The sequence below is a fragment of the Rosa chinensis genome, chromosome 3, assembly GCF_002994745.2.
Source record: "Rosa chinensis cultivar Old Blush chromosome 3, RchiOBHm-V2, whole genome shotgun sequence".
Lineage (NCBI taxonomy): Eukaryota > Viridiplantae > Streptophyta > Magnoliopsida > Rosales > Rosaceae > Rosa > Rosa chinensis.
In genome coordinates, this window is record NC_037090.1 from 34,958,096 (window position 1) to 35,020,000 (window position 61,905).

A 61,905-nucleotide genomic window follows, 5' to 3' on the forward strand; every position below is an offset into this window, starting at 1 on the left:
GGGTACTATTGGCCCAGCATTTTGAAGGATTGTATCGCATTCGCGAAAGGATGCCAAGATTTCCAGGCTCATGGACCAGTCCAGCATATTCCTAATATTCCCATGCAACCCATCATTAAACCTTGGCCTGCGCGAGGCAGGGCTTTGGACTTGATCGGCATGATTCACCCACATTCTTCACTCCAGCACAAGTTCATCATTGTCGTTACTAATTTCTGCACTAAGTGGGTGGAAGCCGAGCCTTTAAAGGAGGCTTCCGGTGCCACCATTCGTCGGTTCATTTTTCACAATATTATTTGCAGGTTTGGCATCCCAGAGGTTTTGGTATCTGATAGGGGGGCAGTGTTCATGGGTGGTGATGTAGAGAAGCTCGTCAATGATTATGGAATCCAGTTTATCCATAGCACGCCTTATTATGCTCAATCCAATGGTCAAGCGGAGGCCAGCAACATGATCATCATTACTCTATTGAAAAAGTTGCTTGTGGAGAACCCTAGCCAGTGGCACGAGACATTATATGAGACATTATGGGCTTATCGTACTTCTAAGCGGAACCCTACTGCCACCAGCCCTGATGCGTTAATGTTTGGCCACGATGCGGTTCTCCCGTTGGAAGTGAATGTTCAGTCCCTGTGCGTCCAAGACCAAAATCACTTGATCGGTGAAGATTATGTCCAGGCTATGTGGTAAGAGCATGAAGACCTTAGTGATAAGCGCTTAAAGGCTTTGGACAACTTAGTGATGGAAAAGCAACGCATCGCTCGTGCCTACGATAAACGGATGAGCGACCGCAGTTACAAAGAGGGTGAGCTAGTTTGGAAGGCGATTTTGCCATTAGGCGAGAAGTTGACTGGCCGCGGCAAGTGGACTCCGCGTTGGGAATGACCTTTTATTGTTCATCGAATTTTGGAGCGAGGGGCATTTCACCTGAAAGATTTGGACGGCGACCTCCACCGCAACCCCATCAATGGCAGGTTCTTGAAGAAGTATTATCCTAGTGTTTGGGAATTTGAAGATCCACCAACCCAGCCTGCGACTAGGGGGCAAGCGGGGCAACCATAGTCTTCCTTGGTTTGCGTCCTTCCTTCCTTTTCGGCCTTTTCTGTGGCCGCATTCTCCTGTCTTCGCTTCACCTACTAAGACTAGGGGGCACCACCCTACACATTAAGGGCTTGTTGTAGCGGCCTTATGTATCCCTTTTTCTGTTGTAGTTTTTACAAGGATTGATTTTTCTTTACATTTTTTTTTTTGACAATAAGTGTTAGAAGCATGTAACAGGGCCTATTCCAGAGGCTATGTTATATAGACAGATATTGAAAAAAGAGGAAGAAATATGCTTGATTTCATAAAGTGGCTTTGCGGTGAAAAGCAGTACAAACATATGCCAACATTGGCTGAAAATCGTAAGGGCTTCAGATCTTCTGAAAATTTCTGGATTTCTGAGTCTTTGTCTCCGGAGGAGTAAGTGAAATGATCGCTCTTCCTCTTTCTCTCTTCACCCTCCTCTGATCTGAGTCGCCATTGCTACCATTGGTACTGGAAGATGAGGGAAGGAAATAATCCATCGCAACCCTTCTAGTGAGTTGTCCTCCAGGATGGAGATGGTCATCAAAGCAGCGCGCGGCCTAGCTGCCTCAACTCCCTCAAAGGAAAAAACAGAAGCCTATCCTTCAAACCCTTGAGGTAGGGCGCCGAAGAAGAGGGTAGGGCCTCAAGTGGTCTTCCACCCTTCTTCGTTTTGCTCCACGCGAGGGAATCTAAAGAGAGAGACTCCCTAGAATGTGGTACCCCGCGTTAGGAGCGCCGTGTGTTCTTCAGCCAAACTAGAACCGGTGAATCCCGTCCAGACTTTCTGGGGCCAAAGACATGCAGCTGGACCTGAGATTAGGCCATAAGGCCTACCCAGGAAATGAGATTAAGCCATAAAGCCTATGGATATAGAGGCTAAAAGCTTGGAAAGGAGATGGTTTCAAGAATAGGAGGAAGAGAAGTTGGGATTGCAAGACATTTTCTGGATGAATCATGGTTGCATGTATTTGCACTCCTACTATATAGGTATTTATAGGGGCCAACCTTAGTGGCCTCAACCCTTTGGTCTTGGCAGTTGAAGTAGATTCAACGCCATCAATGGGGTCATTAAGGGAATTCAATGCTATGATCTCGGAAATGAACAAAACTGAAAACGCGTGGACAACGGAACAGTCTCCAAGGAGGTAACTGCTCCATTTCGAGTTTATCCCTTTGAAAACTGCTGTAAACAGTTAAGGAGAAATAGTTATCGCTTTGCTATCTAAGAAGATAAAATAAAAATTTGGGCCAACAAAGTGGGCTAAATAGATAATTGATAATAATATTAATATTGTTCATACAAAATAATGGGCCTACTAGAGGCCTAAAGTTTTCGGCCTGCATAAGTTAGGCGAAGGAAATGTTGGTCCAGGATGAAACTCGCGTCAGTAGCAGCTTGTGCGGCCTGTTGGGCTGCCACACGGGTTTGGGCCACTTCCTATGACAGCGCCTCGAAGGCGACTATGGGTTGTTCTAGTTGGGGTTCCTCAATGGCAAGTCTGGTCATCACAGTGATTCATTGGGCCTGAAGGTCCTGAATCTGGGACCGGAGATGGTTTCTCGCGAGCGTCAGCTCTCTGACGAGATTGGTCTGATCACCTAAAGAGTCGCGGGAGTTGTCCATCTGATGGGTCAGGGCTTGATAGTGGGCTTGGGTTTGCCTAGCCTGAGCGGTCGCGGCCGTCTTCTTGTTAAGCCATTGGGGGAGGTCCTGCAGCAGTTGGTCAATGTCAAGAAACTGAGCTTCAGTGGTGGCTCCCTCGCGAAGAAGTACCCTCAGGTATTCCAAGACTCTCATGGGCGCACCAGGGGTCAGGATATCGGGGCCCAGGAGGCGACGAAGGCCTTCTCTAGCTTCATCCACCACTCTAGGTGGGACGACTTCAAGCACGCGAGCCAACCTTTCTAGCCTTGAAGGAGGCATAGGTGGTAGGTTGGGATCCACAGCGACAAGAGCCTCAAGAGGCTCCGCGACAGGAACTGCCTCTGGCACTGGTTCATGAGGTGATTCTTCCTTATCTTCAAGTACTTGGGGGGCATGGGGGGCAGGTTTCTGATCAACCTGGTTTCCACCATCCGGCTCAGCAGGGTTCTTAATAGCGATTTCCTTGGCAGCTACTGTCACTTCCTCATTAGGAGTGTCATTTCGATCCTGGAAGGAAGTGTTAGAATTTGTAAAAGGAATAAGGCGAGAGCCAGAATGGAAATATTTACAAGGAAACATACTTCTTCAATAGGTGACTCGCGGGAATGTCAGTTATCGCGTGTTCTTGAACAATCTCGAGAGGATTGGCTGGATCAGGCATGACCTGCTCCAGGAAGGGGTTTGCTGTTGGTTCCTCGCAAGAGGTTTCTGTAGGTGGCTCTCTTTCTTCAGTCTTAAGTGAGCTGTCATCCAGAATTTGCACCAGCACCAGGGGTAGTTGCGGATCACTCGCGGTGCTAATTGGAGGTGGAAGATTGGTTGAATCAAGCCGCGCTTGGGTCTGACCAGTGGGCACTTGAGTAGAGGGTACTCCGTCACTAGCAGTGGATGATCATTCACCGATTGGCCTTAAAGGCCTATGACGGACCTGCAAGTAAGGAGCGTTATAGGCTCAGACATAACTATAGAATGAGTATTTCAGTGTTGCGTTTAGTGTGAAGTACCAGTCGAAATGCGAGTGGTTCATCTTCCTCCCACGGGTCTGTCCGGGGGTCAGCGCGACTGCGTTTGCTAGCCAAAGCAGCGGCAAGCTGTCAGGTTCAAAAGAGAGTTAAGTTAGACTGTGGAGAAAATGTCGCAGTCTCAGACTCTGGGAGGAAAGTCCTTACAGTTTGTGGGTCATCATCATCGGAAAAAGAGTCTTCAACTTCAGGATCTGTGGCTACAGCTTTCTGTTTGGCAGCCTGACCAGTGGCTGGAGAAGCATCTACTGTGCCGCTGCCGGAAGAAGAGTAAGGGGAAAAAGAGTGGAGTTAAAGTGGGAAAAGAAAATAAAAAAATTCAAAGGGCAAGTTACCTCTTGTGGTGGCTCGAGGATAACAATGCCGGTTTGAGCAGGACGCGGGGCTCACACCTCAGCTTCAGGGAAGCGAGCAAGTAGTTCGGTATCAGCATCATAGGGATACCGCAGATCTTGGAAGATGGTTGCGAAGAGTTCATCATCCCGCTGTCTCCAGCAGTTGACAGAGACTTCTTCCCACCATTGATCATAATCTTCGGAGGTCCCATCAACGGGAGCGAGGTTGTTGGCCCATTGAGGAAGATCAACCAATACAAGCATGCTTGGGGCTAGCGGAGGCCCAGTGGGGTGACCAATTCTGCGCCAGGAGGTGTTGTAGTTCCAAGCATAAATGAGGGGAATGGCACTAACTGAATCAGCCCGAGTTGGCGAGCAAAGTGATTGGGCGCGTAAAGCTCATGACTGAGTTCTTCCGCGGCGAGCCTAATGTCTGAGTAGGAGATCGTGAGGCAAAAGCGAAGAGGAAGAGGAAGGTTTTCATTTGTGAAGCCATGTACTTCTAAACAATTGTTTATTATAGGTCTAGCTGGATGACTTCCCATTCCACACTCCCTTGCCTTTGTCACTATTGTAGAAGTCTGAGGTGTTGTTATTGTTAGACTGAAAGTTGGTCCCTCTAGCTGCCATGGCTGTCATAGAGTTATTTGGAATAAACTGTGCTTCAATATCTCTTTCAGCAGCTAACAGTTGAGCCCTAAAATCCTTGAGAGAAATAGAACTATCTCTGGCTCGAATAACAGTTTTGATCATGGAGTATTCTTCAGGAAGACCATTGAGAGTAACCACAACTATATCTTCATCCACAATATAACACCAACAGACCTCAATTGATCTCTAGCATGCTTGATTCGCAGGAGATACTTATCAATGGAATCAGCACCTTTCTTGATAGTTTGTAGATCAGTTTTAAGTTGAATGATATTAGCCAAAGGATTCTTGATCCTCTGGGTACTTAATTCCCCAGAGGATTGTTGTGACCGAAAAGTTGGAGCCATAAATATTAGGGTCATGAAAATAACTCAAAATATATTGTTTTTTGTATATTATTGTGAGATTAATCTTTATTAATATAATGAAGATTTAGTATCATATTATTCTTTAATTCCTTCATTCTATAGTTGTATTATGATGAGATTAGTCTTTATTAATAAACATATATTTAATATTTAGAAAAAATACTTGTGTTAAAACAAGGATATAATGTTTTATATCACTATTTTGACAACATAAAAGAAATAGTATTGGTGGAATTGTCATGAGATTTTAAATAAAGAGGTCTAATATTCAAATCTTATCATTGTAGTTTTTTAATATTTTTAAAAACACACACACACAACTTACTCAATGGTTGTAGTGTAAACTTCTTGCTATGCTGGTTAATTATGGGGTTATCATCAACTATTCATATGATCTTAGATTACATTGATCGTCTATGAGCATCAAATGAGTGAATCAAATGATCACGAGGAATTGAGTTTTCATATATATGTAAAAACTACCTTGTGTTCCGTTTAATTATTTATGAATATAAGCTTGCACCACTCGTGGCCGACGCTTTGTGGATATGAAAAGTGACCCTAATATCCATAGGCTTTATCTCGGTCCTCGAGGCCTATTAAGCATCACCGAACTTAATGAGTGATGGGGTCACTTCTCATCATTTATTGAACTATTCACGGTCTCACTAATTAGCCTTCTTTACAAAGCCAGTTGAAAAGGTTACACTACTGAAAGGTGTACTCCAATTTATAAACATGCAAGCCAAAACGACACTTATATTGGAAACCACCAACAATATAGGCCTACATACTTTATTCCACTCGCCTTTCATCCCAGCGTATACCAGGGCCTCAAGATCAAGCAACATTTCAAATTCAAATGTAAATAAATCTCAAGGGTCAGGTTGACCACCCAAAGCAATAGCTTGTAGAAAATATGGATATAACTCTTAACTGTCATATAAATTTTAAAAACATCAAAAAAGACCATTTCACTTTTGAAAAATACAGGATAACATGATAAAGAATGGGAAACTCATTCGGGCTCAAGGTACCCTGTACTTTTCTCTGACAACCCGGAACGTTTCTTCCCATAGGTTCTCTATTCTTCATGACTTCCACAAAATGCAAAGATGAATCTTAAAATAGATATCTCATTCTCTCTTCCCACTTTGCTTCTTTCAGATATATTTCTCACCAGAAAGCTTGATTCCAATTATCCCCTCAAGATCCCCACACATACAGCAGATACAAGAAGAGGACGATGAGGGAAAGGATGTGGGAGAGCCTTGAAATGGCTGTTTGGGGAAGGTAAAAATCAAAAGAATTAACAGTCTAATGTGACACTCAATGAATAGGACTTGGCTTTTATTGGTTCATTTGTTTCACTAAAGCAATCAACTGTAAAGTGCAGCTCGTAGTGGTCGTAAAATGTTAGAAAGACACAAATTAAATAAATAAATAGAAATGATGGCAGCTATTTCTGTGTATGAAGCATTAGGGACTTTTCCTTTGTGAAGCCATGTGAAGCACAATATTGGGCCATTACTGGTGACAATATCGGGCCATTGCTCTTGAAGGAGTAAGGCTTTCGAATTTAGTAGATATTGTCATGAATTTTAGTTGTTTATATTTCAAATGGTTTGCTTGTTTGCTGGGCCACTTCTAAGCAGTGGACAAAAAACGTCAATTCACCAAGTACATATGCTTCCATTAGAACAAAAAGAAGTATATTCTTTCAAGTTGAGGATCAACAAATCCCAGTTATTTGGCCTCTGGAAGTCAAGCTTCTGTCGGAGCTCATCTAGTCATGGTAGTACTCACGGCGGCCAGCTTGTGTTGCAGCAAAGACTTTGGCTTTAGATCTAAGTGTTCTGGTATTTTGGGCTTTTGGGCCTCAACTTGTCAGTTAGTTCTAGTTTAGTTATGGGTTTGTCTATTGGGTCTTTGGGCCTAGGACTCCTACTCTCTCTGTATTACCTTTGTAATATGGGTTTCATCTAATGTGACCCCAAAAAAAAAAAGTGTGTATAATATGTATTTGATTTTCCACTGTTTTAATTAGAGGTGGCAAACGGGCCTGCTCGGCCCGACCCGGCCCATTTTAAGCTGGTCTAGTCCTGCTTCGTGCCGTGTTGTGCTTGGGCTGGCCAATTTATTATCGTGCCGGGCTCGTGCCGGCTCATTTACTTAAAAATTAAGCCCGGTCCGGCCCATGGCCCGAGCCCATATCGTGTTGGGCCGTGCTCGTGCCAGGTTAATAAACGGGCCGCGCTCGTGCCTACTCACTAAAAGCACAATTTTAAAATCTTAATTTGAACAAATAAAGATTAATTTTATTTAACTATTTAGAAAATTAAAATAAATTAAGTTCTACAACGTTTTTATTAATCGTAGCTTTTTAAGATTAGTTTTCTAATAATTTTTTATATTCCACTATAAGAAATAAAGAAAGAAAAAAAAAACTCAAAATATATTGTTTTTAGTATATTATTGTGAGATTAATCTTTATTAATATAATGAAGATTTAGTATCATATTATTCTTTAATTCCTTCATTCTATAGTTGTATTATGATGAGATTAGTCTTTATTAATAAACATATATTTAATATTTAGAAAAAATACTTATGTTAAAACAAGGATATAATGTTTTATATCACTATTTTGACAACATAAAAGAAATAGTATTGGTGGAATTGTCATGAGATTTTAAATAAAGAGATCAATATTCAAATCTCATCATTGTAGTTTTTTAATATTTTTAAAAACACACACACACAACTCACTCAATGGTTGTAGTGTGAACTTCTTGCTATGCTGGTCAATTATGGGGTTATCATGAACTATTCATATGATCTTAGATTACATTGATCGTCTATGAGCATCAAATGAGTGAATCAAATGATCACGAGGAATTGAGTTCGGTTTAATTATATGATCATCTCATTTCCATAGGCTTTATGGCTTAATCTCATTTCCTGGGTAGGCCTTATGGCCTAATCTCAGGTCCAGCTGCATGTCTTTGGCCCCAGAAAGTCTGGACGGGATTCACCGGTTCCAGTTAGGCTGAAGAACACGCGGCGCTCCTAACCCGGGGTACCACATTCTAGGGAGTCTCTCTCTTTAGATTCCCTCGCGTGGAGCAAAACGAAGAAGGGTGGAAGGCCACTTGAGGTCCTACGCTCTTCTTCGGCGCCCTACCTCAAGGGTTTGAAGGACAGGAATCTGTTTTTCCCCTTGAGGGAGTTGAGGCAGCTAGGCCGCGCGAGAACTGTTTTAAGGAGTTAGACCGAAAAGTGGCCTAAGCTTTGTCCTGATGCATCATCAAGACCATAAAGCCTATGGATATTAGGGTCACTTTTCGGTCTCATATCCACATCTCGACCATTCATTTTTCAGGTACTAATGTATAGATCATCTCTGCAAAATTTCAGTCAAATTGATGATCTTTAAGGTATCTGACTCACTTAAACCAATGGACAAACTGAATCTGTCCAACCTGAGCTATACTGCCAAGTATCAATATGTATTATAGTAAGCTATTAAACTATCCTGAAAGTTTAATGACCAAAGCTTCTAGGAAAAGAGCCGGCTAGAATTTACTTTGTCAATGTCCATATGATGGGTGATGGCAGCACCAGCAGTCTCTCCATATCCAGTGATGACATTGAGCACTCCATTAGGAACACTAGCCTTCATAAATAAATCACAATTAGCCAAAGTCACCACTAGCAATACGAATGTAAATATACATACAAGCTAATTCCCTTCTTAAATATGCGTATTATGCAGTACATTGAAATGGATATTTCACATACTCAATTATCAAAATTGTCAGAATGACAACGCAACATGTCCATAGTCTAGATAACACAACATATCAACTTTCTGGTCCAGATATATAACATTTTAAGCAACTGTGAAAAGGATTTTCCAAGCTTACCAACTTAGCTAGATGAGCATAATACAAAGCCGAAAGAGGTGATGTCATCAATGGATTTTCCAAGCTTAAATATGCGTATTATGCAGTACATTGAAATGGATATTTCACATACTCAATTATCAAAATTGTCAGAATGACAACGCAACATGTCCATAGGCTAGATAACACAACATATCAACTTTCTGGTCCAGATATATAACATTTTAAGCAACTGTGAAAAGGATTTTCCAAGCTTACCAACTTAGCTAGATGAGCATAATACAAAGCCGAAAGAGGTGATTGCTTAGCAGGTTTGACAACCATTGTGCAACCTGTAAACATGAATTTCCTGCAATGAATGAAACAAGGACACGTGTACAAATGTACATAAGAATACATGCACATCAAAATCAACCCACCATTTCAAAGATCTCGTAAGTACTTGTTCCTTCTTGATCAATTTTGATGATTCTGTATATGGATTCATCATTTCATGTGGATATGTGAATTCTTGCAATTTGTTTGGTTAGGATCAGAGCTTAATATTTGAGGATCAATCCAACTGTAAATGGAGGATCATCTGGTCGCCCAAAAATACTCGTGAAGAGATTTCAGTATTTAGCCAACCCTCAATTAGGAACTCAGTTGCATCATTATGGGGTTTGAGTCACACTACAAACTTTTCTGTGTTTTGAGTCTGAAGCTATGCTTCATTAAAGCTGATAAAACTCCTTAAAACAATTATATGCTCAAAAGCATTATCATGATCTAAAGGCTTAAACTGAAAATTCAAATTCAAGGACAGACAATTCAACACCCAGAAACATGAACTGATAATGGAAAGATTTGGTACACAACCCAACACCAATCAACATAAAAAGGAAACCCCATAATGAAAGAAGAAATAAATAACGCAGAAAAACAAAAACTCCTCCAATAGATTACACTCATAATAGAAAAGAAATTGGATTCAAATACTACATTGCAAAAACCCCATTACTCGTTTGTGACATCAAAATACAATGTAGAAAGTTACTTGTTGAACAACTCAACCCTGTACTCCATCTCCTTCTCTGCCATACGAAAAATCTGCACACAATTATTTAAAATGCATGAGTTCCAGGACAACAACTCAATAGCAAAACAGTACCACTCTGTTTTATTGTTTACTTGGATCCTTCTTGAACAGCTAGAGAGACAATTTCATAAAAGAGCAAGCAAGAGAGGGTTAGAATAATCAGTCCTGTAAGTAAACAACTATCCCACACTGTTCTCAATTTACCTAACCGCACATCTAGAGAACAAAGCATCATACCTCGGCACAACCAGCGACCTCCTCATTCTCAATTTACTCCTGAATCGATGAAAGCGATTTCTCATACCTCTTCATACTCTCAAATGTGCTCTGAAATTTAAACATCCCCCAGTAGAGAAATCCCCCCTTCAACAACAAGTCGAGCATTGTTTGCCTCTCCGTCACAAACTAGTTAAACATAGCTTCCTTCTCCATCAAATTTTTGCACAGAGATGCAAGGTTGCCCGATTCTCCACCCTCCCCCTGCTGGCGCTTGGCGGCACGGATACCGACACGGTATCCGGCTCGATAACTCCTCTGGTCACGCAAGAATCTGAACATTTTCTCGCATTTTTTCTTCCGATCTAAACCTGCCTTTTCGGTGAGCCTATATATATATATATATATATATATATATATATATAGTTAGGGCTACAGTGTCATTTATTTTGATGACCACAGACCTCTCCCATGTTTTTTTTTTTTTTCCGAGAAAAACGAAGAAACTTCAATTAATCAATCGAAAATCATATTTTAGAAGAGACAGAGACCAAAACCCCAAGTACAACCGTGATGATAGGTACTATTGAGCCAAACGGCCCAAACTCTAACAACATTACGCCCCTTTTCAAGGCTACAAATTTTCACATAATCCCAAGATTTCCGGTGATACCTTGTAGTCAATTGCAAAGAAGACTGCGCCATTTTCCATACCGTGTCCAAAAAATACCAGACCACGTGTCAAAAATTGGTACGCTAAAATTAAGCGCTCAATTTAACCCTGCAATGATGTAGTCGTTAGTAGTAAAGAATAAGCAAGGATCGTTCGATGCCAGAGATTGAGGGTAACTATATTAATCACACAAAAGAAAACAAAACAAAACAAAACTACACTAAAAGAAACGTCACACAACAAAAAGAAAAGAGAGAAAGATGGAGGGTTAGATAGGGGATAGAAGACTGCAATCCTAAAAACGAACTGAACTGGGGGTTTTTGGGTTTTTAACGAAAATAAACAGAAAAGAACACAATTTTGAATTTAGGGTTTTGAAAGATAATGACGAAGATGTTAAGAACTCGGAAATCCACCACCAAAATATGCTTGAGACAAATTTATCATCCTAGTTTCAATTACTAAGTCGTGAAAAAGGTTTCAATCAAGAACAAACCATGAAGCATGCGTGAGTTCTTATTACTTCCTTAGATTACTTAAGCAAGATGAACGCACCATTACTAAGCCTTTAGAATAAACAATCAAGGTATAGAACGCTATCCTATCAACAATTCATTCTAAGCATTAATCACGTGTGGAAGTTTGATCGAAACAAGTATGCAAAACTAGTGTGGAACGCCTACCTAGCATGCAATCCTTTTTATTTGGTTTCACCTATTGTCCTATAGGTTTCACTACCATTGAAACAAGCATTATTAACCGTTTAGGAGATTAAAATACCTATTTCTAGCCCCACTCACATGATCATAATATTTTATGTGCGCATTCATAAAACATAAACATGCAAGAGTTATCTGTAAACCAAAACCAAATAAACAATTTCACCACAAAGCAATCACGAAACTAGGAATCAAAATATTGTCAAAAACATATCTTAGGGGCTTCAAACCTCGCCCCTAACAAAAGTAGATTAGCCACACATATAAGTTTGTCTCAAAATTCACAACTAAAAACATATAAGTTTGAATTACAAGAAAATAAAAACCGTAAAGGGCAGAAGATGAGAGCCACGAATTCACTTTTAGGCAGCCTTGAACGCAAGAACTCCCTTCAAGATGGTACACGGCAAGGCTTGATGAAGATGGATGATGGTGTGCACGGTTTTTGCTCTTGAAGGACTTGGGAATTTCAAGACTTTGTGTGCTAGGGTTTAGGGCAGAAGATGGCGCTGTAGGGTGGTTGTTTTCAACGTGTTCTGCTTCTCTATATATATGTGGAGCACCCCCAAGTTTCCTTTCCCAATTCTGCTTTGAAAGCCTCTACTAGTTGCTTGAGGATTACTCTACTTGGTGCATAATTAAATGATTTTCAAGCCTTAATAATCTTCCCAAAATCTTGAGGAATCATTCTAGGACTCTCCTTCATATTTGCAGCAGCAACAACCTTCCAAAAATGCCCTGGAAATCCGTCCAAAGAAGAATTCTGCAAAACTGTTCTGTTTTGACTAGGATTCAATTTCTGACTCTGAAGCTTCCTTCTTGGACAAGGAACGACTTCGTCTTGAAAATTTTCTGGATGGTTCTTGACTCCCACGTGCTCTATGACACCATATATTCTAGATTGATCAAGTGCCCTAGTGATAACTTCAACAACCCCTTGCACATCAGATATGAACCGCAAAAGACCTCCTCCTACCAACTGTTCAAGATCAGTCTCCCCCCCCCCCCCAACCTTTTACCAAACCTCCACCCCTGCCAGCATGAAGACCGCCACCAACACAATGTTAGTACAATCCCTCCACTACCACACTCCCATGGAGACCACTCATACAACATTTCAGGTCCACAGTTCAAATCTAGACCACCGAGGCTAACCTGCCAAAGCGCAAGAGTTTGACGCCGCTAGCCACCCCGCCGGTGAAAATCGCTCATACCCGGGTCAAAACCTAAAGTGTCTTGGCTAGGAAGACCCAGCCAAGCACGAGCCCGCAACCACGACCAAGGTAGATGCATCACCATTGCTATCCCAGCAACAGAAACACATAAAGCGAACGTCCCGCCTGTGACAATACTACACCACTAGAATCCTCCAAGATCCCATCCGACTACAACCGCTATACTCCGACGAGGCAAAGAGCCTTCATCAACATTGCAGCGTCACTGGACGAGGGAAACCAACGAAAAAAATCCTACTTTTCACTCCAAGTTTTGTGGAACAAAAAGACTCTGTGTAGAGCTTAATCTCCCCGATTAAGGGCTAGGCGATCAAGAAAAACAATTTTGTAGTTGGACAGCCGCCCAAGCAGGCACCTAGAAAATTTGGCTTGTTGAGTGGCACTACGCAGACTAACGAAAATCAAACCAACATCTTTCTTCTACCAGATCAGTCGAGTGTTTCAGATTGGATTCAGGAAGGGAATATTATTTTCTGTAACTGTAAGTGGCGGTTACTATGGTTTACTATGGTTGATCTTGTGGTAGACCTTTGAACTCGTCTTTATCCCAATACTAAAGACTGGTGAAAGAAGGTTTAGGAGAATCAGTTAATGATGTAGGGTCCAAATTTGTAAGAGAATCACTGGGAATTTGGTGGGTTTGGGAGGGAGGTGGTGGTCAAAGGGAGTGAGTCTTAGTCTTTGTTGATATTATCAGTGTGTTTAAAGCCTTTGAAGTCTGAGTCGGCAAGGATGGGAGAGCAGCAAATAAGAGAGAATGAGAGGAAGAGAGTGAGAAGATGTGGGACAGCAAGGTGTCTCTCTTCTCTTTGATCTGTACAACTAACAGATGAGAGATGATAGATATAATTGGGTCTAATAATACCTGGGCTTTAAGAATGTAATTGTGTATGTGTAATACCCCGAATTTTCCTTATCAATTTTCATGTGATTTTCAAAAATTAATAAGTTGTTGGTTGGTACGATTGGTTGTGTTGTGGATGAAGTGAAAATGTTTCGGATGAATAATTACTCGAAACGTTTATTTTTCAAGGGGTCAAGAGTTGACTTTTTATTCCTTGAGTTTCTACAAAAAATTCCTTCACAAGTGTCGTAGATCACGTCAATAAGAGTTCGTAGACATGTAGAACGCATTTTTCTGAGATCGTATGAAAAAGTTATGATCTGTGGAAGTTTATACTATTTCATAAGATTTCCCTATTAATAGAAAAATCCCAGAAAAATATTAGAATTTTTCGTTTTTGGAAAGTGTCCAGAAACCCTCGACCCGACCCTAACCCCGCCGGATTTCCTCCATGCAGTGGCGAACAATAGCTGCACTAACCTAGATCAAGACGCCTTGATGTCGCCGTCCTCCCTATGGTGTTCTCTTCCACTGATTTTCACCGTACACAGCGAATCGAAACCAGCAAAACCGGTGGCAGCCGACCCGGATTGAACTTCCTCCTCCAGCCACTACTGAGCTCAAAACTTGTTGAGTTTTGAAGCCATCTTTCTCCTTGCTCGATCCATAGTAGTCTTGAAGATCGATTCAACTTGTGGAACTTAAAATTTAAATTTGAAATTCTAGGTCACCTCGAGCTTTCGAGCTTGATCTAGGCCGAATTGGCCTTAGTGCTAGGTGCTTGACAAAGTTGGTTTGAGCAGATTGTCACTATGCCAAAAACCTTATCAGACTACACTTTTTAGACAACGAAAAAAAAAATTCCGTTGTGTGTTGGTTAAAACTGCTTCACACAACGAGTTTAATGAGATTTAGTTGTATAAGGACATCAGAAATCATATTTTCTTTTGTTCAAGATTGTTGTACAACACTTACAAGGATTTGTGTGCTGTCTGAATGAAAAAAAAAATTCCCTCCCACCTTTGCTCAAATTTGGGTCGAAATTTTGACTCAACTTGTACAACAGTATAGTTGTATCTATTGTATGAGAGTAAATTGCAAAAATATCATACAACACATTTTTTATATGTGTTGTGCAAGTTTGGAAGAAAAATAGATGTCCCTTAAAATGAGAGTCATTACCCCCAAAACGGCCAATTTTTGGGTGAAATGCTTGTAAGCTCCTACAACAGAATGAGCTATATTTGTTGTGTGAATGTGAGATGGCAATCCTAAGCAGGTGAATTGAGTTTTTAATTCGCACTAGCTAGGCGGGAGACTTTCTTGTTGGGTCTCTAAATTTCAAGTGTAGACTATCAGACAACCAAAATTCATTTATGCATTGTCTGAATTGATTATACAATGTAAAAAATTACATTTAATGTGCCTCTGTCTATGCACATTGTCACCCATTTTCAAGAATTAGCTAGTCTTCCAAAAAAACTGCAAAACCCATCTTCTAGCTTCTGAAAGCAGAACCCATTTTCTTCTCTTAAAGAATCGAATCCATCTTCTTCTGGAAGCCCATCTTCTTCTGAAAACTCATCTTCTGAAAACATTCGACTAGGTTCGATCTACTCGGACAAAGAAAAAAAAAATTCACACTTCCCTTCTCTCATTTCACTTCTCTCTCTGCGATTCTCTGAGTCGCAAACCCTAACCTCTCTTTTCTTTGATCTTCGATTTTTGGTTTTCAAGATGCGGGAGATTCTGCTGTCTCTACTCTGTCGACTTGAGATTGGGGTTCCATTGGTAAAGGAGGATTTCAAGTTCGATCTATAAGAAGAGGGTTCTGTGTACTGAAAGAGGAGGTTATTTGCTCTACAGGTTCTCCGTAGTAGGAAGAAGAAGCTCATCAACAGAAATGAACGCTGGGTCTTCAAAACTCCAACAAATCTCGTGAGTTCATGGCTGAGACATCTAAGACGATGAGATCAAAACAACGGCGCTCAAGCAACAAGATTAGGGTTTGGGAAAAGGACAAGCGAAACGACTGCGTAAGGTCCTCCGCCCATTTCGTCCACCTACTCTATGCATTCAGATTCAATTTCGGTAACGAAATTTCCTTACATTAGCAATTTTGTAGAAATTGAAAGTTGGGTTTCTAGACCTGAAACAGATCTTGAATTGAAAGTTGGGTTTCTGTAGAAACTGGGATTAAAATATTGTGTTCTGGTTAGAGTTGGTTTTTGTATTGGGTATGTGTATTTGTTTCTTGATTGGTGTTGCTTGGTATTGGGTATGTGTTCTGGTTAGGATACTATTTTGAATGAAGATGAATGCCTGAAATTGAAAAGGAGAAGAATTATTCGATAAGTGAAAGTTGAATGGTTCAACGTATATTCCAGATACTGAATTATGCCTCTTTACCACTTGATGCACGGCAAGCCAAATCTAAATGGTGAGACTTTGTTGTTGTATTAGGAATCATGTCATTGTTTCAGGGTCCAAAGAAAGGCAGAAAGCTCCCATTCGCAGGTTCAAAGAAGAAGCCGGTAACTCTCTGCTCCTTATTCTTATGGTGTTTTAGTTTTACAGTTGTAAGATTTAGGATGTTTTGACTGATCGGGGTGGTGCCTTAATAGGAGAAGGTGGTGAACCCACTGTTCGAGAAGCACCAGAAGTAGTTCAGGATCGGAGGGGCATTGCCTCTGAAGAGGGATCTGACCCGATTCGTCAAATGGCCCAAGGCTGTTCAGATTCAAAGGAAGAAGAAAGTCCTCAAGCAGAGGCTCAAGGTCCCACCACCTCTCAACCAGTTCACAAAGACCCTTAATAAGAACCTCGGTATGTATTCCATCCTATTCTTTTTGTTTCACATGTTTCGCACATAATTAACATAATTATTATCTCAGTATAATGGATTAGATTGCATTTTGCTGTTAATTTGTGATTGAGTATTCAATTCATGTGTGTTGTTATGTTGGAAGAGCGAGTTTTCGGTACTGTTGCTTTGCCAAATATCAAATTGTCAGAAGTCTGATCAGTGTTTTGATGCTATAACCAACTATGCTTGAATTTGCTCTACTATACTTGCATTTTCTTCCCAACACTTGTGTAGGCATTTTTGTTTTGTTTTTTGTAGATTGAATTGTTCAGTGTTGTTGCTAGATAATTCCAGTATTTCGTAATAAGTTTTCTCCCGTGGTAGTTTCTTTTCCAAAGTTCATTGCAATTGTATTTCTATGCCCTTGTTAAAATTCAGGGTTATGGTAAACATGTTCATGTGAGTTGATGCTAGTGTTTATAATATTCTGTATATGTTCTATTTCATCTTGTTTTTGTGGGGAGCAAGATTGATGTTGGTTCCACTAGTCTAGACTACTCGATTTAATATATCCATTTTTTTTTTTTTGCTTCCCTGTAGCAACAAGCATGTTCAAGATGCTTCTGAAGTACAGGCCTAGAGACAAAGCAGAGAAGAAGGAGCGTCTTTTGAAAAGGGCTCAAGCAGAGACTGAAGGAAAAGACTGTTGAAGCCAAGAAGCCTATTGTTGTGAAGTACGGTCTCAACCATGTCACCTACCTCATTGAGCATGTATTATTCTCTACCTTCTACTAATGTTGTATTTCCTTATTATTGATTCTGTTTGAGTGACATTGTCTATAATGCATTTATTTGCAGAACAAGGCCCAGCTTGTCGTTATCGCTCATGATGTCAATCCAATTGAGTTGCTTTATGCAGAAAGATGGAGATCCCCTTTTGCATTGTGAAGAGCAAAGCACGTTTGGGAGTGGTAATTCTTCTTACATATACATTCTATTTTTTTGTTCTACCATGCCACGACTGCTTGAACAAACTTTCACTATCTTCTCATAGAATCCTTAACCTTTATATGTTATAATGTCACTTAATTTTTTGTCATGCCTGGCCCACTTGAGCTGGCATCAAGTTAGTATAATTGATTCTCTAAAACTACTGCCACTATTTTCCATGAGTTTCACCAGCGTCCATGGTAAGAGTCCGTCCATGGAATATGCAAAGTTGAGGAATGATTCACTAGAAAGTGAATTTGGACATGCTCTTGGAGCTAATTTCTCTATAAAAAAATCTGCTGCCTACCATTTTGGTCCATTTTTGGCTTTGTATAGAGTAGCAATTATTTTGTTTCATGTGTTGAAGCTAACAATCTAGCAATTCTTTGTTCAAGACATAAGGTAATGTGCCATCAAGGTAATTGACTAATATTTACTTCTCTTACATGATGCACCATTTCATATAATTTTCTAGTTGTGTCTGTTGATTTAGAAATACCCCAGAGAAATTTATTCTGGTTGCTGGTCACTACGAATTTAAGTTTTTGCATTTCTATCATTTCAGGTTAGACATGACCAACTTCTGACCCTTCTTTTTACTGACTGACTAGCATATGGGAAACTTTCAATGCTATATATAACTCATTTTATGTAACTTATTCTAGTAAAGAAGTTTCTAACTGAATTTTACATAAGCTTTTATTCCTCTTCTAGTTCACGTGAGACTCACTTCTCTATTTAAATTTCCTGAGTTTAGTTGCGTCCTGCTTCTTGATATGTCTGTTCAAAGTTTGAAGTCTTATATATTCTGCACTGGTTATTAGCTTGTAATTTCATTCATACTATTTTGCAAATATTGTAGTCATGTATTCTTAGCCTCTTTAAATTATTGTTTCAGGAATATTGTGCGGCAATGTGCATATTCAAATGTTAAAGCTACTGAACTGATTCTCCCACAGTTTGTTAACTAATATTACACCATAGTGGTGGCAGAAGCAGAAGAAAGAAAAGAGGAGCAGTAGGAGCAGGCATTAGTAGTGGTTGAAGTGGGCAAGCAATCATAAATAGTCCAATAATCACTGTATCCATTTCTAGCACACTTATGTTTTTATCTCTGATGCAATGTAAGACAATAAATTCTGATTCATGACTTTGTGGAACAATGACTAATACGAATGTATATATCTTGGTGGATCCAATGTATTTTGAAGTTTGAAGTATGGGTTGAAGTACTCTAGTTCATTTGATGGTTTGCATCAAATTTTATTTCCATTTAGTCACTACTGTTCATTAGGTAAATGCATGTTTAAATGATCATACAACAGATTTCTCAGATATCAGACAGTGGTTTTTTTGAAAAAATAAAGTCTTCTAATTAACTCTCACACAACAGAAAACACTAGAACTCTGTTGTCTGAAAAACTTAACAAACAACGGATTTAAACCAAGCACTGTTGTTTGAAGGCAGTGCTTCAATTGCTACGCATAGCATCTACCGAGCCATAACACAACAGTTATACCACATACCCGTTGCCTGTTTGCATATCAGACAACTGTGTTCCACTGTTGTCTGAATTTTCAACAGACAACGGCTCGCTCTACAACGGTGGCACTCCAAATCAGACAAAAGTTTATGTCTGTCTTCCGATAAGTTTTTTGGCATAGTGTGTTGTGTATTGTACATATCTCATTTTGTGTGTGGAGACGCATTGGAATTTAGAGGTGAGCAAAATTGTTTTAAGCACCTACAGAAGCGCCCCTTGTTCAAAGAGAGGAGGACGGTTATTCACATTTCATTTGATGTTCAGAGGCGAGGTGATAAATCTCACTTGTTTTTGGTGATAAATTAGTCATGTTATATTTTATTAGAATATAAAAACTAGGAGCTCCAAGCATCTATATCCATAAAATTATATGATATAGCTCAATTCAAATGATTTAATTGACACTGAGCTCGGCCTAGCTGCCTCAACTAGTTCATTTAAATATTGAACACCAATGTCTTATGCAATATATATCCATAAATAATTAAACGGAACACAAGGTAGTTTTTACATATATATATAAACTCAATTCCTCGTGATCATTTGATTCACTCATTTGATGCTCATAGACGATCAATGTAATCTAAGATCATATGAATAGTTCATGATAACCCCATAATTGACCAGCATAGCAAGTCACTACAACCATTGAGTGAGTTGTGTGTGTGTGTTTTTAAAAATATTAAAAAACTACAATGATGAGATTTGAATATTAGACCTCTTTATTTAAAATCTCATGACAATTCCACCAATACTATTTCTTTTATGTTGTCAAAATAGTGATATAAAACATTATATCCTTGTTTTAACATAAGTATTTTTTCTAAATATTAAATATATGTTTATTAATAAAGACTAATCTCATCATAATACAACTATAGAATGAAGGAATTAAAGAATAATATGATACTAAATCTTCATTATATTAATAAAGATTAATCTCACAATAATATACTAAAAACAATATATTTTGAGTTTTTTTTTTCTTTCTTTATTTCTTATAGTGGAATATAAAAAATTATTATAAAACTAATCTTAAAAAGCTACGATTAATAAAAACGTTGTAGAACTTAATTTATTTTAATTTTCTAAATAGTTAAATAAAATTAATCTTTATTTGTTCAAATTAAGATTTTAAAATGCATATGCACTAATTAGTGTTCTCGGTCCTCGTGCCATCAAATGATTTTATTTAAATTTCAAGGTAAATCATTCACTCATTTTATTTGATGAACTGAAAGCATTTCAACCCCATCAATTTTTGTCCTTTACATATTTGATGAAATGACACTGCAAGAAGGCTATAAATTAATGTTCCAGCTAAATTGCTCTTCTTGCAGGCACCTAAAGATAGATATTGCTGAAGGATTATGTTAAGAAGGACCCATATCTAACAATGATCATTTGCAGATTTTCAATCAAATAGAGACTTGTATATTGCAACAACAACAGAGGAAACACATGCAAATAGATGATATACATATACAATGTTTTTGACATTTCCAACATATATAAAGAAATTCAATTCAATAATTTATTCTGCATTGCAATTGCAAGCTGCTAACATTAGTTTGGTATTGGATTCAGAGCCAGGGAGAGTTATAAATGGGAGTGACCACATATTTAATATGCAGATACTTGTGGAGGCCCTTCATACCAAATTCTTTTCCAAAGCCACTCATCTTGTATCCTCCAGAATGGACATCGTTGCCGAAGCCAAAGTAGCAGTTGATCCATATAGTGTATGTGCGGATAGAGCACTTGATCTTGAATCTAATGGTTGTAGTGTGAACTTCTTGCTATGTTGGGGATTTGAGGAAGACGATTGGCGATTTGTGAACTTCTTGATCGGATTTGGGCCACGAGTGGTGTACATACATAGCATCTGCCGGCCATAATCAGCACTTAAGACTTGACCATGTCACATTGTCAGAATGACTTCAATGGTGTAACCCCCGGAAACACAGCAAGACAACCTCCACCGGCAAGACAACTCCTGGCCGAAACATGCCTTGACACACCGACATGCGCCACCCAAAGTTGTCTTTGCAGAAAAGACCAAAACTCAACGTGGTCCTTTTCTCGCTCTCTGTTTGTGTTGTGCAAGTCTACCAAGGCTATCTCTAACATAGCAGCAAGATCCCGGCCATATGCTTGACGGCTTGTGCCGGTCCGATTTTCTACGACAGATTGTGTTGGGAGCACCTCGGGGGTGTTGAGATTTAGGTCGTCCACGTTAATTGGTGTGGTGAACAATTAACAGTTGACGGTTGATGGATTGGTAGGGTTGGGCTGAGGGTTGGTGGCTAGTCATGGTAGGTTGAATGGGAAATGACTCTTAGTTCAGAGATTCCCACAGACGGCGCCAATGTTAATACTCAGAATACCGCCATATGAAGTCGGCTTCCGATAACGTGGACGGGAGTTCAATCTTCCGATATATGTGTAATTCCGAAAATCCCGCTAATTTTTCAAGAGAAATACAACGGCGTCAAGAGGGGAGACCGCGGTTGGCGGTCTTCGCTCCTCTGATGCTAAAGTTAAACGATGTACTTGTATTGACAAATGTACAACTAACCAAAGGCTACCCATCTCATCAAGGATCAAGTAAGCACTTAAAACAGGTTGTAATGGGGCTAAGCTAGGGTTTTCGAAGCTTGGGTCTTCGAGTTCATTCGCCGTGGCTCTTGCTTTACGGGCCTCCTCTCAGGCAATGTTGGCAGCTGGTGGCAAACCAAGTCAAGTGATAGGCCCGACATATCTTCATATTTTTCCGTAAAACAATCCTTGTATTCTTGCAACAAGTCAAAAAGTGAAGAAAAGTTTGCTCACGAGTATATCCTCATTCTCGTTAGGCCACTTTTCAGTCTAAATAGGACCACCTGTTTTAAGGAGTCTCTCTCTTTACGGGTATGTGGTATAATTGTTGTGTTATGGCTCGGTAGATGCTATGCGCAGCAATTGAAGCGCTGCCTTCAAACAACAGTGCTTGGTTTAAATCCGTTGTTTGTTAAGTTTTTCAGACAACAGAGTTCTAGTGTTTTCTGTTGTGTGAGAGTTAACTAGAAGACTTTATTTTTTCAAAAAAACCATTGTCTGATATCTGAGAAATCTGTTGTATGATCATTTCAACATGCATTTACCTAATGAACAGTAGTGACTAAATGGAAATAAAATTTGATGCAAACCATCAAATGAACTAGACACTGAGCTCAGTCCTCGTGAACCTGGCCTATTTAAATATTTACACAATTTGATAATTATATGTTAGGAGGTGTTAGCATCACTAGCTCGAAAACCTTCCTCTTCGTTAGAGAAAGTGAACGACCCAGAGCACAAACCCACCAGACTTTGTTGGCCCAATTGTGGTCCTGACAGCTAATTTTTTTTTTTTTGAACAATTGGAGCTGCAGAGGTACACGTGCAAAACGGGACAAAGGTCAACTCCTATATCTACAAAAATCTAACTTTAGACTACCTCTGCTTGGTACAATATCCATTTGAATTAAGCATCTCGATCCTGTGCACTAATTAGGAGGATAGGCTCAGTAAAGTGACTACTTGAGGCCGTTAGGGTTCATGTTATAACACCTATTGCTATATGCTCCATGACATTTGGCATATAGCTTACCAAGCTAAAGTGCATTTGGTAAGCTATAGATGAAAATGCAAGTATTATCCCAGAGCATGCTTGTGCATCTTAGTACAAACATATGCCAACAGTGGCTGAAAATCGTAAGGGCTTCAGATCTTCTGAAAATTTCTGGATTTCTGAGTCCTTGTCTCCGGAGGGGTAAGTGAAATGATCGCTCTTCCTCTTTCTCTCTTCACCCTCCTCTGATCTGAGTCGCCATTGCTACCATTGGTACTAGAAGAGGAGGGAAGGAAATAATCCATCGCAACCCTTCCAATGAGTTGTCCTCCAGGATGGAGATGGTCATCAGAGCAGCGCGCGGCCTAGCTGCCTCAACTCCCTCAAGGGGAAAAACAGAAGCCTGTCCTTCAAACCCTTGAGGTAAGGCGCCAAAGAAGAGCGTAGGGCCTCAAGTGGCCTTCCACCCTTCTTCATTTTGCTCCACGCGAGGGAATCTAAAGAGAGAGACTCCCTAGAATGTGGTACCCCGCGTTAGGAGCGCCGCGTGTTCTTCAGCCTAACTAGAACTGGTGAATCCCGTCAAGACTTTCTGGGGCCAAAGACATGCAGCTGGACCTGAGATTAGGCCATAAGGCCTACCCAGGAAATGAGATTAAGCCATAAAGCCTATGGATATAGAGGCTAAAAGCTTGGAAAGGAGATGGTTTCAAGAATAGGAGGAAGAGAAGTTGGGATTGCAAGACATTTTCTGGATGAATCATGGTTGCATGTATTTGCACTCCTACTATATAGGTATTTATAGGAGCCAACCTTAGTGGCCTCAACCCTTTGGTCTTGGCAGTTGAAGTAGATTCAACGCCTTCAATGGGGTCATTAAGGGAATTCAATGCTATGATCTCGGAAATGAACAAAACTGAAAACGCGTGGACAACGGAACAGTCTCCAAGGAGGTAACTGCTCCATTTCGAGTTTATCCCTTTGAAAACTGCTGTAAACAATTAAGGGGAAATAGTTATCGCTTTGCTATCTAAGAAGATAAAATAAAAATTTGGGCCAACAAAGTGGGCTAAATAGATAATTGATAATAATATTAATATTGTTCATACAAAATAATGGGCCTACTAGAGGCCTAAAGTTTTCAGCCTGCATAAGTTAGGCGAAGGAAAAGTTGGTCCAGGATGAAACTCGCGTCAGCAGCAGCTTGTGCGGCCTGTTGGGCTGCCACACGGGTTTAGGCCACTATCTATGACAGCGCCTCGAAGGCGACTATGGGTTGTTCCAGTTGGGGTTCCTCAATGGCAAGTCTGGCCATCACAGTGATTCATTGGGCCTGAAGGTCCTGAATCTGGGACCGGAGATGGTTTCTCGCGAGCGTCAGCTCCCTGACGAGATTGGCCTGATCACCCAAAGAGTCGCGGGAGTTGTCCATCTGATGGGTCAGGGCCTGATAGTGGTCTTGGGTTTGCCTAGCCTGAGCAGTCGCGGCCGTCTTCTTGTTAAGCCATTGGGGGAGGTCCTGCAGCAGTTGGTCAATGTCAAGAAACTGAGCTTCAGTGGTGGCTCCCTCGCGATGAAGTACCCTCAGGTATTCCAAGACTCTTATGGGCACGCCAGGGGTCAGGATATCGGGGCCCAAGAGGCGACGAATGCCTTCTCTAGCTTCATCCACCACTCCAGTTGGGACGACTTCAAGCACACGAGCCAACCTTTCTAGCCTTGAAGGAGGCATAGGTGGTAGGTTGGGATCCACAGCGACAAGAGCCTCAAGAGGCTCCGTGACAGGAACTGCCTCCGGCACTGGTTCATGAGGTGATTCTTCCTCATCTTCAAGTACTTGGGGGGCAGGTTTCTGATCAACCCGGTTTCCACCATCCGGCTCAGCAGGGTTCTCAATAGAGATTTCCTCGGCAGCTACTGTCACTTCCTCATTAGGAGTGTCATTTTAATCCTGGAAGGAAGGGTTAGAATTTGTAAAAGGAATAAGGCGGAAGCCAGAATGGAAATATTTACAAGGAAACATACTTCTTCAATAGGTGACTAGCGGGGAATGTCAGTTATCGCATGTTCTTGAACAATCTCAAGAAGATTGGCTGGATCAGGCATGACCTACTCCATGATGGGGTTTGCTGTTGGTTCCTCGCGAGAGGTTTCTATAGGTGGCGCTCTTTCTTCAGTCTTAAGTGAGCTGTCATCCAGAATCTGCACCGGCACCAGGGGTAGTTGCGGATCACTCGCGGTGCTAATTGGAGGTGGAAGATTGGTTGAATCAAGCCGCGCTTGGGTCTGACCAGTGGGCACTTGAGTAGAGGGTGCTCCGTCACCAGCAGTGGATGATCCTTCATCGATTAGCCTTAAGGGCCTATGACAGACCTGCAAGTAAGGAGCGTTATAGGCTCAGACATAACTATAGAATGAGTATTTTGCTGTTGTGTTTAGTGTGAAGTACCAGTCGAAATGCGAGTGGTTCATTTTCCTCCCACGGGTCTGTCCGGGGGTCAGCTCGACTGCGTTTGCGGGCCAAAGCAGCGGCAAGCTGTCAGGTTCAAAAGAGAGTTAAGTTAGACTGTGGAGAAAATGTCGCAGTCTTAGACTCTGGGAGGAAAGTCCTTACAGTTTGTGCGTCATCATCATCGGAAGAAGAGTCTTCAACTTCAGGATCTGTGGCTACAGCTTTCTGTTTGGCAGCCTGACCAGTGGCTGGAGAAGCATCTACTGTGCCGCTGCCGGAAGGCTGAACACGTCCCTCCTACATGAAAGAAGAGTAAGGGGAAAAAGAGTGGAGTTAAAGTGGGAGAAGAAAATAAAAACATTCAAAGGGCAAGTTACCTCTTGTGGTGGCTCGAGGATAACAATGCCGGTTTGAGCAGGACGCGAGGCTCACACCTCTGCTTCAGGGAAGCGAGCAAGCAGTTCGGTATCAGCATCATAGGGATACCGCAGATCTTGGAAGATGGTTGCGAAGAGTTCATCATCCCGCTGTCTCCAGCAGTTGACAGAGACTTCTTCCCACCATTGATCATAATCTTCGGAGGTCCCATCAACGGGAGCGAGGTTGTTGGCCCATTGAGGAAGATCAACCAATACAAGCATGCTTGGGGCTGGCGGAGGCCCAGTGGGGGGACCAATTCTGCGCCAGGAGGTGTTGTAGTTCCAAGCGTAAATGAGGGGGAATGGCACTAATTGAATCAGCCCGAGTTGGCGAGCAAAGTGATTGGGCGCGTAAAGCTCATGACTGAGTTCTTCCGCGGCGAGCCTAATGTCTGAGTAGGAGATCGTGAGGCAAAAAGCCAAGCTCGCGCGATCACTATAATCAACTTTCCCCGGAAGGAACCATTGCTCAAGAGGTGGCGGGAATCTCCTATTAATCACTAAATCGTGGGGCGGCATTTTGTGCAGGAGGTATAGATATGTAAAACACTCAGAATAGGGCCGGGATGTGTACCTTGCCTCGTGGCAGTGCCATCGGCCAAGAAGAGTGTCAGTTAGAGGTAGTGGCGGAATGTCGTCACGGCTGAAGAATGGAAAGTAAATTTGAATCCAGAAATCAAGAATCCAGAAGGGGCCTAAGATGTTAGTTTTGAAAGGATGCATGGTGGCCTGGTATAAAGTGCGGTAGAGGGCGCCCAAAACTGGTTGTCCAAGCCCTACGCGATGGCCGTTGTAGAGGGCCGTCGCGAGAGAAGTCCAAGGTCCAGTGGGCTTGTTAGTGGAGGTACAGGAGATGAACTTGCACAGCCAGTACTCCAGGAAGGCAATTCCTCCGGTCGCGTTGTGTTCTCCGCGGTAATGGGACAGCCACCGCGGGTAGGAGCCGCTATGAGAGCTGCAGCCTGTTTGAGCCATTGTCAAAGTGAAGGCGACAGAGTCAAATTGGCCATGGACGTAGGGCTAGCCGTCAATGGGTAACCCAGTAATCGTGAGGATGTCTAGCAGAGTGATGCCCATTTGGCTGAATCGAAAGTCAAAAGTGTTGGTGGCGGTGTTCCAAAAACAAAGAAAGGCAGCCAATGGTGAACGATTTCCACCGCGCGGAAGGTAAAAACAGAGATCAATGGTCTGAGTAATATCTACCGCATCCCAGCGAGCCAGATCTCGCGCTCGTGCTTCGCGATACCATTAGAGCTCTGCAGCGTTGATGGTGGCGGGCCAATGCCCTATTTGGCTCTGTGCTGATGCGCACCCCAGCTAGTGAAATCTCCAGTTGTTCTTCTGAGGACCGGAATGGGTTGTCAGATGGGCAGGCCGTAGAGGGCGAGTGAGTAGTCCGGGATGGAATCTCGTGGTGAAGGGCCCAGTCTGGCATGGTGGTTTGGGAGTCTGAGAAGCAGAGGTCTTCGGACGATGGTATGAATGAAACAGCAGGCACCTACGCTTGTTCCCCAAGTATGGGCGGCTTTCTCGTTAAGTTCTTTTTCCTGATCGATGATCATCTTCTTTGGGGGAGCCATTTTTGGGTTTCTATAAAGAGGTGTATGGAGTAAGGAGTTTTCTGGGTTTAGGAGACTGGAAGGGTTTCTGATGTGATAAGTCTGAAGTGGCTGCGGGATTTAAATAAGAGATTTTGTGAGGGAAACCATACGACGAAAAGACGTTTTACAAAGCGAATGGACTCGACCCTTATTAATGGCCTCGTTTCAATCATTAGGCGTGTCGTTTTAAGTCCCCTTCAATCAGTTACTTCTCGCGGGCCTGATTTCGGGGCCTAGGGGGCAATGTTTGAGCCCAAAAGTAATTTTGGCAAGATCGTTTAGGAGATTTAGCACAGCGGGCCGATACCTGCGGCCCAAAAATAAGCCTACTTGGGTTTGGGTTATAACTTCACTCATTCCGTGATCCATAAGGAAAATGAGCCCTTATTGGAATCAAGTAGCAGAGATCAAATAGGAAACTTCAATCAATAATCCTTCTATGGCAAGGAACAGTCGAAACTCTAGGTATAAATATCAGGTTTTAAGGACAAATTATAGACAATTCTTCAATCAACTAATCACACAGATTATCAAATCCTCTCCGGAGCAAACTACCTGCAACCTAGTTGCAAACCAGCTAGCTCCTCGCAACCCAGCGAAGCTAAAGTCACGCTTTAGCAAAACCCGTGCTTCCTCCAAACTTCCCAATTGAGTATCGATTCGGTGTCACGAAGAGATCACAACCAAAGCCCTTATCCATAAGGCAAGAAGTCCTTTTCCGAAAGGCATGGAGAAGAACCTGGTGACGAGGTTGGTGCTCTCCTCGTCCACGGCGTTTGATCAAGAAGTCAGGTCAAGGGATTCTCCGACGACTGCACCCAACGGTGCTGGCACGCCTGCGCACACGATCAAAAGAGACAGTTTGCACCCATACTAGTTTTGGAGCCAAACACTTAGGATAAGCTCAAGTGGCAATTCATTGAGCAGGGTATTGTATGAGGTTCAAATACCTTAAAACTTCAGTAAACTAATTATGCAGAGTGTGACCTCTACTACTTTTTCAGGTGATCGATTGTTAATGGAAAGCTCACTGAAAGTCTCAAACACTCTTCTGGGAGAGGGGATTCGACAAGGCAACCCTCTACCTCCTTATCTCTTTGTGCTCTGCATGGAAAAGCTATCTCACTTGTAAACTTGGCTGTTGAGGTTGGCCAATGGAGACCCTTGAGGGCTTCTCAATCCGGGCCTAAAACATCTTTATTCTTCACTATAATCTCTTTTTTTTCTCTGAGGCCTCAGTCAAGCAAGCTAGAAATTACGAGAAATGAATCGACATCTATTGTGGATCAGCAGGTAACACTGGTACTTTTGATAAGTCATTGATCCATTGTTCTCTTAATGTTAGAAGAGGTTCTGCTTCTGAAATAAGTAAGGTTTGTGGTTCCACCGTCACATCTGACGTTGGAAAGTACCTTGGCCTTTGATTCCTTCTCAAGGCACCAAAATACTTATGTCAATCTAGTGGACAAAGTATAGCTGGTAGGTTAACACTCATACAACCTGTAACATCCTCACTTCCTAGTTACGCCATGCAGACAGCTAAACTAATGCCTACCATTCGTCAATCTATCAATAGGCTAGATAGGAACTTCTTATGGGTGACGCTGTTGATTAGAATCACCTTACGTACTATAGTGGGACGTTGTTTGTAAACCAAAATGCAAGGGTGGCCTGGGTGTAAAGAGAAATGAAGATATGAATGGTTGCACAGGCAAGCTGGAGAATTATTCAAGGGGACTCTCAGCTTTGGTGTAACATTTTCCAAGAATAGTACCTTGGCCATTCTCTATGGGTTTTTGCTTGACCCCAATTATAAGTTATCTGGGAGTTCTTCAAGCACTTGCATCAGTATAGTTCTACGTACTAATTTGTTAAGGGGCAATTTAGCCTGGAGGCTTGGTTAACATTTGCTATACCAAGTTCTGGGTGGATAACTGGTCTGGAAGTGGTATCCTGAGTGATTTAGCTCTTAACAATGATTTTATTGATCCCTCGAATAGTATTGAAGGATATTTGAACAATTCTAGTTTGGATATCCACTTGGTTAATCCTTGCTTACCTCCTCATTCAGTGAAGCAAATTGTCTACATTCCCATTGATGTTTCTTGTAATGTGGTGATAAACTGAGCTGAAGTCATACTTAATCAACTGGTAAATACTCAGTTGCACCCGCCATGTGTTCTGATTCTAACAGCTCTACTGACACTCAATGGAAGCATATATGAGAGATTTTGGATTCTTAGTCAGTGTAGGTTACTCCCTAAGGGCAAAAATAAAGAGGCTGTCTGCATTTCCTAATTGTCCTTTTTGCCAAAATCTTCGAGAAGCAATCATGCATTTGCTTTTGTGACAAAGTTAGTTTGAGAAGCTGTTGGTGTTCCTTCAAGGATGCAAGATTCTTTCTCCTCAAGTTGGAAATTAACCAAGTCCAGCTTGAGCAATTCGATTGGCACATCTACTTCTCCACGGCTCCTGCCGTTGTCTATCGAACTATAATTGATGATTTTTTTGGCTAGGCTTCCCTAGAGTGTTTTGCTCTGGCCATGCTAGCCATTCTGTTTCTATTGTTTTCCTTTTTGGGCAGTCTAGCCCTAATAGTACCCAGAGAGAAGGAAAAAAAAAAGTGTGAGCAAGAGCCACAACATCTGTATTCAAAAGATACAAAATCGATTGAGACAATATCGCAAGTCTTTTAGGATTTACTGATTTTAGGGCAAAACACTTATCAAGTATATGGTAGTGTGCTGCTCTTGTAGAGGCTATACAATGGAAAGTTGGAAACCCAGAGGGGTCTAAAATGACTGACAATGTCCGAACTTGTTAATATTATAGTTAAGATAAAAGATAATATTATGATCTTATGATTAAAGAGAGAGATTACATTGTTGGGGAGAAGCATAATCACATATTAATTACATTCAATAAGAAAGTACATGGACAGCAACGAATTCTGTTTCCACTAACAAAAATAGAAGCACATAGTCAACACCAAAAACTGTTTATCCAATCTTGCGATCTCCAGCTAGTAAGGCCAAAAACCACCTCCGTCAGGCTTCTTTACGAGAATCTGACTATATTCCGGCCGCGACGTCTGCAACCATTAACACAAGTGTTCAGATTGCAATTTATGAAAAACAATTAAAACATTTTAATTGAAGAACCACCAAAATGGGAAGGAAATGAGATATGCCACTATTGTGCAATGCCTACTATCTGAGGATGGAATAGAACTGTCCATATATCAGAACATTAAGAAGCCACTAAAAGCAGGTTGAAACAGACAAAAAAAAAAAAAGGATTCTTTAATAGAGCGCTTCTCTATATCACAAAATATAATCATAGCCACTTCAATCCTCGGGCAATATGATGCAAGAGGGTATAATAATAACGGAAAATAGAAAGCAAAATAAGCCCATATATCATGTGACATTTAACTACAGTATTGTGTCCTCAATATCTGAGATCAGCATCTCTAGGTATAGCGTCACCAGTCCAGTTTATCTTGTCTACAATTTTCTACCATTACTTAGCTTCCTAGACGCAAATGCCTACGCTCTTTCATTGCTTATGTCAAACCCCCTTGGCTATAATCATCCAATGGATTTGTCACTGTTGCTCTATTTATTAACAATGTAGCTCCTATAAAAGATTACGATCGGAATTCTCTTAAGTAAAGAATTTGCAGTTAGAAGATCTACCCGGACATAATAGAACAAACCGTTTAAACAGTTACAACCTAACTGCTATGAAGAGTTTGATGGGAATCAAGGGTTGGGAGATTTAACCATGTGTTCCTCCAGGACATTGAGTCAGATACTCAACTTTTTAATAACATGGTGGATTTCTTCAATATACATCTTTTATCAATACTATGTTTACTAATTAACACTATTTAGCTTTTACTAATTTACCCATAAGAGGAAGAAACTGGGTCTTCAAAAGAAATGCCTTGAGAAAAGGCAGATGTAGAGAACATTATTGGCAAAGTCAACCAACAAACTAACAAAATACAGGAAACTGTAATATTCATTTATCTGCAAGATTAACATAACACATGAGATGATTTAAGAACAGAAACAGCATCAGTTCTACAATGAAAATTTAATTTGAAGCCATAGCAGAAAATAATAAGAACTTGGAAATCTAGAAGGATGGATGATAAAGAGGATACAAAGGTTAAGAGATATAATCAAGAAACCAAGCAAAAAACAACTAGAAGAGAGAGCAGAAAACAGGAGTACTTAGAAGATCGTTGAAAATGATGGAAGTGACTATGAAGAAAAGAACAAAGAGGATTTCAAATTCTGCAAACCTAAATGCTACAGTTTCTGGTGTTTTAAATAACAGAAAACAGTCATTCCGCAAGCATCAACTTCAATTAATTTCTGCAGGAGCTTTAACATCGACCATTGGGGACACTGAGTAAAGTGCATTGCACCCAATCAGGTTCTAAAAACGTTTTCATATGTCAGAAAAGTTTAGCATAATTTTGAAGAGCGAGAACATAGGTGATTAGGAGAAACATTGTTAGAATTGCCAGAAAAAAAAAACAACCATTCACTGATAAGGGATCAGATACATTTACATATCAACAACAGAAGCGGATTAGGTCGATCCATTGCTAGAATTGAATTTATATTTGTTATTCCCAAATCTAGTGTCCCCAATTTGGCAGACAATACTATTCAAAACATATCAGAGGATGTTGACAATGAGCTATAGCTCAGGTGGTTTAGTAGTTCAATACGACAATTATTACTTTCAGACTATACATATAGAGAATACTTGGAACACAGATATACCTACTGAAACTTCTCCCTTACTTAAAACCCCTCCTAAAACAGTCTCTACTCCCAATATCCAAAAGTTGAAAAGGTTACACTACTGAAAGGTGTACTCCAATTTTAGTGAATAAACATGCAAGCTAAAACGACACTTATATTGGAAACCACCAACAATATAGGCCTACATACTTTATTCCACTCGCCCTTCATCCCAGCGTATACCAGGGCCTCAAGATCAAGCAACATTTCAAATTCAAATGTAAATAAATCTCAAGGGTCAGGTTGACCACTCAAAGCAACAGCTTGTAGAAAATATGGATATAACTCTTAACTGTCATATAAATTTTAAAAACATCAAAAAAGACCATTTCACTTTTGAAAAATACAGGACAACATGATAAAGAATGGGAAACTCATTCGGGCTCAAGGTACCCTGTACTTTTCTCTGACAACCCGGAACGTTTCTTCCCATAGGTTCTCTATTCTTCATGACTTCCACAAAATGCAAAGATGAATCTTAAAATAGATATCTCATTCTCTCTTCCCACTTTGCTTCTTTCAGATATATTTCTCACCAGAAAGCTTGATTCCAATTATCCCCTCAAGATCCCCACACATACAGCAGATACAAGAAGAGGACGATGAGGGAAAGGATGTGGGAGAGCCTTGAAATGGCTGTTTGGGGAAGGTAAAAATCAAAAGAATTAACAGTCTAATGTGACACTCAATGAATAGGACTTGGCTTTTATTGGTTCATTTGTTTCACTAAAGCAATCAACTGTAAAGTGCAGCTCGTAGTGGTCGTAAAATGTTAGAAAGACACAAATTAAATAAATAAATAGAAATGATGGCATCTATTTCTGTGTATGAGAAAGCATTCAAACACGCACAGTACCTATCCATTTCCAAAAGACACATTTAGATACACTCATATTTCAGCCCATTTCTTACGACTGTTTCAAACAACACTAACTTTCTTAAAAACATAAACCGGAGGATGTTAAACTCAGGCTTCCGCTTCTATCCTGAGGGAAGAAGAAAGAAAACTACACCATAATAAACAACAAATTCAACTAAAAAAGCACTGTTATCAAACTATCCGAAATCAACTTCACTAGCCTAGCTCCTTGTCGAAAATTGTCTACAGTTACTTGGCCTCCCAGAAATACACATGCCCAGGCTCCTCCCATTTTAGCTAAAATCACACTAACTAGATAGCTCCTACAGTAGACTGACTGAAATACTCTTAAATAAGAATTCTGCAGTTGCAAGCAGAAATTCCCCTATGAACAGCGATTTACAGAGCGAAACAAAAACCCTAACTGGTAAAAAAGTCAAGGTCTATGATATAACCAATCTGAGTCAGAATGACTCCATTTACAGTTGGATTGATCCTCAAATATTAAGCTCTGATCCTAACCAAACAAATTGCAAGAATTCACATATCCACATGAAATGATGAATCCATATACAGAATCATCAAAATTGATCAACAAGGAAGAAGTACTTACGAGATCTTTGAAAATGATGAAGGCGATAACGAAGAAGAGCACGAACAGAATTTCAAACTCGGCGAATCTGAAGAAGCTAAAGACCGAGTTGACAGTCCGAGTCAATGCAGACTCGTCGTCCTTTTTCCTGCTTCCGACTCGCTTCGCCATCTTGTTCTTGCCTTCTCCCAATTACTTCTGCTTCCTCCTCTCTTGCCTCATTTGCTTTTATACTCAAATGTACCCAATTGCATTTTCGTCCTTATAAGTCACACTAATTTCATTCTCCTCCACCTTTTTTTTTTCTTTTTTTTTTTCTCTTTTTCTTTAACGGAGAACGAAAAAAATTTAATGCCACAAAATATTTAACAGAAACTTTCAGAAAAAAATATTAGACACAAGAATAAAAAAGAAATTTTCGCAAAAATAACATGTAACATGTGTAAATTTTGAACGCATGGGGAGCTAAGAATGCCCACATCAAGTTTCAGAGCTGAACTTATTGTCACTATAGATTAATTTTGTCGTTCTTCTATACTAATTTCAACAAGTTCTTCGTTGATTGCCATTCACCTAATTCAAAAACCTATACATTTGTAATTCACAATCTTTTTGAAGAAACAACTTGGATTGAAGACATCTCTATTCATGGTCATGAAGTTACACACCCCATGTTAATATGAAGAATAGATTTCACTACATTAACTAAAATATTATGTCAATTTTTATTTTATGTTTTGTCAAAACATTCACGTGAGAAAATGTTGACAAAGAGAGAGAGAAACCACTTTTGGATGAAGTGTTTCTGACAAAAGTAAAGGAGAAGATATTAAGAAACAAAAATATTATCATTGAAAGATGACATATATTGCATTTTGATGGTGCATGACACATGCTAGATGGTTAGGAATGGTTGACCAGCCAAGTAGGATCCTACTTGCATTGAGGCAACAAACCCAACACCAAATTTTAATACGTACACGAGATAGCATAATTACATTGAGGATGGAGTGTATCCATGCTGACAGAAAGAGTGGTAAGAAAACTATTATCTGAATGCTGGAAAATATTTATCCTAAGTAGTATTTAAAATATATGCCTCCATAGCCTTCTGTTGTAACAGTAATAATCACCTAAGTAGTATTTAAAATATATGCCTCCATAGCCTTCTGTAACAGTAATAATCACCTAAGTAGTATCTAAAATATATGCCTCCATACCCTTCTGTGGTAACAGTAACAATCACTAGGAAAATTAAATCTTCCGTATCATAGCTAGTGGTCCTTGCAATTAATATTCTTAAAAAGAATGTCAAAAAGACCACAGCAAGTGCATAAGCGTGTTTGCATTGATCTTCTCTATGCTCAATCAGCAAACGCGACTCCGCATGGATTATCTTCACAAAAACAGGAATATATGTATAACGAAGCAACTAATGGCATGGATATCTCCAAAGTAAATGTTGACACATCACCAAAATAGAAGGCATCATGCGTAATGCTGGATGCAATACTCACATTGCAGGATGTATCACTCGAGTTGCTTCCTGCATTACACACACTGCCACACTTACCAACTGAAAATTCATTTTAATGCTTACAATTGCGAAATTCGAAAGCACCAATAAAGCAAACAAACAAGTGTGATGACATGGATAAGCATCATCTTGAGCAGCATGATTTGCATCTTCATCTAAGTGGCGCTCGATAACATTTTCATGATTTTACTTTCGTTTTAAAAGATGAAAATAAGGCAAAACTGCGTCTGGCGACCTATTTCTCAAAACATGAAAATTAATAATTAAAAGTATTTACAATTTTTATTGGAAAAATTGAACACAACAATTTGACGTTTTCATTGTTTTCTTCTTCCATTTTAGAAATTGTAGAGAATATTTCATTGCAATAAACAATCAAACACATTTTTAAATTTGAAAAATATAATCTCGTTTTTTTTAGAAATAATTTTTTAAGAAGTATTTTCTAAAACTTTACCAGATAGCCTAAATTTCAAAGAGTTGAGCTTTGAGAAGAAAAAGAATGGAGCTTTACCTTGCTCTCTGCGACAACTTCAAGTCTGTGGGTCAAGAGGCTATTACTTTTAAGCTTTGTTTTCATAGGCTTCATACCGCAGTCTAGTAATTTTGGAGCTTAACTGCTTTATCTAAAAAGTATTTGCACAAGTGAAAAAATATACGACACTTGAGCTTAGTCTCTTAAAAACTTAAATTTCGGAGCATTAAAAATTTAACCATAAGTTTTGTTTACTTATTTATTAGACCATATTAAAAATGAGGGCTCTCAGTGAATCTCCGTTCTTTTTTTTTCTTTTGAAATTTCACAGTTCGAAAACATTTAAATAGAATCAATACAGATTCACATTCTTCACAAATGAAAAGCTTAGTTACAAATTGTTAAATTGTTTTTAGCACAGAAAACAGTTCATCTATTTGAAGTAAACATTAGAAATTGAATACATGCAACAACACATCTTGATGAATCCTGATAGCAGACAGCAACATATTGTCAATCCTTAATGTTTCTAAGAGAGTTGCTGAAATCAAAATTACATGCTCAAAAACTACAAAAAAAATTAAAACTATAAGGACCAAAGATGCAATTTTGATAATCGACCGAGCCCAAAAAAAAAAAAAAACGTTTTGATGAGAGAGACAATGTTTATAATATAACAGAAATGGACAGCTGGATAACGATAAATTTATTCTTTAGAGAGAAATTCTTAGGTGGGGGTTTCCCCACCACGTGGCTTTAGGGCCACCCAATCAAAACAAAGAATTTTTTTTCTCTTTTCTGAAACTGCCTCTGCCCCCTCAATGTACAATACTTAAAAGACCTCCGACTAGACAGTGATTGATCTGCCCTATTGCCACGTGGTGCGGGTGCCCCACACAAGTTTTTCTCTTCTTTAGATATTAAAAAAAGGTTGCCTGTAAATATTAAAAACTGAGATATGTTAATTCACTTGCACATGTAAATAATTTTCCCAGATATAAGGCTTGTATTAAAACAAAAGTGATTTTATTTATTTATTGTAATTAATGCAAGTTTTGATGGCAATTGGCAACCACTAAATCCGGGCGCCTCAATACTTCAACAAATACACACGCGCAGAGAAGAAACGCAAAATCCCTAAATTGAAAAGAACGAAAGAAAGCGAGAGAGAGGCTCTGTGTTTGTTCCCAATCCAATCCATGGCGTCAACGAGTCAACGACCCCTCCTGCTAGCTCTGCTGATCCTCTCGATCTTGGCAATCTCCGCTACCGCCAGGCCCTGCAAGTCCCTCTTCATCTCCTCCTACTCCGTCTCCCTCAGGCGCTTCCCCTCCTCTTCCTCCTCCTCGGGATTCGTCACCGTCGTCACCGAGATCAGACAACTCAAGCCCATCCGCTTCGACGACGCCGTTTTGGACAACCCCAACCAAAACCAGCCCGACGCCTCCGCCGATGAGGCCCGCCAGCCGCAGCAGAGGATGATGCCTCTCCTCCCCCTCTCCACCGACCTCACCTCCCTCCGCGACCGCACCAAGGACATCCTCAGCGTCGTCGTCGCCCTCCTCTTCGGCGTCGGCTGCGGCGCCCTCACCGCCGCCACCATGTACTTGGCCTGGTCCCTCTTCTCCACCCGCCACGACGACGACGCCGATGACGTCAGCCCTAAGAAGGTGGGGTATGTCAAGATTCCGGAGGCGGTTGTTGACTCAGCACCGGTGAAAGAAGCCAAAGCCGCCGCGGTATGATGTCTCTCACTGGCTAATTCCATCTCTTGGGTTATTTTCTTGTATGAAAATCTGTGTAACTGTGTTGTGGGCTCATGATAAATAAGCATATGTCGAACGCTGTGGTCTGTGTATTGGCTCAAAATACTGTGTCTCCTTCTTTCTCTACATATATTATCTATTTCCTGAAACATGATGATACATTTGAAGTGATATACTGTAATTATTATTTTTTAATATCTCCGATTTCGTATGCTGATGGATGGGTTCAACTTTTATACTGCTGCTGCTGGTATTTTTAACTGTTGGAAGGAATTCAACTTCCTTTCAGCAAACTGAAGTTGATACTACTTTTCCATATATAAATCCCCTTTGTCAGCAAAGGTGAAAGATTGTTTGGATGGGTGCATGAATGACTGGTTTTTTTGTGATACTTGTGGGTGCATCAGCTAGGTGCTAATACAGAAGTTTTAAGAATGTAGAGGTTATTATGTTTCCATATCTCTGTTAGCTATCAGGAAACAGAGTTTCTGTTCTAACTCAGTTTTAGGGATCGAGTCCTCTTATCATCTTGCAATATTAGTTTTGGCATTAGTACCATGTGGGCATGTTTCTTGTCCTGAACCACTGGGGCTATCTTTGAATAAATTAGCTGGTGTTTCTTGTGTAGTTTTCCTTTTTATCGTTTGTTGTTTTTTCTCTTGTAGGTTTTTCTTTTTATCTCGAGTGAATAGCTTATCCACTGTGTCATATCATCTCCATTGTTTCTTTATTAAATTCTAGTTTCCTCTATAAAAGTTATGTGAGGATGATACATATTGGATGTCTGACTAATGCATATAAGCTGAACTTGGAAATTATTCTCTTCTTGGTTGTTATAAATTGGCAATTTTCATTGAGATTCCAATTTTTGAAGTGGAAAAGCAAAGAAAGCACGTGCTGGAATTTTATAGAACTAGTTATGTCTGAAGAAGTAGGCCTATAGCCTGTTTATCTCAAACTATTCATGTCTGGAGTTTGCCATTGCTTAGGGCTTGTAGAACGGCCTTGGGACTTTAAAGATGTTTAGATGTCATAAGTAGCAGCAAGTCTGTAACAAATTATGGTCTTAAAATGGTTTGGATCTTGATAATAGATTGGCGGCAGAACCACTGTGGTCTCCTAGGTTTCAAGGTTAAAAAGAGTTGGGTTATAGGTTTCTTTTGACAAGGAGTTGGGTTATAGGTCGGATGTCATATACATATTAGGCATAAGGTTGCACATAAGTATTGGAATTGGGTTTGAAGGATGTGACAGATACGTTATTAGTTGAAGGTGAGATTGCAATTTGCTTCTGTGCTGATTAGTGTTGATGGGATTAATAGGACACTCGATATAGTGTTTTATGATATTATAACAATTATTTACTGATGGGGTGAAGGTAACACATAGAAGTCCAGATATATAAAGGATTGACAGTAGGAATCCTGATCTGTTCGAACCTTTTGTGGCTGAAGCCTGTGTCTGGCAAAGAAAAGATAAAGATAAACAGGGAAAGCAAAAAAAGAAGAAAAAAGACTAGAATAGAGATTAAAAACTCTCTATTCCAGTTGGAGATGAAATGTAATAGGATGGTCAATTTGTGGAGGCATATAGAGTTATTTTCTGCTGATTAGTGTTGCTGGGGATATAAGAGACTGGTTTGAATGTTTTATGGTATTATAGTGTATCTATAATGTTTTGACATAGGATTACATCTATGTTTAAGCTGATTTGTGGTTGAAGCATGTGTAAGGAAGGAAAAAAATAAAGCAGACTAGAAAAAGTAAGAATTCTCACAGAAATCTTAGTTCATTTGATATAGGAATCACTTTTTCTTGGATGTGATTGTTCTTCTAGAAAATATAACCTCTTGGTTTTTGCTCTACTTTTACTTTTGAGATGTAACGTGGTTACTGGTTGGTGATTATTCAGACTTTCTTTTTCTTGGATGTGATCATAGTTCATTTGATATGAGAATCACTTTTTCTTGGATGTGATTGTTCTTCTAGCAAATATAAACTCTTTGTTTTGCTTTACTTTTACCTTTGAGATGTAATGGGGTTACTGGTTGGTGATTATTCAGACTTTCTTAGCTGAATGGTAAATGAAAGTTGTAGCTGTATGGGAGTCTTTATAGCCAACTTTCCAAGCGTTCTTATGTGTGAAATACATGATAAGAGGAAAAGAAAAGTCACGCTTCAACAAACTCTTTCAATGTTTCTACACACGGTAGTGTAAACTGTGGATTCTAAGGCATGCATGTATACCAATTGCATTCCTACATTCAAACAAAGTTGCAACACCAACTTTAACTATTAGCCAGCTTACCTTGTATTAATTTGAGCAACACTTGAGCCTTACATGAACGTAAATGCAGTTTCACCATTAGAGGTTTCAATTATGAGTGGTCGGATGAGAGATAATCAAAATATTTGGTAAGACGTGTTTAATTGTGCCCCCGTGCCCGAGAAGTGCCGCAATCGTATGACAACATGTCGTGCTAGCCTCGTCCGATCCGTTTCTTCAAATATAATTAGGATTGCTCAGGCCTCTTGCGTCCCAGGTGCTGTATATCAGTGCACCAGGCTCACAAATTGCAGACTTAACTTCCTCAATAGAGATGGGAAGAAGGAGGTCAGAAATCATGACATCTTACAGGATCAATACAGTTTGCTTTGAAGTCCTAATTTCTTCAGCCATGAGCGGACAATAAGATCTAGAAATAAGCACAAAAACATTAGCTAGCTAGCCACCTGATAATCACCCTCAAGCCAATCCCCATCACAATTTTTAAACAGTTACCTTGTTCCTCTAAGTCGAATAGGTGCTTATATGTAAAAGGAAGGATTCACTCATGTACTGATGTTGATCAATTATGAATAACACACCTGTGCTTTTCTTTTATTTTTATTTTTGTGTGTAAATTGGCGAAGCTTACGAATTATGCCTTTGAGGTTCCTAATGATGGTTGCTCTAAGCAGTCTACTGGGTTTCGTAATGATACTAGAAACCAACTGAGAGATGATTAGATTAGCATGGCAGACACTAAAAGTGGTCTTTTTTCTACAGCATAGCACGGCTAGCAATGAAGTAATGATCAGAGACGGTAAGTTATCAGTAGCATGAGTTTGTGACAGGCAAATTGCAGACGTGTGCCATTTATCAGTCCTTCCCAGTAGATCCCTGCTGGTCTCCTAGCGACTTTAAAACCGACATTGTTGTTGTTCTTTAGCAAGAAACGACTGGAAGCTAAGGGATTGCCCGGTTAGGTCTGTAAAACAAGTCTAGAGAAAATTGAAGGGCACGTTGGATAGAGGCTTATATAAACTAATATAACCTACTTTTGAGTTAAATGACCAATAATTGAACTTTATATCCTACAGGACACTTAAGAAATATAATCATACAAAACAACTTGTAGAGTAACTGGTAAAGGGATCCCTGCATGCATTCGCATTGCTAATGCTTAAATCGACTTGCGTAAGAAAGTCATGAATGCTGCAAAGAGAACAATAGAATTTGACTGAAACTGCAAGATATGCAAAGCATGAACAATCACCTTTCACCTTTCTGTTGGTCCGATCAATCTGGAGTCTCTTTTATGCTATTCTGCATTTTTTAAAGTGAAGCTGGAGGGTCTAGAATCTCTTAGTATGACGTAGTTTAGCATTTTTCCTGATAAATTTAAGCATTAGGTTAACAGATGTATTCCTCTCAGGAAGTATAATAGTTAGTTATGTTTAATGCTGCTGTAGGAAATTGCCAATTTCATCTCAATGCCAGATATTAGTGATGGCATTAACTAGTTGCCTAGTATTCTCTGGAAACTCAGGAACATCTGTTCTTTAATTGTGATTTTGCAAGACAGGTTTGGCAGCTAACTTTTCCAAATATTGACTTCGATACTTGGAATGCTTCTTTCATTGATTGGATTCAGTTTCTCTTATCTTTTACACATACTGATTCTGTTAATGCTTTTACTGTAGCAATTTGCACTACTTATTCGCTTTGGAAAGCTCGTAATGACCTTGCCTTTAGAGATAAAATATCTATTCCAATTCAAATAGTCCATGCTACAGCTCATTATCTGTTTCTTTATGATTGTTCTAATCCTAATCCTCCAAGAAGAATTTTATCTCAGAGCTTAATTAAATGGCAGCCACCACATACTGGTTTCTTGAAATTAAATTTGGATGGTTCAGTATTACAGAATCATAGTAGTGCAGGAGGATTTGTTTTTAGGAATGCACAAGGTGACCTATTTTAGCAGCTGCTAACCACCTAGGCTCAACTGATGTCCTTACCCTTGAGGCTATGGCTCTTAGAGCAGGTTTGCATGCTGCTTGGTTGAATTCTTTTTTCCAATGTTGAAGTTGAAGGTGACTCTAAGCTTTTGATTGACAGTATAACTGGTTAAATTCAATTCCCTGGAGAATCAAACCAGTGGTTCAAGATATTCTCAAGTTGGCCACTTTTCTTAATTCAGTTTCTTTCAAGCATGTGAAGAGGGAAGCGAATTTCTTAGCTGATGCTATTGCCTGTATTGGTCATCACGGTCCTACTCAGAGTTGGAATAAATCTTTACCCCTAGTTGCTAGTCATGCATTACTGTTTAATGAGTTAGGTTTTGGATGTATTAGAGGGTTTGCTCTGCAATTTTCTTTTCTTTGTTAAAAAAAAAAAAAAAACTAGTTGCTTAGTATTGAAGTCAAAAAGTAAGAGAAAAGTGCTTAGTGACCTTGTTCACAGAGAAGTTACCCAGTAGAAATATCAAATGTGAATACAAGAATGCAATTGCATGCATATTATTTGTAGAACTACATTTGCTAAAGTGCAATTTCACTCTATGCTTAAAGCCGCTTGAGCCAAGAAGTATATATAAACTGAACAGTACTACGTATATAATGTTGTAGCTCAGTTATATAATAGAGAGAATATATCACTGCCTTTTATTTCAGCATTCTTTCGTTTCTTGGATACATGGTGAAGATTATAGTACATAAGACAACTCCCTTAGGAAGAGAAACCTTTGCATCCACCGTGAGGAATTTGAGTCCTATATATTTTTGCACTAGTGAGCTGTTTTATATCCAATATTAATTTGTCTGCATCAACCCTAATTATGTGCAGTACTGACATGGCATTTCAGTGGTGGATAAGAAGCTTCAAAATCTTGAATTAATTACGCATTTTCAATCATTCTCCTACAAGTACTTCTAAGTTTAACTCATGCAACTTAAGCTTGATGTGTACTATATTTTATTATGTGTAAACATCTCATTAAGACTTGAGCAGTTACATCACATGTTCAAACTTACAATGCACAAAGGTAGAGCTCTCGGAAGAGTATAATGTAAATGAGTTCGAAAAGAAGAAGACAAAGGAAGAGCGAAGCAAACCATGGTAGACACGCCATTCCCAATGATACAAAGATTCAAAATGATGGTAATGAAACCATGCCTTTAATTAGTAGTGCCATGTCAGGGATAAGATCAAACATCATGATATTCAAAACTACTATATGCAATAAACATGGTTTACAATTTGAAACAGTTGAGAAAGAGCTATTTAGAGAGCAGGAGTCTGAAGTTTGATTGTCAAAGGATGTTAAGCTAGTAGCCATTTATTCTCTTCTTAGGATTTTTGTCCTCTGTCAGAAACTTGTATGTTTCGGTGGAAATACCATGCTGAATGCAGATTTGTGATTCAATTAGTGAACATGTTTCTGTGGTCACTTCTTTTCTGAAACACTGAACTAAAAAAAAACAAGATTTTTCAGAGAAAGCATAGTTCTCAGACCTAAATATTCGAATGTATGTAAGAAGGGGACCCCAAGAAGAAAATGAGACAAAAACCCACTCATTAAATCTGGCAAGTTACAACAGAAAATCTGGCAATTGAGCAACCAAATTGTAGTAGGTGAGGTTTTGCATGTTATTGTTCCGAACTTGCTGAGGAGGGAATGTCCACCCTTTACTAGCAAGCATTCCAAATTATTGACATCCAATATCAAAACTTCTAAAGCATCAAACCCATTTAAAAAATCAGATCATCAGGAATTGAAGAGAATGCTTAATTGTAATCCAAGAAAGCACATTTGATTGAAAACCTTTTGAAAGATAGTAAAAGCCCGCTAAGCATTTAGATGACAATTTCTAACAATTTCCAGTTCCTCAATCAAGGCTGTTAGTTATAACTGTAGAGGAAAAAAGATATTAGATGGTGAAAGAGATGATGAATTTCTGGGTATCCTTCTCATTGAGAGGCAAGGTTTATATACACAAAGAATAACTACATTACAACTATTTTAGATCCCTAGTCTAAGCAATTAAAATCAATTAAATAATGAAGAGGAAGCTAAGATCAAGTAGTACGATCTACAAAGAATCTGGACATAGTTGATTTAGAGAGGACTAATTAGGTGGTTTAACATATGGAAACACAGCCATCAACTTAACTTGATATATGAGATGGAAATCTATGCAGCTTCTCATTGGATACAAGGCATATAATTAATCAGGTTCCTTCGTTTTCATTTTCCTTAATAAGCTTAATTTGTGAGTTATGATGAAGCAAATAGAAGTTTGATCTGTACTGTATACAAGATCAAGATGAAGAATATTGATCCTCTTTCTGTTTCTCTTTCTACAGCATGCTCTTAAGCATCTACATCACATGTTTAAATTTCCAGTGGAGAAGTAGCGGGAAGAATCTAAAACAGTATATTGATGCAAGTTTCAGCAACAACAGAAAAACAAATGTTTTTTTGATGGCATCGGAGTATCTCTGATACAACTCGACTCGATACATATAGTTATCATATGTACTTTACATTCTTGCCAATTGCAAGTGAAACAACAGTACTTTTTGCACGAGCACATAACTTCAGCAACAAATCTAAAAACCTCGCTATTGATTTCTATTAAGCTACATCCAAGTACCTTAATCACCCTTTTCTCCTTCATTCCCTTTCTTAAGAGTGTAACATCGTCCCACTGGTTTTCAGAGGCATAGATGTTTGATAAAAGAGCATGCAATGGAAATCTCTCTTACAACATTCTTCGCCTCTTCTAGCTTCTCAGCTCTCCCAGTTAAATCGACTGGCTGTGTTCCTATAAATATCCTCATAGTTTCAAGGATTCACAACTCATCCACCAAGCTGACTCAACTACAAGATCTCAAAACAGATTCAAGGTGTAACTTAACTTCAGTAGGTAGAATTCCTGATTTTGGCAAACATGGAAATGGCAGTTCCACTTTCACCATTATTTCAAGGCCAAACAAAGACATTACTATTTGGTATCTCATCAAATACAGCAAGAGCAGTTTCAAGACCTTTCTGAACAAGCCAAGTGGCACATACCCCATAATCATAGTGCTCCACGAAACAGCATTTTTAGCTCACCTGCAATCTCACTTTCAGCAGACTTCACAAAACCATGAATTAATGCAGCCCATGTAAGTCACAAATCACACATACAAATGGATTAATAAAGTCACAGACCGCACTGGTAGTCTCAAGTCAAACTTACGAGCAGGCTTGATAAAGTCACAAATCACATGCAAATGGATCCAACATTCTCTGAGAATGAAATAGAAGGTGTAGTTGTTGGGCATGAAACCACTTTAAATCATATTAGTACGTGTAAAAAGAAATAGCTCTCATGTACTCCATTTGCTCAGTAAAAGCTCAAATGAATAAACTTTTTTTCCTTTTTATGTTTTAAGATGTCATATTTGCAACACCAGAATCTGACTAGCCAATAGTCAGTCAGATTGGTCCTTGAGATTTCTGGGCTTAGGACTATGTCGGTCCTCGAGTTTCATGTTCTTGTATGCAATTGCAACCTGGTGACGTGTAATAAGTTAAATAAATAAATAAAACAATGTCAAGGGTCTTGAATCTAAGTTCCGGGAAAAGTTGATAAAAGTCACATTAAAAAAAAAAAAAAAAATCCACATTCTGATGTCTCGTGACTTTGTTTAACTATCAGACCAGATGAAAAACAAAGAAGAGACTCTGGTTTATTATGTCTATTCTTACAGGATTCAAGAATGATGGTTGCATTGTTACCAAAGAATATCTGAGATTGCGTCTGTGCTTGACAAGAGAAGCACTTCCTCAAAAAGTGTCAAGTTCTAACGAAAATTTCTAATTGCATATTTCTTGAAAATATCAATCAACCAATTTGTTAGAGCATGGTTCAGTTTTGTACCGTTTTAAACAGAAAATGCGTGTCACAAGCATGGGATACATTAAATATACCTGAATGTTTCTTGAGGCTTTAAACCATTGATATTTATGATGAGCATATCCCAAGCAACAGCTCTCTGAAAACCCAGACATTGAAATCACAAGTATTAATATATAGGATGAATATTTATTCGGTGAAATAGAAACAACAGTGAGATAAGACAAGGTTTCATTTCAGAATGATGATAAAATCTGAGGAGTTCGGACAAAGGAGAGGAAAGAAAAAGCTGCATGACAACTAGAAGCCTTTGACAGATGATCATCATGGCCAATATCTTTCCAAACTCGAATGGTCCTATTCCCAATGTGGCTGATTGATATATCAAATCTAATGCAGGTGAAGCATAAGCATAGGTTAAGAAATCTACTTTCAGATTTGAATTATCCCTTATCAGGTACCTGTTCCTATACTCTATAACTAGATTATATATCACTTTTCTTTAATTCAATATCTTCCAGGTGGCCTGTCTATCAATCTCTTTCTATTATAAATTTAATCCAACTCATAAGAGAACTTCTAGAAATGAATTACAGGTACCAAAGTATAGTACATTAAAAATTAGAGTTCATTTTCAAGATGTTTTTTTAATGTTCAAGCATAGCTGTCTGAAAATTTCAGCAGTGAACATTTTAACTATGGAAATTCACCATAACATGATCAATACTTGAATGCATCCAAAACATTATTCCGGAATAAATCTACACGTGTAAAAAACCAAACTGCCAAACTATCATATCGTTTGATATTAGATAAGTCATGGGAAACACAAATTAGTAGGTACTCCTGCAGTGTAACAAGTATCCAACAACATTCTTCAATCTTTATAAATTCAACAAAATTTATAGCCAACAATTTCTGACATAAATAGATGCAATTGAAAACTTTAGGTAGTTTAACAAGTCAGAATCTTAGACTCAAAATGTAATTATAATTTCCACAAGTCGTGCAAGAAAAATTACAGATTCAACAATTCCCGACATAATAAGATGCAACTGAGCTTACTTTGGGTAGTTCGACATTTTAGAATCTTAGACTCAAAACAAAATAATAACTGCAACAAATCATGCAACATAGGTAAGCATGAAATGAACACTAATATATGCAAACTTTCCATGTTTTAGTGCTTTATATGTTTCTTTTTCTTCAACAAAAGTTTAAAGCAACCCATTTAATTTCAAACATGGAAGCATATGGAGCGAAATACAAATTAAGACCAATTCTTAATCTGAAATTTTGATCTTTGTCTCAAGTCCAAAGGAAACTTCCAAACTTCAATTCAAGATTTCCTACTTTACTTCCTTCAAGACCATCCCCTACCCAACCATAATTATGACCACTAATATTTCCTACACCTTTCCTGTTTTCCTTTTCAATCAGACAGTAGCTATGAAAAGAACATTCAAAATATGCAAATGATGCTTCATTGGTTAAATCAGAACTGCACTTGCGCATGCTAAGAATGATCATTTAATAAATAAAATTTCTTTTTTAACTTGATTAATTTACTTATCATTTACCAATCAAAAAGATGGAATACTACATTTCATTATAATGAATTTCATGCTTGATATTTTGCTAAAATGTCAGTCAATTCTGAGAGAAATTGAACAGTATTTTCGTCTAAAATCAAAGGGATATAGACTCATAGCAACAATCACTATAAACTTTGCACAAGTGAAAAGGGCCTCCACATTACCAATATCAAATAACTCATATCTGTATTTCAAAAACTCACGCATGAAAAAGATACAAATAAACCAGCCTGACTGAAGTTACCAGCAACAGAGCAGCAGAAGTGTGAGAGGAATGGAAACAATTGTGACGCTTTGTTGTTGTTTTTTTTTTATTTTAACCCCACCCCACCCTGATGGGGCTCGAACAAATGATCTCCCAAATGGGAAACCATTGCCTGACCACCCCACCAAACACATGCACCACAAATGAACTTGAAACAAAATATTGTTCGAACTTGAGCCAGAATTAATTATTACTCTGGAGCAGTTTGAGATTTCCCATATTCACACAGTGTAACATGACTTCATTGCCAAACGTAACTGGATATTGACATGGGAACCCTCTTCCTTGTTCATACCCCAGACTATGTCTCTGGCTTTCTCAGTCTACTGAGGTTCTTAAGGATGCTGGAAAAAACCTACCAGGGATTATATTATGCATGGAATACACTGGAAGTGGTAGGAGTTTCTAATCCAGAAAATGGGTAGCAATGAAGAAAGAATCGAAGACAAGTTACCTACCCTGTAGCACTTGTTTGTGACAGCCAAAAAGTGAGTCCTAATAAAGAAGTTGCCATTTATCATCCCTTCCAGCAGCTCCCTGTTGGCCTCCTAATGAGGCAATTACTGCCCTAACATGTAAGACCAACATTACTTTCCGGGAAGAGATTGTTCTTTATCAACAGGAACATTGCTTTTACCCAAATTTTTAGGATCAGTCAAACGGCTGGAACTTAAAGGATTGCCAGGTGAAAAAGTGAATATGTAATAGAATTCAACACACTTTAGAGGGAATGCTCCAATCCTGAGCGACCGGCACATTGGATCCAGAGGGTTTGAAAGTCAATGAACACAATCTACCCCTAACAGTAGTAAAAACAGTATACAGAATGCAAAAGGAGGACTCCTTTTGTTGCTGCAAATGAGGTTGCTATGCTCCAGGTTATAAGGAATAGACTGTGACAGCCAAACAAATTTTCTTCTCCAGAGAGGAGAGAGACCTGGCCTTCCAACTGCAAGCAGCCCAATTTTTAAGGGATTGTTTCTGTAATGTTCATACGGTTTCAAAATGCAATAAATCGATTCATATGGAAAACAAGATCAGTGTATCAAGTTACTATTGGATCTGTTAATATGGAATGTACAATATCAATATGTATAAAACTATAAACTTACCATTGGCAAAGGTAGAGCTCTGGGAAGAACAGAAAGTAAAAGTGTTTACCTATAGGAAAGAAGACTTGGGAAGAAAGATACAGACAGTTCAACAAGAAATAAATGTTTTCTTGATAGCACTTGTGTATCAACCGACTCTCAGCTACAACTTAACAGTTTAGTCTTCATCACCATCAAACCGAAAAGACTTTAAATGCTTGGCAGTTGCAAATGACAACAACATGATTTCCTGCATGAGCACATGCGACCTGTCTCCAGCGGTAAACTCATAAACCTCGCCATTGACTTCAATTAAGCTACATCCGGGAACCTTTCTCACCCTTTTCTCCTCCATTCCCTTCCTCAAGAGTGTGACATCGTCCCACTGGTTTTCAGAGGCATAAATGTTTGAAAGAAGAACATGCACACCACTGTGGTCTAATCTTTGCCCGGTGAAGCGCTCTACCATTTCTTTTCCCAAATCAAGGTCTCCATGAACTCTACAAGCATTGAGCAATGCACCCAAGACGTACGAGTCTGGTTCCATTGGCATCTCTGTCACAATCTTATTTGCCTCCTCTAGCATCCCAGCTCTCCCCAGTAAATCCACCAAACAACCATAATGCTGGACCCCTGGCTGTATCCTGAAACTATTGTTCATACTTCTGAAGATTTGCAATCCCTCATCCACCATCCCCACTCGACTGCAAGCACTCAAGACACATACAAATGTAACTTCATTAGGCGCAATTCCCTCATTCTTCATTCTCGCAAACAACGAAATGGCGCTTGCACTCTCACCATTATTAGCAAGGCCTGATATCAAAGAAGTAAAAGCAAACACATCCCTCTTCGGCATCTCATCAAACACAGCGCGAGCAGTTTCAACACAACCACACTTTGTGTACATGTCAACAAGAGCAGTGCCCAACACTGTATCTAATCTCATCCCCTTCCTGTTGACATAGGCATGTATCCACCTTCCCTGATCCAATGCACCCACAAAAGCGCAAGCAGTGAGCGCACCCACAATCCCGGCATGGTTAGGAGAAACACCAGCAGTCTGCATATCAGCAAAAAGCTCCAAGGCCTCTCTAAACAACCCCAAATGCACATACCCGTTAATCATAGCACTCCAAGAAACCGCATTTTTCTCAGGCATTTCATCGAACAGCTGGCGTGCGATCACAATCTGGCCGGACCTAACATACCCATTAACCAATGCAGTCCAGGTGACTACATCTTTATGCACACTCATATCAAACAGTTTACGAGCTGGGTTTATAAAGTCACATGTCACATACAAATGGATCAAGCCATTCTGCACAAAATCATAAGACTCCCAACCCAACCTAATTGCATGGGCATGGAGCACCACACCAAAAGAAACACTGGAGAGCTCAGCACAAGCTCGCAGAACAAAAGAGAATGTGTAGTTATCAGGCAAGAAACCGCTTCGAAGCATATCAGCGTAGACAGATAAGGCGCTTATGGATTCATTTCTGTCGGTAAAGCCTCTGATCATGACATTCCAAATGTAAGTGGTTCGACTAGGCATGAAACGGAAGAGTTGATAAGCGTGGCGTAGATCATCAGAGACGGTGCAGAAGGCAATGATCTTGGCTGCTGCGTAAGGATCGAAAAGGGTGCCCGAAACTGCGAGGTGGGATTGAACTTGCTTGATGTGCGCCATGGTGAGGCACTGGTCCAGAATTGATAGAGCTCTCTTACTCGAACGAGTGATGTTCATTTCACTTCTTGACTTTGTATTCCAACTTCTCACTCACCTTCAGCCTCAAATAGCATCAGACTCTGTTTCGCACGTCGCATGCTCCGGCAAAGTACTTCTCGATCGCAGGAAAGCGACTCTAATAGGGGCTCCGAGACTGATGGACCAAGTTTACATGTTATTTAAGGACGACGGTGTCTTTTTTACCATTGAGATCAGTTCAGTTTTGATATGGAAAGGTGGTCTTGTAGTAGGGGTTAATCCACCATTGCATGGGCTGGTGTTTCATTCAATGCTTAGTACATTCGTTTTTGAAATTAATTTTTTTCTTCATTAACATATCATAACATGCGGTGTTTTAATAGGTGCATGTGTGTGTTTTTTTTTTTTTTTTTTTTTTTTTGTAATTCTGTGCGGCTAGTATTGTGTGTGTCAAGCTGAGATTGTTTACGTGGCTTAGTATGATGCTGTCTCAGGAATATTTGTATTGATGAAAATGAAAGTATTGATGGTACTATTTAAGATAATCTTGCCTGTAGAAAAAATCAGTAACTAACTGGTTGTGTAGTGTAGAGGAGATATAATCTTACCCAAACTTTTGCTTATCGATGAGATATAATCTTACCTTGAAATGTTTTTGACCCTCAAACATGTGAACACGACTAAAGCTAGAGGAGGCAGTTGGCTGATGCGTTCTGCTTCAAAGCTGTGTGCAGTGTCTCCCCAAAGAGTAACCCTTATAGTTAGAGCACATTCTCGATCAAATTGATCAAGAGTAAATCGGTAGTTGGCATTGACTCTTTTGATTTTTGCTTCCAAGTATTTTTGCGACATGATTTCCAGTAGCCTTTCTCTGGGTTTTGTGGATAAAAGCATCATTTGTTTATAAATTGAAGCAGTTCTCAAACAATGGAAAAGTTGGGTCACTTTAATCATATGAAAGATTTGAATAACATAGCACAAGAAAGATTTGAATAACACAGCAAAAGTAAACAAAAAAAATAAAATGGATTGAGTTAGTGCAATGAGAGTATGTAGCTTAACCCTAGAAATTTGTACAACAATAGAGAATGGATGCGCCCAAAAAAATTGGTTTCAAAAAAAATATATTCCAAAGTCTTGTATTTAAGTTGCATATAGGCCTACAGCCCTGCAGGCTCGCTCAACGGTACTACTTTTCAGGGACAAAAAGGGACAGATGGCCATTAGATTCAAATTAACCAGATCCGAAGGGTGAAAGAAACTTTACCAACCTTCATGGATTCCACCCAATCCGTTACCCATCTTCATTCGCTGCTCCCTCTCTCTTTTTCTCTCCCTCACCCCCTCTCTCTATTCTCTTTCTTGATTACTAGGTTTTTGTTTTTTTTTTTCAAAAAGGAAAATGAAGACACGAAAACAACCAACTCCTAAATTATCCAGGAGAAAAGTCGAGGAAGCTGAAAGAGGATGTGCTCTGGTCTAGCTTTGAGCACGTCTGTGATGACCAAATTTGGCTATGACATCAGCTAGAAAGTTTGTCTTCCACTTGATATGACAAAATGAAACAACCTGAGTGAGCTGAGCAAGGGATTTGATATCTTTTACGATTTGAGTGACGCGCCAAGGGATCTGGATTCTTCCATTAAGACTGTCGAGTAGTAGTTGGGAATCACCTTCAATCACAATTTGATCGAGAAAAAAAAAATAGCAACCTCTTGGAGTTATCCTGCACTTGGAAGAAGAAGTAGAAAAAGGAATAAATATAGTGATAATTTGATTCTTCGTCACCGTAGTAAATAGGCGAGAAAATAGAATTTGTTTCTTCGTCTTAAAAAATAATAATAATAAAAACAAAAATATATGGGCGAACGACTCTAATAAAAAGAAACGGTAACCTCTCTGCTCTATTTGCTTGCAGTGCTATGCCTATAAAAAAAAGTAGATAACTTGGTATATCTACCATACGACCATTAACTAAAATATGTCTGTGGTTAACTAATTGGCGGGCTTGAGGAATGGTCGAAGCCATACATAAGGAATGCTACTAATACCAACTATAGTTCACAATTTAGATAAACCAAAAACATTTGATATCAAAACTAATTTTCACTTACCTATGAACTGCATGTAGCCAATCAAGTTCATATATTTTAAAACAAATAAATATTTTTCATTACTAATTTCAAAATTTAACAATTAAATCCAAAAACAATAAAGTAACTCCATTCACAAAAATAACATCGTGAGAGTTACTAACCTCAATATCTCGCTACATCTTCACACACAAAATGAGATAAAGTACAGAACACATTCCATCAAGCGCCTAAGGAAGTTAAGTCTCAACTTAGTACACAATGAATAATGAAAGTGTTTAAAGTTATAATCGTGCACTTGAACTAAAAATTAAAGGTTACGCCAATCAAGATGAAACTTCACCTGAGAGAACCAAAGGTCTTAGGAACACTTCTGGTGTCAATTTGATATAAAGAAAGGAGGAACCAACGGTTGAATCCTCATCAATCGAAAACCAAAAAAACTGAAGCTACGTTTAACCTAACATGTTCAAACTATTGAATTATGAAAAATTAATAATATCTATATGCTCATGTTGACGAGTAGAGGATAATGAAGCAAATAACAGCATCAAAAGAGACTTTGGACCCACCACCACAAGTGGTTGTGTGTAAGTCCCAAACCCCACCCAATGAACTTTAAAATCAGCAAGATCCGACCGGTCAAGATGAAGAGGGCAACAAGAGGAACAACTTTTATACCTGACACTAAGGACTATTTGGCCTAGATCTCCCTTGGAAGCTCGTGGTGGCCGAAATTTCAAATCCAAAATTCAAGCTCCACAGGTCGAATTGAGCTTCAAGACTAATATGGATGGAAAGAGCAAGAGGAGAGCTACAAAACCTAGTCGAATTTGAGCCCCAAAGTTGTCAGACTAGACCAGAGCAGTACCGGCGACCCGCCACCGTGTTTCAGCCCTTGTTGCGCCATGCACAGTGGGATCTGAGGCTAGTGGTTGTGGGAAAGGTGGGGGGGGGGGGGGGGGGGGGGGGGGGGGAGAGAGAGAGAGAGATGGTGGCGCTGCCATGTGACACCGGAAGGCAGAGATGGGTCTGGGTCTGGGTCAGCAGCAAAACGGGTCGAGTTAGGGTTTTTAGGGGAGAAAATTTATTTTCGAGTTGCGTACTTTCTTTTCCTCATTTAAAAACCAATATGTAGGGTTGTACACTTGTACCAATGCGTGATATTCCTATTTTGTTTGCTTACTCTTATTGCTCTCATTGGTTTGATTTTGGTAGACTATCCTATATTATTTGAGTTGTTGTTTATGTTTCGAGGGTATGTACATAAATTATGTAGTACTTAGTCAGTACTGATGGACAAATTATGTTTTAAGGAAGAGTATTGATGTTGATCTGTGAGGATCTTTTGCTTGTATGCAGTACTAATGTGCAAATTGAATGAGTAGTTATGGTTGATCTTCATTATGGTACAAGTGTTTCTCAATGTTGATCTTTATTCTTAATTGTTAATTTTCTTAAGAATCATACTGATCTTGATGGCTAGGGTAGTGAACCCTTCAAATCAGAAATTTTTATTAATAAAAAAAAAAAAGTGGAGTGAAATCAGGTTCTTTTTATCTTTAATTAAGAAATTGATTTGGAGGGAAAATGGGGTAGGAACAGTGAAATATGGAGGGAATAGGTGTCAAATCTCTATTGTCAAAGGCAGAAAATATTTTGTTGGTCGAACATGAGGGTTATTTTGGTCTTTTTTTTCTCTACGCGCCATCACGGAAACTGGACGGAAGTACGTCTTTGATAGCAAAATAAGAGCTCAAATTGTTATATTTTTTGAGTCCAGATATCGAATTGACTGGGCACAAGAGTTGAAGGATGATGGTGATTTAACTCTTTTACATTTTGAAGGCGAGGAAAAACTGATCTATTGATATAAAATCATACAACATCACTCGGTCAAGCTTGAGAGGTCCTAAGACCCCTCATATTACAACTCGATACTCGAATAAAACGACTACAATCCAAAACAGAAACTTCAAAAAGACTAAAATCCTAAAGGAACTGCAGAAAACGAAAATGCAGAATTTGAAAAAACTCCCTACCCCTACACTGCCCTAAAATGGGAACAAATGTCCTGAACATCTTGACGCCTAAGAGCCTCTTGGCCGTTGTACATCGCAACATTCAACACACCCACAACAACATTCTAGGAACAGGTGCACGACAAAGAGCAGGATAGACTGTCAGCCCCGAAAATAATTAAGGAGCTAAAGTGAAATAGTTCGAGATTTGATTTGTAATCTCGATAAGTGCTAAAGACAATTGAGAAATTCTTCTGAATTTTTAAGGAAGTGAACTCTACAATTTAAGGGTTTATTAATAAAGTACGTGACACGACGAGTTCGTGGGAATTTTCAAAAAAAATTTCAGACACCCGACTTATTTGTTATGATTTTCTAAAATTTCAAGACTACAGAAATTATTTAACGGAATAGAAAATTTGCAATGCGATCTGAACCGTTGATTCTAAATCCCGTCAAATCTGGGCTATCGATTTCAAATATATAAGGGACCCAAAATCAGATCGACCGCCCCAGATTACTCTAGAACTCTCAACGTCGAGACCCGAATAGGCGACCCGGCGACCAGCGAAAGCAACCTGAAGGGAAATCCTCCGTCCGGTCACCTCGCAGCGGTGCACCGAGTTCCATTTGTCTTCTCATCGCTGAAGTCACTACGTTCTTGGATTGTTCATTCTCTGATCAAGGAAAGAGAATCGAAGCCCGAAAGCTTCGGTGCTTCCGGCGCGATTTCTGGCTATTCCAGCGACCGTATATCATGCATGAGGTATGAAAATCGATCACCTCTTCGTGCTCTACATATTGGTATAATTATTTTTCCAATTCGGGTGGAGTTTAATGAACTGACTTTTTGGTGGTTCTCGGTTACCGACGGAGCCATTGTTTCCGACGGTCGTCTGGGAGCTTCTTGTTTCGTCTTGGACGTCCTGGAACCTTGGTTGATACAGAGCCGAGCTTCATTCATCGATTAGGAGGATTCGGGTACGTTGTGCCGCCGCTCTCGGTGACGGACGGTCTCAGCACCTTTTGGTTTGCCCTCCGCCTAGACTTGCATTTTAAATTGGGTACTGATGTTTGATTATGGTTTAGAAGTGGCAACTCGGATGGTATTAGATTGCGTTGAGTTCAGTGGAAGTGTCGAGAACTAGAGTAGTGGGAGTAGTTAAATGTCCTTGTAGTAGGCAACTCGGCATCTATATCCGCTATACATGCTGGCCACTAGTTTCATTGCATTGTGATCGATTAAACTTGGTATTGAATTAGTATGATGAGTAGCTGCTGTACACATTAGTGGAAAAATGTGGGATTGAGATATTGTTGTTGTTTCTGTGTGAGAATACGAGAACTAAGTAAGAAGCATGAGAGAGAGAGAGATGACACCGCATGTATAGTGGTTGTCTCGGAGGGGGGGGGGGGGGGGGGGGGGGGGGGTGTGAGAAGGACAGCGAGAGTGGGGAAGTGCACTTGGAGCGACTGCGGGTGAATGGGATAAGCCACCGAGATGGGTGTTCTGTCTCAACCAGTAAATTAATGATGACAACCCCGGATTTCCAGGTGAGGCTGGGCTAGAATAGGTCCACAAGTGAGGCCAAGGGAATCCACGTGCGAGAAGTATACAGTTGGTGTCTCTGAGACTTGCAGGGCTACGGGTCTACATGCAAGGGGACCTTGACTCCTAAGCGGGTAGTGTTGTATTGCATGGCAGCTGGATGAAGAGAGCGGTGTGGGACAGTGGCGGAGTCAGAACTTTAAGTTTACTGGGGCACAAATAGATACATCAAAACATACAAAATCTCTAAATAAAATTTCTATCTATTAACTTGATTATTATCATCGACGTGATTTCATATTTTAAAATCGTTTCAAAACAATATTCTTATCTATATTAGTAAAATATTTTCTCAGTAAATAAAATCCTGCAATCATTTAACAGAATGCAATAATATTTGATTTTCTTTTATATGAATATATTAAGTAAAGAAAAATATGTATAATTATTTAATAAAAAAACTTTTATAATTAACTAAGCATAAAACAACACAGGTGGTCGAGTTGGTAAGAGCCTCCAGGTGTGGAACCCCCACACCCGGGTGCGAATCCCGCCGACGCTTATTGGAGTTAAATCCCAATATATTCTTGGTGGCCAGGGGGGAGGAAGCGTTCTGACAAGATCCCCCGAGCACGGATTAGTCTCTGGGCCTAGGAAGCCTTTGAGGACACCGTGTGATTGACAAATCAAAAAAAAAAAAAAAAAGCATAAAACAACACGAACTAGAAACAAGCAACAACATAAATTCAAAAAGGAAAAAGTTACTTCAAGGAGGTGAAGTGATCTATTATTCATAATTTCAACAACACAACACACAACATACCAGAGAAAATTAGAAAAAAACCCAAAAAATGAAACTCCTTTTAAGGGAAACTCAATCATATGTTTTCTTTTAATCTACACTCATTCACATAATTAAACCTACCGTATAAGTTTTAAGTCTATAATTAAGTTTTTTTCTCCTTTTTTTAGTTTGACTATTTTACCCTTCTCGTCGAAGAAGGAAAAAGTTCCTTAAATGTAGGTGTTTTTTTTTAAATTTAAATATGGTATCAGTTATAAATACAAATTAGAATTTAATACCATCAATTTATTTTTTCTGATTTAAAAACGATTACTTGCCTTAATTATTGCATATCTCTTCCTTTTTTATTTGACCTATATATTTGCAATTTTTTAGTAGATATGTTTGTGTAGATAATCCTATTATTAAATATGTCAACGTGATCAATTGCCTTAATTATTGTATGTAACTGATGCCATATTTTAGGAGATATGCATTTCCTTATTTAAAAAGATTAATTGTCTTAATTATTGTATATCTCTTCCTTTCAGATTTGTTCTTTATATTTGCTATTTTTAAGTAGATGTGGTTGTGTAGATATTGCTATTAGATTTCGTAGATTTCTCAATCTGATTAAACATCCTTTTGTGGAGGTATTCCTATCATGTAGTGATTAAACATCCTCTCATCAAGGTATGTCATTCTGCTTTTTTTTTCCCCTTTTTTTGAATGAAATTTGATTCCCCATTCCAATAGGCGTAGGTATAGAATCAATATTCCATGTTCATTAATTTTCCATAATAGGGTCCATGTTATTGTAGATGATGGAGGGTGCAATCAGATCAAGCTTCACTTCAGTAATTTCAGCCCTTAACTTGTCGGTCATAACACGTCCAAACTTGAGAAGGTCGCACCTAAATTCCAGGTGGGTGTACTCTTTAGCCTTCAAAATTAACTTGTAGTATCTATTGAGAAACAAGAAGATGAAACAAAAACCTGCAATCAAGAACTTGTATAGTCTATCATACCTACTCAATATCAAAAACCTGGAACCATCACAAAACAAATACCTCTTCGTCAGGAGCACACACACCTTTTGAATAGATAGCAATCACAATACTCATCAACTGTACCAATCGGATATGCTGTCGAACACAGGCAACCCACCAACCTCTGATTGTGCAATCCATTTATATCACAAGGTTGTAGAGATATTGACACCAGCTTTGAATGTGCAGATTACACTTTTCTATGTGAAGTTACGTAACCTCCAACCCAGATGAGAATTATCAATTGCTGAAATCAAGGGTTGAGTAATTCTGGGCGACGTCTATGGGCAGCCGTTTCATGATCGACTTCCATCAGCAACATTACTGGATTTTATTATCAATCCTATTTAATAGGTGAATGGGAATTTGAAAGTGGCAGATTCAGTAATTCTTAACAACATTGGGTTTTATTATTTAGTCTATTTAATAGGTTTTTTTATTTTGCATAAATCTAATTAATTGGTTTGGGTGTATATTAAAACACTCTTATGGATGGGTTTATTCTAAAAGAGGTGTGTCAATTTGGGTGTAGAATCAAATTCCCCAAAAAAAAAATGCTGCTAAGGAGAATTGAACCCTAGAGCTCCTTACTAGCAAAAACAAATCCCAACCACTGCACCCAGCTAGCAATTAGTGATCAAAGGTAACTAAATTTTATTTGTATGTTCAAAAGTCAATGGGTCACAAAACACACTGTGCCCCTATGTGGCTCCGCCTCTGGTACCGGAGACTTGGCTCGATGATAGTTACCAGGAAGAATGTGGTCCTTGGGGGGGTTTGAGTTCATGGGTGTCCAAAGAGGATGACCCGTACCTTGGTGGGTTGATTGGTGGTACCCGTACATGATTCTTCTTGAAGGGTTGGGGTGTTCTTCGCATACCCGCTAACTCCTCAAAGGCCCGGAGAAGAGTGAGGCTTGGGAGTAGAGTTGAGGGTGCGGTGCGGGGTGTGCGCATACCCGCTGACTCATGAGTCTAGGAGAAGAGTGGAGCTTGGGAGTAGAGTTGAGGGTGCGAGGTGTGTGCATACCCGCTGACTCATGAGTCCAGGAGAAGAGTGGAGATTGGGAGTAGAGTTGAGGGTGCGGGGTGTGTGCATACCCGCTGACTCATGAGTCCAGGAGAAGAGTGGAGATTGGGAGTAGTGTTGAGGGTGCGGGGTGTGCGCGTACCAGCTGACTCATGTGCCCGCTGGCTCGGACCCAAGGTCGGAGGTTCATACCCTCCTCCTAAAGGCCCTCCTTCTAGCGCCAATATTTCTGTGTGAGAATACAGGAACTAAGTAAGAAGCATGATAGAGATATATATATATATATATATATATATATATATATATATGAGACCGCATGTATAGTGGTTCACCTTACCTGGTAGGCAAGGCTACGTTCACTTAGATATTTCACTATGAGTGAGGCTTAGGTAGCCTTTGTAGTAATACAAGAATACAAGTGTGAGGATCATGGATCCCATCATTTTCTAAGAAGGGGAGGACTTCCTTTTATAGCTAAAGGAAGTCCCATTTTATTCTACATTTTCGATGTGGGACACAAAGCACATGTTGCTGAAATTTCAGAGCGATCCCCTAAACCTCCAGAGGGGCTGTATGTACTGAAGAGTGTCTGACATCCTTTGAGGTGTGGCATTGCTTCTAGGTAATACGACATAATTAAGTGGACACTCTCGCTACACATTACCAGTGTAAACGATATAAATCGTAGAAAGGTTATAGTTGGCATACCGATCGGTCATCAGGTTTGTTTTATTCTTCTGGGCCCTACTACATTTCTATAAGTGAACAAGTGTTTGTGGTTTCGAACATGTTCATTTATATGCATTGTTTTCTCACTCACTTTGCCAGCACTTATGTTTAAATTGTTTTTACACCTAGCTGGGGTAGAGTCTTATTAAGCAGCGAGGGCGAAAGCTCAACCCTACAACAGTTTGTGGATGCAGGTATTGTGTACGAAGATGGGACTGTTGTGCGATGCTAAATGTGGCTTAATTACCTTGTACTTCAATTGTGTCATTGACGGAGTTAGATCCGAGTGACAAGTTTTCTTATTTTCTCTATTCTCACAAAACTTGTTTATCAAGTTTACGATTGTTTGTAAAATACTTCTTTTGTACATTTCTTGGACTTTGTCCTTAAAACGGACGAACATTCAATAATTGTTTTGAAATGACTTGTATTTGTCTTTAAAGGATTTCCGATGATTTTATAGTTTTCACCTCATTTAAACAAATGCTTCTGCGCTCAAGTTTTCCTAATGGATTTACTCAAGTACTTTTAGTTTCTTTCTTTTTGCCTTGCTGGTTCTTAGGATTTGAGTTAAGAAATTCTTAATTAGCTTAGGTTCTAAGGATACACTGCACTGTAATGTACTCGATTTGATGAGGTGCAAATGGGGCTTTACACTAGCGACCTATCACAGTCCGTGTTGGGAGCTCCGGCGTACCTCCGGCCGGCTGGGATGTGATCTTTGGTGGCTACTGAGCCATGTATTTCCGGTGTTTGCGCTCTATGCGCATGTGGTATAGACATGCACGATAATGGGATTGATCTTAATACTAACAGCTTTAATATCTTCAACTATACTATCATGACTAACGTTATACTATAAAAATACAATTTTTCAAAATTGCAGTGCAGCAACAGAAAGACCAAAAGTGCAGTTGCAAGAAAATTGAAAGGCTGAGGACCAAAAGAACAAAAGGTTTGCTGCAGTTAAAAAGAGAAGACCATACATATGGCGAGATGGGGCATAGCTAGTTACTTGGTGAGTTTATATCACTGTAGTTAACAACAGGAGTGTTTATTGCATATCACTAAGCAATACACAGTTTTCATGCCAAAACTACGGATCCAACACACACAACAAAAGGCGTAAAAAAGTTGAGGTAATAAATTCAAAGATGGAAAAGGCATGTCCAATAGAGCAAAAAACGAAGAGAAAAAGCAACCTTTCCAGAGAATTTAATCCAGCAATCTTTCTTCTTCTTGTCCTACTACCTGCCAGCTCAAACTTTTACTCTTTCCTGTTTAATACCACCATCACAAATGAGCAATGGAAATTAAAAAGAACTGCAGTACATTGTGATGTAAAATTACCAAGAAATATCCTAATCTAAATATAATCTCAGCCAGGGCCGATCCTGAGATTTTTTTTTTTTTTTTAATAAGGACGTCAGATTGTATTCAGATAAAAGAACTATTGTGTACATAGCGTGGCTCAGAAGCCACTGATCTCCATGGGAAAGCCCATATTGCAGCACTAAGTGACCGGCAGCTCTGCATGCCAAATCAGCTACATTCTGTTAGGACAGGACAAACCCAAAAATTATAACAAAATTTACTAAAATTATAACAAGGCTTACTAATTGTGTATCCATCAAATCACTATGAGAATTTCGGCGCAGCAGAAAAAGTAAATAAGTTTCATAACTTAATAAATTACTATAAAATATTGAATATAAAGTTCATTGTTGTTGAGTTTCAGTTTTTCCTGTTTGTTATAAGGCCTACGTCCTCCAATTTGGTTTTTTTTTTTTAAATTGAGAAAGGAAAGAGAAGAAAAAAAAAATTAGAGAATGATAATAAACAGCAAAAAATGAGAGGTGACAAAAGGGAAGAAAGAAAAGAAGAAGAAGAAAATAAATGTCCACCAAATGAGTCAATGAGAGATGAAAAAAGGAAAGAGAAAAAAGAAAGAAAAGAAAACAAAATTAATCTAACCCACCACCAGAAGCCATTTCCATCAAATTAATTATAAGAATGGAGGCCTCCAAGTTTCGGAGGCCTTGTGCAGCTGCACATGTTGAACTACCCCAAGGCCGGCTCTGATCTCAGCAACAAAGCAGCAACAAAATTGAACTTCGATAAGTAAGAAAGATAACTCATTTTCAATCAAATCATTGCCTAGGCAGCTGATCATGTAGTCATCAATTGTGTGATACATAAATTTAAAGATTTTTCTTGTACATGAGTTTCATTGATTGAAAAAAGAGAGAAGCCAAGCCATCAGCAACACGAAGACAGAGCGTGCACATTATTTAACAATAAGGTTTCCTTCATTTCATTTTACATGGCAAATATTATTTTCTAATCATACTACATGCTTGTAATATTTAAAACTGCAGTTATTTCGTAATGACGAGTATCTACATGTGGTTTTATTTGCTGTCTCAGTTTCCTCATAAGAAAAGTTCCATGTGATCATGAATTGGAAATGGGGAAATTACTAGCCCCCCCCCCCCCCCCCCCCCCCCCCCCTTAACTTTTTGGGATTTGACAGTTCAGTCTCTGTTATTCCAATTTTAACAGATAACTCCCCAAACATTCAAATTTCACACAATTTAGTCCAA

At 39.3% G+C, this 61,905-nt stretch overlaps 3 protein-coding genes and 1 pseudogene across 3 annotated transcripts; 2 read left to right on the forward strand and 2 right to left on the reverse strand.

The window, feature by feature from the left end:
- The first annotated feature begins 16,227 nt into the window (after positions 1–16,227).
- Positions 16,228–20,997, forward strand: LOC112194485 (annotated as a pseudogene).
- An 8,976-nt stretch (positions 20,998–29,973) lies between these two features.
- On the reverse strand, positions 29,974–33,649 carry LOC112191509. The gene is made up of 2 exons (XM_024330859.2): positions 33,459–33,649; positions 29,974–30,254 (listed from the first exon to the last, which is right to left on the reverse strand). The coding sequence occupies exons 1-2, from the start codon at positions 33,606–33,608 to the stop codon at positions 30,186–30,188; spliced, it is 219 nt and encodes a 72-aa protein (XP_024186627.1). The 5' UTR covers positions 33,609–33,649; the 3' UTR covers positions 29,974–30,185.
- A 2,907-nt stretch (positions 33,650–36,556) lies between these two features.
- Positions 36,557–37,432, forward strand: LOC112192703. The gene has a single exon (XM_024332551.2). It carries the CDS (start codon positions 36,649–36,651, stop codon positions 37,192–37,194), a length of 546 nt encoding a protein of 181 aa, XP_024188319.1. The 5' UTR covers positions 36,557–36,648; the 3' UTR covers positions 37,195–37,432.
- A 10,823-nt stretch (positions 37,433–48,255) lies between these two features.
- Positions 48,256–50,381, reverse strand: LOC112192704 (pentatricopeptide repeat-containing protein At5g66520). The gene has a single exon (XM_024332552.2). It carries the CDS (start codon positions 50,085–50,087, stop codon positions 48,516–48,518), a length of 1,572 nt encoding a protein of 523 aa, XP_024188320.1. The 5' UTR covers positions 50,088–50,381; the 3' UTR covers positions 48,256–48,515.
- Between the last annotated feature and the right edge of the window lie 11,524 nt (positions 50,382–61,905).

Bases quoted from the DNA above. Each gene is read 5' to 3' on its own strand.
- LOC112192704 (XM_024332552.2), bottom strand. From the start codon at position 50,087: ATGAACATCACTCGTTCGAGTAAGAGAGCTCTATCAATTCTGGACCAG.
- LOC112192703 (XM_024332551.2), top strand. From the start codon at position 36,649: ATGGCGTCAACGAGTCAACGACCCCTCCTGCTAGCTCTGCTGATCCTC.
- LOC112191509 (XM_024330859.2), bottom strand. From the start codon at position 33,608: ATGGCGAAGCGAGTCGGAAGCAGGAAAAAGGACGACGAGTCTGCATTG. The intron at 30,255-33,458 runs GTAAGTACTTCT...TAATGGTTGCAG, and splicing joins TCATCATTTTCAAAGATCTC to ACGTCGCGGCCGGAATATAG.